Here is a 72089-nt window from a genome sequence, read left to right as displayed (position 1 = left end):
TAAAATCTATATTATTTGTGCATAGCAAAATCGTTTTCCCCTTGTTCAATGTATATCCGGAGAGGACCCCAGAGCTCTCAGCAATCTTAGATATCTCTGCGATTGCCTCAGCTGGATTTGGGGTTAACACCGCAACATCATCGGCGTATGCCAATACTTTGGTCTCATACCCACCAGTGATTATTGGCTTAATCTTCCTACTCTGTAAGAGGTTGACCACTAAAGGATTGATGTATAAAGCAAATAAAATTGGGGAGCAAGGACATCCCTGCCTGGTTCCTCTTGATATGTTAATATTATTGGATTCCTTCCCCATAAGTTGCAGTCGGGCCCTTGGTTGGCAATACATTGCCTTAATTGCTTTTATAAATTGCGACCCGAAACCATTTAACTCCAGTATCACCCATAAAAACTCCTAAGACACCTGATCAAAGGCTTTTTCGGCATCGAGGAAGATCATAGCCATCTGGCCCCAGTTCCGGTTATAATGTCAAAAAGAGAGAGAACTCTACGGGTATGGTCAGTTGTTCCTTTGCCCTGGATAAAACCGTGTTGCCAGGGGGAGACCACACGTTCTATGGCCTTCCCTAGCTGATTGGCCAGGATTTTAGAGTATAATTTGGTGTCTGAGTTGATTAAGGAGATCGGCTGGTATGAAGATGGATTATCTACCGGCTTTCCTTTTTTAGGAAATATTATGATGTCTGTCTCTTTCCAGGACTCAGGGGGAGTTCCATTATACTGCACTCCCTTAAACAAGTGAAGAAGAAGAGGTGTTATAACTGGTCCTAGGATCTTATAAACCCCCATCCGAATCCTGTCAGGGCCGGCAGCCGGCCCCGATGCCATTCCTAGCAGTGCTAAATGAACTTCCTTCTTCTTTTAACTCATCTCTATTTGGCCTATCCAAACCCCCCCAAGTTCAGTGCAAGCTATCAGCATTTCTATGCCCTGCATAACTTCTGCTCGATCTTTATAATGTCATCTTGGTACAGGATTTGATAATAGTGTTGAAACCCTTTGACAATGTCTTCTGGATCAGTATGTACTTGTCTGACTATTTTAATAGAAGATATTTAAGGATGTCCTCTGCCTGGTACGAAGAGCTAACCTCTTACCAACTTTTTATTTTTTTACATCTCACAGACCAGTCTGAACAATAGGCAGTACAATCCCCGGTCAGAGGCTGTTGATCCAATGTGGGTTTCAACTGAAGTAGTTACCAAACCAACATTCAGCAAGAACGTTATCATTAGTAATCACTGTAACTTGTAACTGAATACCCCCCCACCGGGCTCACTCACCTAGAGTTCCATCTAACAGCAGTTCAATCAGGGGTATCCTCTCATCTCTCCTCTCTTCTGGGGGATTCCATTCCCTCGTGACTATCCCCTGTCGTCCCAGTCTGTGAAGAACTAGGGGAGCTTCCTCCTATCTTCTGGACCATTAGCCCCCATGCCTGCAATACCTCCGGGAGTTTGGCATCCCTTCTAGTACTACGTATGTGCCCCTCCTCTTCCAGTGCCTATTCCTTCAGTTCCGCTTTCCAGCTTGCTATCAACGGCCCATGTTGTGGCAGCCAGTGTATTGCTATTCGCCGCCTAGCCGTCACCAGCCCCAATACCAGGAACTTCCTGCTGGTTTCGTGTTTAGGGTCTCGGGGAATCAATCCAAGGCTACAAGTACGGACCTCTAGGGCAACCCTCCATCCTGTTATTCTATGCAGGTTCTCTAGGATGGCTGTCCAAAATACCTGGATCGTCGGACATGACCAAACCATGTGTGGGAAATCTGCCCATTCATAGTGACATATGGGGCACCTTGGGTCTCTCGAACTGTCAATAGTATGTAGGCGCTTGGATGACAGGTATTTCATGTGAACCATATTGTATTGTATCTGCTTAAATCTATTGGAGACCACTACTTTGCGTACTCCCTCATGAATTTTCTCCCACTCCCATGGTGTAATCGCCTGCGGGCTCACCTCCTGCCATCTACCTTCCACTTTAAGAGGTGTGCCTTTTCTGTCCTTCCTTAAAGCCCTATACAAGTGTGTGACAAGCTTCCGCCTTCCTGCCATGGTAATCATCGTGACCAGGGTATGTGTGTGTTGCGGGGTTTCCGGGAATGTAGGCCATAGCTGTCATGCCATTGCCGCTATTTTGGCATATTGCAAGAATTGCCCGATCCCAACTCATAAAAGTCCATTGCCTCCTGGTATTTAATGAACCGCTGTTCCGTGTAAAGGTCCGATAGCATAAGACAGCCTCCCGCTTTCCATATGTCAGTAGACATGACTCGCTCAATGAGCGCGAAAGGCGGCATCAGCCAAATGTGCCTCCGGGGCAAATGGTCGCACCTGGAGAATTCGCTTAACCACCTTGGCCCAGATGGCAGCTAACAATCCGCCCAATGGGGGTCATTGCTTCTGGTGTCCTTTCGTGTGCCATAGGAGCGCGCCCAGCTGTCAGTCCTCATATGTGTTGGGCAGGAGCGAACGTTCCCATGAAGGGTCCGTGTCAAGCCAAGCCACTGCGTGCTGTAATTGGGACGCAAAATAACAACGTTCTAGATCAGGGATTTCCAAACCGCCCCAACCCAAGGTGCGTTTCATGACTTCCAGGCTTACCCGACAACATTTGCCATTACAGAGTAATTGTAGGAGCAGTGCATCGAGGTCCTTGAAGACCTGGTGTGGGAGCTAAAAGAAGGAGCCCTGCATTGTGTAAAGACATTGGGGTAGCACCACCATTTTAATCAGGGCGATCTTCATCATCAATGAGAGCTTTAGCCTGTTCCAGAAATCTATACTGCCTCGGAGACGTCTAAGGATCTTCCCCATATTATGCTGATAAAAAACTTCTCGGTACCTATTTATCCACATCCCAAGATAGCGCAACACATCGGACACCCAAGGGATCCCCATCTCGGGAAGTTGGACCCTGCCACGTCCAGCCTCCGACCCCACTGGGTATAGTTGTGATTTAGCATTATTGACACGGAGTCCAGAAACCTTGGCAAACTGGCCCAAAGCTGCCATCAATATCGGCAACGAGTGGGTTGGCTCTCACAGGCACACCAGCGTATCATCTGCATACAGTGATATAATATGTTCCAGGGCTCCAATCCGAATACCCTGCCCCTGGAAGACCCCACGAAGATGGCATGCTAATGGCTACATCGCCAGGGCAAACAACAAGGGGGAGAGCGGACACCCCTGTCGCATCCCCCTGGCCATGGATATTACATCCGAGACATAACGTCCCGTACGGACCCTTGCCACCGGCCGAGTATAGAGGTGTTTCACCCAGTTCACAACCCCCTCACCCATCCCCATTTTCTATAGCACCTGCCACAGATATTCCCACCTGAGCGAATTGAACGCCTGTTCGATGTCCAGGAATACCAGGGTATTCTGCTCTGCTCCACCCTCTAGAGATTGCATGACAAGGACCAGGCGACGGATATTCCACAGCGCGTTCCTTCCTGGAATAAAACCAGACTGATCACCATGCACCAGTTGTCTAAGATACGGAAGAAGTCTGTTAGCCAATACCTGACTAATGATCTTAAGGTCGACATTGAGCATAGAGATTGGCCTATAGGAGGCCGGGAGCAAGGGGTCCTTTCCCGGCTTGGGGATCATCACAATCAGCGCTTCACGCACGGAGGCAGGTAATAATCCCGTCTCCCCGGTTTCCGGACATTATCCAGGAGCCTAGGAACCATCATTCCCCCAAATTCTTTATATAGCTCCGCCTTCAGGCCAACTGCGCCAGGGGATTTAGCTGTTTTCAAATGAGCGATCGCCGCTCTTACCTCCTCTCCTCTAAAGGGCGCCCCCAAGGACTCCTGACTTTCCGGGTCAAGGCAAGGCAGGTCCACCTCGGCAAGGTGGGCCTCCAGAGCCTGTGGGGCAGCATTGGGCTTGGGCTCGGAATATATTTTTTGAAGGTGTAGACCAACCGACCCTGAGCGTATTTAAGGTCCAGTATCGGGGTAGGCTGAGTCTCTTCCCTAATCAGGCGCACCAGTAGCCGTCCAGCTTTGTCACCCTCAGAGTACCAGCGACGTCTGCTCGTGGACCTATTATATTTGACCAATGACTCCCAGAGATCCCCTATCTTTTGTTGTTGCTCTGTCCATTTGGCTGGTCCCCCTGGGTCTGTAGGAAGGGCCACCAAATATCCAGCAAGTGCCTTTTGCCGCAGGGCTTTGCGAGTCATGGGTTTAGCGTCTACTTTTGGAGGGTGTCTATCCCGTTCCCCATTGAAGGCACTATTAAAATCCCCAGCTATGATCAGTTACACATCGGGTGCCAAATCTAGTTTCCCCAGGACTGTACCCAAAAATTCCCCATCATCGGTATTTGGGACATAAGCGTTCACTAAACACATGTGCCTCCCATCCAATGTCCCCTCTACCACCACGTAGCGCCCCTCTGAGTCTGGACTAAATTTCAAAACTTTAAAGGGGACCCCAGGCGCCACCCATATAACTGCTACCCTGGCGAACCCCGAGTAGGAGGTCGCAAAAAACTGGCCCCTCCACCGCCTTTGGACATATTTCAGGCAATCCCCCTAGAGATGTTTCTCTTGTAAAAATGCCACGCTTATCTTGTACCACCTAAGATATGTTGCTATCCAAATCCGTTTGATTCTGTTCTTGAGCCCCCTAGCATTCTGTGTTATAAGTTTATAGGTCTGTTGATTGCCTGCCATAAGTAGAGATTACTGGGTGCCCGTAACCCCTGGCGTAGACGGGGGATGAACTGTAAGGCGTAGTGTTGGGGACCCTCCACTTCTCCCCAAAAGCTCTCATGACTTCTGGTGACCCGGCATAAAACATTTCCATGAAAGAACAATAATACAAAACTATGTAAACATTCCCCCCACACCCCCAGGAAGTAAAACCTCATTCTCACAGCCCAACAGTGGTCTGAGGACGCAGGACTCCACCCCATAGCCGCCACCCTCCCCCTAAACCCCCGCAACTTGGTAAGCAACAATAAGAATCAGCCAAAAGCACTTCCCAGTCCTTGTAGTACAACCAAATTGCCTGGCGCCATGCAGCCCCGCCCAAACAACGGCCTAGCCAGGCCTACACAGCACAGTACAGTTGGAGTGTCTAGACTGCAATATGGCGGAATAGCATCCCACCCATCAGCCATGGCCCTAACCCCCCCCCCCCCCCCCCCCCCCCCATGGTCCCTGAAAATGAGAATCCCCTTCCGGTGCTTCGCAGCAAAGTCAGGCCAAAGCCCCAATGTGGTCCGTGCTCACAGTGTCTTATATAGTCCCGCCGACCAACAGTCCCGCTCATATTTAGGCGGCTCAGGAACCACCCACAATTGGGTCGACAGTGCCTTCCGGTTCTGACTGAGTTTCCTGGACGAGGCACAATGGGGAAAACTGATTTTGTGTCGGTATGCCCCCAACTCTTCCCTCAGGGTTCCATCCGGCCCCACCAGGATACGACCTCCGACTGGCTCCCTCTGTGACCCAGATCTCTGTCCAGCAGTGCGGCAATGCTGATTCCCTTGCCGACCGTTCCGTCTCCTCTGCTCTTGCCATCCGTGCTGTAGATCCTGCTCTGCCAGACCCAATGAGTCCATCCATTCTGTGGTCTCTTGCGGGGTATTGAAGAAGTGGACCCTGTCTGTGTATCGTACTCTTAGCCGGGCGGGAAACATTAGGCTGTACTTTATATTAAGATCTTGCAGCTTCCGCTTGACTCTCAGAAAGTGGTTCCGCTGGTCTTGCACTTTTTTGGTGTAGTCCGGGTAAATATGGATCTCTTGGTTTTTGAAACTGGGTGGACCATTCTTGCGGATGAACTACAGGATCATGTCCCGGTCCCTAAAATTAAACAAGCGAGCGATCAGAGTCCTAGGCGGCAACCCTGGTTTCAGGGGGGACCAAGCGAGCGGTGAGCCCGTTCCACCGCAAATATCTTGGATAGTCGAAGACCCGGGAGGGCGGAACTGATCCATTCTTCCAGAAAAAAGTCCGCCGCCGGTCCTTCTGCCTTATCTGGAAAGCCCAAAAATGCGGAGTTTGTTCCTCCTTGAGCGCCCCTCAGCGTCTTCTGCCAAGTCCTCCAAGTGGGAGGTATGCTCCTTAAGTGCAGATACCATTGCTTGCAAGTGCTGGATCTCCATCCGCAAAGAGGTCAGGTCCCCCTGCGTTGTAGTGACACGATCCGCCACCTTCCATAGGTCCAGGCGCAAGTGATTTATGTCCATGGCCGTGCCATTTTTTATTCCTGTGCCGCTCGCGGGTCTCTAATGGCCTCTAGGATGTCAGCCTTATCTTGGGCCGCTGATCCCTGTGGCGGTCCCTGCTCAGGATTCGGTCTGGTGCGCTTCAACGATGTCAGCCCTGGTACCGTATACTGCATAATCTTGTTTGCTTGTGCTCCCCTAAGGGGTCTGTCCTTCCCCAACTCCAGTGCGGGCCCGCAGAAAGTTGTCTCTGGGGCTTTCCACTCCGCTACACCAGGCTCAGAAATTGGTTATAGGTCTGTTTGGGCCCAAGAGGCATATGTGTGGGCCTCCCACTACTCCCCAGTCTGCCGGTCAGCCGGGTGTCGGCCAGAGAAGTATTCCCCTGAGCTCTCAACGCCTGGCCCCAAGGCCTCCGAGGGCCATCGCAGGAATCGCCGTCCAGCTGGGGCCCTGCGTCTTCCTATCGTGCACCTAGGGTGATCCCCTCACCAGTCTCCAGGGCGGCACCCACCACTAAAGGCCGTCCCAGGAGGGTAGGAATCGGTCCCCCTCGGGAGTTCATCCACAAGCAGAGGTCCAATCCCCTGCAGCTGGCCGCCTGTCCATGTATATCATATAGGACTGTCAACTGTCCTCCCAGGTGAGCGCACTGCCGGAGCAGGCCAGGACCGGCCCTTCCCAGGTCTTGTGCCCGCATGTAGCGGGCCCTCGGTGCCATCAGCAGCAATAGGCCCGCAAGTTGTCCTGGCTCACTCCTCTGAATAACAGACCCCTCCGGATCCTTCAGTCCAAGTCTTGGGCCTCCGCCGGCTCCGCCGTGCCAGTGTTCTCAGCAAGGCCCTTTCCCTGCCAATCTCGAGCCACAAGCCCTTCGCTTCTCTATGAAGGGGTCTCCCGCGGGTATTCAGTGTGTATGGCAATCTGCCTTCGTGGACCGCTCCGCTGCAGCCACTGACCCCGCAGGGAGGAGCTCCATCGAAATGGGCCTACTTCGGCCCTCCTGAAGCCCCAAGGTCATGTGGCAGAAGCAGGCAGGCGGTTGTGGGACCGCACCTCCAGCTCAGCGCCCCCCAAGGCATTCCTCAATGCCGCAGGATCTTCGGACCGCAAGCGGCCCCGCAACTCAGGTCTATGCGGCAAGGCCGACCAGGCACAGGCTTCCAGAGGCAGGCAGTCAGGCCGACACTGTCCGTGCCGCCATTTTACGTGAAGTGAGGTCACCACCGCACCAGGGAGAAATAGCCAGTTTCCAGGTCAGCAAGCAAGTGGAGTCTCAGGACCAGGGGGGGTTCTGACCCCCTTTTGCCTGAGGATGGGCACGATTCCACCAGGATATATGTAGGATTTCTTCTTATGGGGCAGGAGCTGCTCTAACCCACATCTAGCCCACCATGCGTCCAAGCCACGCCCCCAACTTTTATAGCAACTTGCTAAACGTTTTCATAGGTGCTATTCCGATGGGATTGATATTCCTCTGCTGATCTCTGTGTTAGCCAACTATTTAATTCCACTTTTTGGGCAATTATTCAATACTGAATTTGGTCCCCCTCTTGTCCCTGTATTATTGTCGAGACATGCTCCTCTTCAGCCCTGGCCAAATTCCACAATAGTTGTTGGTTCTTAGTCTCCCTGGCAGCAAAGCTAATAGTTTCCCCTCTAAGAGTGGCCTTAAAAGACTCCCACACAGCCCCACTGCTAGTGCTAAAACGGTTAATATTAAAATATTCTGGCACCCACTCTTTAATAAATTCAATGTATTCACTGTTCACTAGCAATTTCCTATTGAACGTCCATTTATTCCGTGATGTCTTAAAGCTAGGTATTTAAATTTCTAAGATCAGAGGGTTGTGTTCGGATATTATTTTAGGGAGTTTTTTAATCCCAGCTCATTCTAATAAATCCCTTGTTCCATAGAAGTAATCGATCCTGCCAAATTTTTTGTGCGGACAGGAGAAATACGTGTAGCCATGGTTAGTTGGATTTTTTATATCCCAGGTGTCCACCAGGCCCAAGAGATATTAAAATCTCCGCAAACAATTTAAGGGTTTGGCCATGTAGCAAGTTCTATTTCCAAATTTTCAAATATCTGGGGATCATCTTGGTTTGACCCGTAGATCGAGCATACAGTAACTCCTGTTGCAAGTTCTACTATGGCGCACCTTTGCTTAAATGGCCACCCCACGAATATTTGAGGTCTGAGTTGTACAAGCCAGGATATTATATCCGCCAACCCTCAATACTTCTCTTTTCCCCCAAGGAATGTGTGTCTCATGTAAGCATACTACATCCATGGAATTTAACCGCATAAATTCAGCACATCTAATCCTCTTTGCCCTATAATTCAATCCTGCTATATTCCATGAGCATATAGTTATCTTCTCCATCTTAGTTTAGCTACGGATTCCCGGATTTCCCCTATTAGTAGTCTCTTGCTCTTACCCTCCCCCACCTTTTGTCTCTCATTCTGCCTCCCATTTTTCTCTTTTGGCTGTTTCTTCATTTCATTGTTGTTTCTGGAAATGCTTTTTTATCCCGCTTTTTACCCACCACCCTTACCTTTCCCCCCACCTCCCTTCGGTTTCCCCCCAACTCCCCCCTCCACTCACCTCCCCAGCACCCCCACCTCCCCACACAAGGCGTGCAGACTCAATCTTTGAGTCTGTTCATTATGAATGTGCTACACAGAGCGAGAGCCCTGTTGCTAAGACCTTCCTCTAGTATTTTGCTACATGCTGCCTTCCAAGAACCCCAATCTCTGAGTTCTCCTGTTCCTTAAGCAAACATTTTATACTTTTTATTCTTTTTTTTTTTTTTTTTTTTTTTAAAACCTTTATTGAGCCTTCACAGTTGTTACACAGCTTGTCGCCTACAACCCAACCGGGCCGGCTGCTAAGAAAGCGTTAAGCAAATAAATATGCATTATTACAGTACAAGTACACCTGCGGCCGTGAGGACATGAGGATGAAGCTCCAAAAAGGAATTGTGAAGAAGGGAGTGCGAATGGTCCATGCCGAATTAGGAGGTTTTCGTTTTCTGTTTTGTACCTAAAAAAGAACATTCAAACTTCGGGAAATCACTTTGCCATCGATACAGGAAACTTAATGCCAGTTAGGTGGGAGCGTACTTCAGAGTCCATGCCAACAGCACTTTGCACACCTTGGTAGGCACCGTATTAATCGTCCCATTCCGTTTCCCCGCCCCCACCCGGTGTCGCCCTCCCCTACCATCAAGCCCTCCCCGCACATTCACTCTTCCTCGTCCGACTCTAGTGTGTCACCTTCAGGAAGTGGCTCACAAATCTCACCTCGGTAAGCATTCCATGGGGACCAAACTTTGTTCCACTTGGCCGGGCATCCCCTGGTCAAATACACTGCCCGTTCCGTGACCATGGCCCTGTCCATATTAACACACCATTGTGAAGCCTTCGGTAGATCTGCCACCCCCCAGCGCTGCGCGATATCCCTCTTAGCCATCATCATACCAATCGTTACCCAGAGGCGGCCTTGCCGGGACAAGTCAGTTGGTTCCCACACATTAAGAAGGCAGCGACGAGGCTCTGGAAGCACGGAGACCTCCAGCACTTGTGAGACGGTGCGCAGGACCTGACTCCAATAGGTTTGTATAAGGGAGCAGTCCCAGAGTGTGTGGAATAGTGTGCCCTCCTCCCCGCAGCCCCGCAAGCAGAAGGGGTCAGGGGCTCGCTGTATGTGGTGAAGCAATGTTCTGGTGTAATATGTTCTGTGCAGAACTTTGAGTTGGATGAGTCTCATTCTAGAGGATATGCCCGCTTCTTTAGGGGATGCCAGTGCCTCATTCCATTCGTGTTCATCCATCTCTCCCACGTCCTGTTCCCATTTTCCCTTAAGAGGCACTAGCGGGTCTGGGGAATTATTTAGGAGTTTCCGGTAGGTAAGGGAGGTGGCCTTTTCTACCATGTAGTCAGTCAAGAGGCGATCTTCTAGCGGGGACGACTCTGGGAGAGTTGACCCCACCGGAATAACCGCCAGCAGAGCATGACGAACTTGGACATACCGATAGGTTTCATGTGGTCCCATTTCGTAGAGTTCCTTCAGGCGGTCAAACGTGATGACAGCCCCACGGTCCCACATGTCCCCCACTGTTGAGATGCCAATATCGTCCCAGCGGGAGAACCCCTTGCTGGTCCGAAGGTTGCCCAGAGCACGTGAGTCCCAGAGTGGGGTGAGCTTGGTGATAGTATCTTTCCATCCCAGCGCAGCGGTGGCTGCATGCCAGGTGGACACCGTGATCTTAGTGGGCCCCTTCAACGACCTGAGTTTACGTTTATCGTAAAGCGGGGCCAGCAGGGAACCAGCCCCCAGCTGGGCCCGATCCGCCTGGAATGCAGGGTCCGATTGCGATGCGTGCAGCCATTGATTGATCGGCCTAAGCTGGGCCGCCCAATAGTAAAGTTGGAGGTTAGGAAGTGCGATGCCACCCTCGTACCAGCCCTTACAGAGCTTGGCGTGAGCTATCCGTGCCGGGCGATTATTCCATAGCAGACCAGAGACCACCGCCGCCACCCTCTTGAAGTACCTGGGGGGCACCGCAAAAGGGGTATTGTCCAGAATATATAGAAAGCGGGGCAGGGATTTCATTTTGAAGAGGGCTGCTTTCCCCAGCATCGTTAGCGGTAATCCTGCCCAGAAGCTCGCATCTCGCCTGAGGCGGTCCAGCGGTGGCGCCAGGTTCAATCTTTCGTATTCCGCCGGGTCACTTGTGATGTGAATACCAAGATACTTAAATGACGAGCCGGCCAGTCGCAGGGGGCAGGCCGAGCCAACCGCGGGTGGGCTGCCCGTCAGGGCGTATAATTCGGATTTAGTCCAATTAATGGTGTAGCCAGACACCTCCCCGTGGGCATTGCAGATGCGTAAGAGAGCCGGAATGCCGTGTTCAGGATCCGTCAGGTAGACCAGCATATCATCCGCGTAGAGCGAAATGCGGTCTTCCCAGCCCTCCCTCCATTGAATCCCCCTAAGCAAGGGGGTGGTCCTAATGCGGATTGCCAAAGGCTCTAGCGACAGCGCAAATAGCAGGGGGGAAAGAGGGCAACCCTGTCGGGTGCCGCGCTTGAGCGGGAAGGAGCGTGAAATGTGGCCATTCGCCCCCACATGCGCTACCGGCATGGTGTACAGCAGTTTTACCCATGAGATGAAGACAGGGCCAAAACCCATGTACTGGAGAACCTCAAAGAGATAAGCCCACTCGACCATGTCAAAGGCCATCTTTGCATCCAGGGCCAAGATGGCCGCGGGTTCGCCGATTTCATCCGTTTTGGCCAACACCCCATGTACCCGTCGTAGATTGAGTGAGGTGTTCCTGTGGGGCATAAACCCGGACTGGTCCGGGTGAATTAGGTCAGAGAGGTGGGGCATGAGACGATTTGCCAGAAGTTTCGCCAGAATTTTGCTTTCTGCGTTGAGTAAGGATATAGGGCGGTATGAGGAGCATTCCTCCGGGGGCTTACCAGGCTTAGGAATAGCCACAACCGTGGCCGTTCGTTGGTCTAACGGGAGTACCCCCGTAGTACGGCACTCCTCATACATTCGGAGCAGGTATGGGCTAAGGACAGCAGTGCGGTCTTGGAACCACTCAATTGGGATGCCGTTCGGTCCGAGCGCTTTGCCCGTATGTAGGGCCCCAATGGCGATCCGCAGTTCGTCAGCGGTAAAAGGCGTCTCAAGCTCAGCCGCCGCTTCGGGCAACAGTGCCGGGATGGGCAGATCATACAGTACGCTTTGGGCCGCAATCGCAGTGACGTCCCGCTCTGGGGTGTAGACTTTCTCAAAGTGGGCAGCCAATGCTTCCACTATCCGAGCTGGGTCCGTGTGAATGTTCCCTTGTTCGTCCTTAACCTGTTGAATCCCCCTGGCACTTCCACCTCTTTTGTCTAGCCAAGCCAGCATTTTCCCTGCCTTGTCCCCCATATCATGCACGCGGTTTTGTGTGTCAGTGATGTGACCTTGTGTAATGTGTCGAGCGTGGTCTGCATAGAGACGCTGGGCCAGCATGAGCGCATGTAGTGTGTCGTCAGTGGGGTCTGTTTCATGGGCAGCGGTTGTTTCGCGCAGTCGTAGCTCGAGCACCGAGTGTTCCGCCGCCTGTTCTCGTCTATACGAAGTTATGGAGCTAATGGCTTGCCCCCTCAGGACGGCCTTATAAGCCTCCCATAGCACCTCAGCCGAGGCTGCGGTAGGCTCGTTCTCCATGAAGTAATGTGTCGTGGCAGTCTGCAGTGCCTTCCGGACCTTAGGTACCTTAAGATATGAGGCATGCATCGGGAAGACGCGGTGGCGTGAGCGTGTTTGTGAAGTAATGGTGAGAGTTAGTGGGGAGTGATCCGAGATGCCCCTAGGGTGAATGAGCACCTCTTCGACGCGCTGCAACCCATCCCCCAACGCCAGAAAGTGGTCAATGCGGGACAGACTATTATGGACGGTGGAGTGGAAGGTGTACTGTCGCCGTGTTGGGTGGACGTGTCGCCATATGTCTACCAGCCCCAGTGCCTCAAGGAACCTCTGGAATCTGGAGGGACCCCCGGGGAGAGCGGTTGCTGGGAATCTGTCGAGTTGTGGGTCAGCAGGGGCATTAAAGTCCCCGCCTAGCAAGGTGTCTCCCTCGGGGAGGGACAGCAAGAAATCGCCCAGGGCAGGCAGCATCACTGAGTGCAAGGACGGCGGGATGTACACTGATACTACAGTCAGGGGGCGCCCATCCCATTGACCACTCACCGCCGCAAAACAGCCCTGTGGATCAGTTTTTATGCTAATGGCGATAAAAGTAGAGGATTTTCTGAGCAGGATACCCGTGCCCCGGGACCCAGTGGAGAATTCGGAGTGGGCCAACATTGTATATCCTCGCCTGTCCAGGGCCTTGGTGGCAGTACCCATTAGATGGGTCTCTTGAAGGAGTATGAGGTCAGGTTTATGACGCTTGACCTCGGACAGAACAAGGCCACGCTTCACTTTATCACCCAAACCGCGCACATTCCAGGCCAGAAGCTTGAGGGAGGAGCCGCCCAATCGCGTCTCACCCGCCTGCATCACGTTAGGCCGTGCACCCACCACCATCGAAACTTAGAGACAAAAACCATCAGCACATGGCCCACCCTCCCAGCATCGTTCCAGTAAATAGCACAGTACATTCTACATTTTTTGATCGATAGCATGAATTTCCCGTAAAACCAAACAAATCCCCCCCCCAACACCCCCCACCCTGCCTCCCTGCCAAACGGACTCAAAACTGCCCGCCACCCCAACTTAGCAGAGCTCTTATCCCATATCAGAAACAGAGTACTTGCACGTCGGGGGAGAGTGTCCCCCAAAGCAGGCGGTCCCTTTGTAGCCCTCGGGTCGTCCGGGCCAGCGTCCATTAACGACTCAATGAAGAATCAGAATGGGAGTATAGTTCAGGAGTAACTCGGTAGTCCCTTGTGGTCTCATCATTCGCGTCCAGCAGCTCCCAATTGTTCCTGTGACGGTGATCCATTTTCGCTGTTCCTGGGTGGAGAGCGTGAGCCCCGCCGGCTCCCTTCTCCCGACCTGTTGCGTCGACGGTTAGAGGTGCGGTCCACAGTGCGCCAGCCATCCAGCCACTCCCTGGCATTCTCTGCTGAGTCGAAAAACCAGACCTTCTTGTCCGCCACCACTCTTAGCCGGGCCGGAAACAGCATGGAGTACGGCAGTTCTTGGTCGCGAAGCGACTTTTTAACTTCGAGGAATGTCCTCCTCTTACGGGTGACCTCCGCCGTGTAGTCAGGAAAGAACGAAATCCGTGAATTCTGGATTTGGATGGGCGGTGCCACCCTGGTGGCTTGGAGGACTGCATCGCGGTCACGAAAGTTGAAGAGTCTCGCCAAGATGGGGTGCGGGGCGGCTCCCGGGGTAGGCGTCCCTCCCGGGACCCGGTGGGCCCGCTCTACTGTAAAGAAGTTGGACAGTCCCTTCGGGGCCAGTTTGGTCTTTATAAGGTCTTCAACGTATAGGTCCATGGCCCCCTTTGTTTCAGACTCCGGAACCCCCAAGATACGGACGTTGTTGCGTCTGGAGCGCCCCTCCTGGTCATCCAACTTACTTTTCAAAAGTTTATTGTCCGCCTGCAGCCTCTCCATTGCCACTTGTAGGTCGGAAACGTCTTCTATTAAGGATTTAGTCACCACCTCCACCTGCTTCACCCTTTCGCTCATTTTCTGGAGGTCGGCTCTGATAAGGGTAACCTCCGCCGCGGTCGAGCCCACCGTGGCCTGTCCTTGCTCCAGTGCCCGTAGCATGTCGTCCAGCGTGGCCTTTTTAGCGCCGTCGTTGTCAGCGCCCTTCCCCAATGATTTGCGCTGCTCAGGCTGGGTGGATGACTGGTTATCGTAGGCATACTTCCCAAGCTTCGCCTGAGCAGCAGTCTGCCGTTGTCCCTTCCCCGCCATTACTGTCCAGTGAGACAAAGTCTATGATGGGGCGGGCCGGAGGTCCATAGCGGTCCACGGGGGGGAAGGGAATGCAGGGGGGGGGCCAGAACGGGTGGGGGCCAGAGGTCGCTGGCGCTATCACAGGTCCTCCGGCTTGTGTCGAGCGCAGCCAAGGGGCACAGCTGCCCAGCGTCACCGTGTACACTGCGTGAGGGATAGAGCGGGCGGCGGGGAGGATCGCCAGCCGAGAGTGTAGGGCGATGGCGTCGTCGGCTACTTCCGGATGGTTGCGCTGGGGAGGATGAACTTCCGCCCGGCCTCAGGATTCACTCGACACCGATGCTCGCCTCGTGTCACCAGGCCCGTCTTCCACAAGGGATGGAGATGAGGTTTCGCCCCGATGCCGGGGTCCAAGCGCTCCCAAATTTTCTGTGCCGGTGCCGTTCGGTCACCGCACCCAGGACACCCTCTTCGGACTGAGCAGTGAGCGGATAGGCATGCGGATTGTTGCGGGAAACCGCCTCGCTACGGGAGCCTCTCTAGGTTGCTGCCGCCATCATCGGCTGCTAGCCACGCCCCCCCCTTTTTTTTTTTTTATTCTTTTTTATTCCTTTTTGAATATACCAAAAACAAAAAAACAAAATTAAATTCCCCCCGTTTTTTTTTTATCCTTTTCCCTCTCGCTTTATTCCCCCTTATGAGTGATTATGGACTGTTTAGTACATTGACAGCTGATCCGGATCTAGCCAGACAAACCTTCCAGATATTCTTTAGCCTTTATTTCCGACAAAAATTATGTTGTTTGCCCCCACCCCGAATCACCTTTAGCCGGGCTGGATTGTTTAAAAAGGCTTGTGCCTTTTTGTCCTGGAATGGCCTAATAAGCTGCCGCAACCTCCACCGCCTTTCGACGGTGGAGTGGCAGAAGTCCAGACGGACAAAATAGGAAATCTCATTCCTAGTTCTTTTTGCTTCTGGCCTTCCTTTCTCAAAAACAGCTTGGCGTAGCAAAAGAATTAGCAAAATACACCAGGGTGGCACGAGGGAGAGCCCCTGTCCTTACTGACTGTTTCTGAACAAAGGGGACATGGTGGGCACGTTGCACCTCTAATGCCCAATTCCAATCGGCAAGCTCCGGCAGGGAGTCTCGTAGCAAGTACACCACATATGAGCGAACATCTGCACCTTCCACCCCCTCGGGAACCCCCAGCACCCACAGGTTGTTTCTCCGCTGACGGTTGTCAAATTCCTCCAGCTTCTACTTGATGTCAGCTAACTGTGCCTCATGAAAATCTACTAGCGTTTGATTTGTGGCCAGGTCAGATTCAGTAGAGACAATCATAGACTCTAGATCAGTCAGCCGTTCTCCAAATGCACTGCAAGTCTTGGTCAGTTTTTGCACAACCCCTTGCATCTTACACATGGCAACCTGAGCCTGCGTCCATCCTGGCGCGTTTCTTCGTGATGCATTGATATAGCCTGAAAGATAGCCTCTAACGTTGGGGGTGTTGGCTCGGGGGGATCGGGGTTATGTTAGTCTATAGGCATAGACATAGGATTGGTAAGTTGAATTGTGTGTGTATAGTCCCAGGCCAGATCCTTCCCCCCTGTTTCCTTTTTTTTTCCTCAAAATAGTTTTCAATTTACTTCCCTCTGCCTCCTCCTGGTCACTATAACTCAATTCTGTAGTGTATGTCGAGTCCTCTGACCATTCACCACCATCCGATAAGGAAAAGAAAAAGTCACTGAGGGGCATATTATCAACAAATAGCGATATTTATCGCTAAGTAGGGTTAGCAGCAATTTTTTATCGCCGCTCATCACAGGATTTTATTGCTGAGATAACGTGCTATTAGCAACGTTTATCTCAAAAGCGATAACATTTCCGGCGATAGCGGCGAAATCCGTAAATATGGCTGAGAATACAGTGATATTCACGCATTATTGCTAGCAGAGTTTTAGCCATTATATTCACATCCCATTGGTTATAATGGCTATGAACTGGTCTGAGCAGGCGTTAGATTTTGGAGATATTCGCACTTAGCGCAAATATTTCCTTCGATACGCCTGTGTTGGTAATAGGCGATAGCGATGTTAGCGACTGCTTTCAGTCGCTAACAGGTTGGGTACGCCCACTTTGCATGTCATTAGCGATAAATATCGCTGACATGCAAAGCGGGCCCAAAACCGCTCGCTATCGCCTACAAGCTGTTGCTAACTGCTGTTAGCGACAGCTTGCTAATATAGAATTATCGCCGCTTAGCAGCCGGCGGCGATAATTGCCTATCGCCCCACTTGATAATATGCCCCTAGGTTCCTTATCCAGATCCACTTGCCCAATATTTTCTTTACTAGCCTTAGAGACCTCGTGAGGCTGACTTGTGTGAGCAATGTTGAGGTCAGTGCTAGATGATTGCACTTGAGGTGATGTAGTTGCAATGTTTTGCACTCCCTCGCCCCCCCAACCATATCCGCCTTTCCTGAGTCATCTATGTTAGAGACTTTACTGGCCTTCTCTGCAGTTGGTATATTGGTTGGTCCATCTGACAAAGAACACTCTGCACCCCCAGCAACAATCTAAGTCAGAGGGGGAGAGTACCCTGGCAAAAATTGTAAATATCTTAAACGTCATTATTATTACCAAGCACATTGACTCCTGCGTGCGAGAATCACGTCGCACAGAGGCTCCCCACACTCGATCTTGCTCTCACGGCGCAGCAGAGTAAGGTGCTGCCGCCGGGACGATCTCACGATCACCGCCGCCATATTACTGGGAGGAAAGGGTTGCGGTCCAGCTCCCGCCCTCCTCTACTTTGCATAAAGGGGGTATGTCTTCCCGTCCGCGCAGCGGGCAGGCACAGCGGGCGCGCCAAAGGCAATCCCGTCTGCGCCCGTCCACGCCTGGACCGGGCCCAGGGCCTTAACCCCTGGTTCATTCAGGGCTGCCCCTATTATCCAATACACGGACACCATTCTGCGTAAAATGTGTTCACCAAATACTAGCAGCTGCTGTAGGATTGGCCCGGCCCTTGCCATATCAGCCCCCTCATATTCCTGCGCCCACTGCAAGGCCATTATTCCCCTGGTGAACAAAATACCCACCTATAAGAAGAAAAAAAGCCCTATATCCATCTCGATGGCACTCACCAATGTCCGCTCACTGGGAAAACACAGACAAGACATAGTTGACCTGATAAAGGATAGGAATATTGATATCTTGTTCATGACTGAGACCTGAATGGATAATACATCTGACCCTGACCTAGTGGTCGCGGTTCCTAGTGGCTTCTCGGTCTATAGACAAGATAGGCAGCGAAAAAAAGGAGGAGGGCTAGCTATTATTGCCTGACTCTTTTAATGTCAGGATTTCTCAGATCCCCGCGTCCACTTGTGAAGCCATGCAATTCGCTATTAAACTCTCCCCCTCTGATCATTTTAAAGGAATACTTATATATAGACCTCCTGGAGCACAGTCAGAATTTCCCCCAGAGCTCAGTACCATCCTAGAACCCTCAGCAATTGAAAAATCCTTAACAGTACTGGGCGACTTCAATTTCCATTTGGAGAAATTTGAAGACAGGGATACCTTCTCCCTATTATCTGGAATGAACGTTTTGAGGCTTCCTCAACTGGTCGACTTCCCTTCGCGCGACGGCGGACACACTTTGGACGGCATCTTTTCTAACCTAGAGGGTTTCCACATAACGGATAGCCTGCCACTAATATGGTCGGTCCATCATGCCATCCTGGCCACTATAACCGTCAATGAAACCACAATGACTACTGCATCCATGCCAAGTCGTGAACCTTTCAAAGCTTGGAAAGATATGGACAGTTCTATTTTAAAAGCTCGTCTTTTAAAGTCCCAGCCCATTCTATCGACGGACCCAAACACTGCCACCAAGCAATTTCAGGACTGGCTGGGTCTTGCTACAAACTCACTGGTACCTCTTAAACAGGTAACAAGAATCAGATTGACTCCTGCTCCTTGGTTCACAGATGAGCTTAGGGTTCAGAAACAACTTTGTAGGAACAGGGAGAGACATTGGCGGAAGTCCTACAGTGATGAAAGCAAAACTCGCAACAAAGAGACGCTCGCCAAATACAAAGTAATGATCACTGAGGCCAAAAAGAAGTATTTCACTGAACGGATAGAGCAAGCAAAGAATTCTTCAAAACAGCTTTATGACACCACCAAGCAGTTAGCTGGATATTCCCCCAACTTAAACCCACCCCCTTCCCAAACCTTTTGTGATGCACTGAGCACCTTTTTCTTCACCAAGGTTAACAATATTTATACTGCATTCTCCGTCAAAAATAATTCAAACGATCACCCGACAACAAATTACTCCACACCTCCAGGCCCCTTATTTACCCAGTTTAAAGACATCACAGAGGCTCAAATAGTGGATTTTATCTCCTCGATTAAAACCGGATCGGCCTTAGATCCATGCCCTTTTAAAATCCTTCCTCCAGTAATGGATGCTCTATTACCTGCCATTACTCAAATTTGTAATGCTATGTTTAGAACTGGGATTTATCTGGAAACCCTGAAAAAGACCCTTCTTAAACCCCTCCTAAAAAAGACACATCTTGATAAGGATGACCCTAAAAATTACCGACCGATAGCCAGTCTTCCATTCCGGGCGAAAGTTGCAGAAAAAGCGATGAATTCACAGCTTTCTGAATTAATCGAGGAACATCACTTATTGGATAATACCCAATTTGGGTTCCGTAAGTTTCATGGCACCGAAACTGCCTTGATCAAAGCGGCGGATGACATCAGAGCCATTCGAGATCAGGGAGGAACTGCAGTTTTGGTGCTACTTGATTTATCTGCTGCCTTCGACACGGTCGACCATTCGATACTGATCGACCGTGTCGGAAAAATTGGCATCCGACAAACAGCCAAAGATTTATTGGCTTCCTTTCTGTTCGGCAGAACTCAGGCTGTTACTCTGGGATCTATCCAATCGACTAATCTGTCTCTGCCATGTGGGGTCCCTCAAGGCTCATCCCTGAGTCCGACACTTTTTAACATCTATGTGTCGGTCCTAGCCAATATCATTCGTGCATACGGGATGAGCCTCATATGCAGACGACACACAGTTTGTCTTGTCCATTAAAAACAACGGACACAAGATGGCCGTGAGCTTCAAAGAATGTATGTTGGCAATTGGAGACTGGATGGCCTCCAATTGTCTAAAACTCAATTCCGATCAGACGGAGGTAGTCATTTTTGGACAACTTACACCAAGCTGGTCTCCTGACTGGTGGCCTACGTCTTTCGGAACCTTGCCAATACCCGCCTCCAAGGTAAGGAATTTAGGTGTGGTTTTTGACGACCAACTCAATTTTGTCGCCCATGCCAATCAAGTAGCCTCTGCGGCGTTTCACAAACTACGCTTAATATGGAAAATCACCCCTTTCCTCCCGGAAAATACAGTTAAAACGTTGGTAAGCTCCTTGGTGTTGTCTACCTTGGACTATTGTAATGGCCTTTTCGCCAATGCCCAGAACAGGATATTTGATAAAATGCAAACAATTCAAAATGCTGCAGCGAGACTATTAGCTAGAATTCCCAAATATAAGTCGGCCACAGACACTATCAAAAAACCTCATTGGCTCCCAGTCTGAAGCAGGATTAAATTTAAAACGCTCTATATTGTATATAAGGCTTTGCATGGACACGGACCTCAGTTCCTCAGAGACCAACTGATTCTCTATCGTCCCACAAGGGTACTGCGATCCTCCACTCATTATGACCTAGTGGTGCCCCGTACCAAGACCGTCTCCTGGGGAGACCGTTGGTTCCTGGTCTCAGCCCCCAAACTGTGGAATTCTTTACCTCAGTCAATCCAGACCTGCCCCTCTCTTTGGTCCTTTCGTAACAGCTAAAAACCTGGCTGTTTAACCAGTAATTACCTCGATCATACACAGCCAGTGGAGAATCCGATGCATATGCTGCAGCGCCGAGACGCTTATGGGCATTTGTTTGCGCTTTATCAAATTTCGTAAATAAATAAATAAATAAAATAATAAATAAATAAATACCTTCTGTGTTAGCTGCCCCCACCTGTCTCCATGTTGAGGAGATCTTCTCCCTCACTCCGCTCTTCCAGCTCATCTCGCTCCTCGTTCGGGCCTCACCAGTATTCGCTGAATTCATGACCGCCGCGAGCAGACCTTGCCCTGAATCCTTCCCTCTTGATTCCGAGCTGTTTTCCCAGCTGGCCCGCTCAGCAGACCAACCACAGTGGGGCCGGCCGGGCGTCCTTTCTGAGCCTCCCCACCTCTTCCTCTTTTTTCCAGGACCGGGTCGGCCACCGTCCCCCATCTGCCTCGTTTTGGAGTTTGTGCAGGCGACCCCGCTGCCGTCTCCACGCCCACATCACCAGACTCAGACATACCCCTCAGTACTAGCCGGCTGTTCTTGCCTTGGCAGCCGCCGCCGCCGCCGTCTTGGGACCCATCATGGCAGACCCAGCAGTCTCAACAATCCCAGCCTTGCCTTCGGATGCCGCTGTCAGGTAAGATCCATTATGGTGGGTTAAGTCAGCCTCAGAAAGTATTCTGCCAAGATGCCGTAGCACAACAAGCCCGATTGCAGTTCGCAGTAGATTCAGATAGCTCCTACCGGGCTTTGGGTAATAATGTAGCTCCGTGCTACAGGGTTCTAGGTTCATCCCTCCAAGTTTCTTAGTGCAGCGTCATAAGTGCTACCGGCTCTCGATGCTCTGTGTGCACCTACGGTCTCAAGCGACCGACATCTTGCCTCCTCTGCCTCCAGGATGGTGACTTTATAAGTATTCGTTTGGGGCACTATATCGCCCTAGGTAATGGTGTTCTATTGTGACAAAGTCTTTTCTTTTGTTAGATTGCAGGTGAAAATTACAGAAACTTGCAGTGTGATACAATCATCAGTCCTGTGAGGTAATTCTATTGGTTTCTAGAGGTTTTTAAAGTCAAAATACACAGATTAGTATATTTAATATTTTGTTTATATGCTTTTTAGCAACCGATACCAGTACCTTGTCCTGAGGACAACCCTGATAAGGCTACTCTAGAGGGATCGAAACGCGTTGACCACCATTTACGCACCTACTGTGAACCCTTAATTATATGATTTGGAAAACAACAGTGTAATCCAGGGCATTATCCAATGTCAAATGCTTTAAATCATATCCTGATTATTACAATTACGTTTTTTGCAGAGGTGCCTTATCCATTAATCATGAGAGCCATGTAATGAATTTCTAGATTGAATTCAAAACTTTATGGATAACAATTTTCAAGCTCTTGTCTGGATTTGTAAGTAATGATAACTGTTTATTTATTGTGTCTTGTGAGTCATTATTTGTTTCGCAGTAACATTGTCATTTGTGGTTTGTTTAAATTGTGTTCATGTCTTTTGTATTGTCTAGATTTATGTTGATATAATTTGTATGTGATCTTCTGCATGTGCCAACAAATGGTCATATTATATTTATATCGAGAGCTAAAAATCAAGAAATACATGATGACCGTTGTTATTGATTAAATCAGTCATGAATGAAGCAAAATTGCAAAGGATTTGTCAGTGTTGCATCTCATGTTTGTTTACATTTCTCCAGCTGCAGGCACGACATGCTTTCCTTCGCACTATGCGCTCTTTCATATTTAAAGCAGCCCAGGACAATCATGGCTGCTTCTTTTCAATGAAATAGGGCTCTTTAAAAATGTTAGAGGGTTTACCTATGTTTTATCGACAACTCTGTTTCAGTCTTTTCTTAGGTGAACATGGGCATCCGTCGCTCAGAGGGTGGTAAAATGATTTAAACAAACCGGTATAGCCTCAACTCGAAACTCCTGGCCCAACTATCAAAGCCTTGAAGTGAAATTACAAATTACATATTTTACTACTGTTACTTTTTAATGTACCAGCAGCAACTTCTCAAAACTGCACACTAGGGACCTCTAGGAAAAGCTAGAGGTACTGCATCTAGACATGCAGTGCTGTTGTCTTGCTCACTAGGGATCACTAGGAGCAGCTTGTGGTACTGTCCCGAGAAATACAATGCTGGTTCCTGGCTCACTACGCAAGCATTTGAAATACACTAGGTCTGGCATTACTGAATGTATGAGCTAATGGTGTTGCATTACTATTTGCAACGTCAATACCTCAAACTACCAGTAATGCAAGACCTATTTCGTCATAAATGCTTGTTAAATCTGATCATGGATGAAGGATGTCTCCTAAAATCTAGCTATTATATTAGATGTCCACAAGTGAACCAACTTTTTAGGGTCACATGTACGTAACTTTGTTTTTGCAATTTCCTAATAGCAAATTGGCAAACAGCTATGTACAACAGTGTGTTTTACACTGTTAGTGATTCCCAGTGGGTCTCAGTTGAATTACCTCATTAATATTCATGAGGTACATCACAATTTGCAAGTTGGAAATCACAAAAAAACACAGGCATGGTAGGCTGCTGGGGACAGCAGACCACCTTGTCTGTGTTTGTTTATAAATAAAGCAACTTTTAGGTTTAAATCTTTTTATTGACAGTAGCACAATCAAATAAAAAAATATACACTGCACATGGTATGCGATCTGACAATGGCCTGAAGCAGCCGAAAGGCAGGTGCCTTCCCAGAGTGATGAATTTCGTATACAGTAGCCAACTCGACTAACAAAGGCATGAGGCTCAGTCTTGCTACTAAGAACCCCCCCAAAAGAGGAAAAAAAACCCTGCCCCCCCCAACTCCCCATCCCCCTCTCCCTCTTTCCCCCCTGTCCAGTGCTCTAAGTCTTCTTCCTGCGGTCTTCTCACTCCAGGTCATAGGAGGTTTGTCATCCGCCCCCTCTTAGGAGCCCGCCTCCATGGGCCCTGTAAGCCGTAGCAAGCGGAGATATCTCAGGCAGGTAAGCTCTCTAAATTCAGTGACCAATAGAGAGTTAAACGGTTGCCATAGGTCCTCAAATTGATCTATGTCCCCAGCTAGTGTAAGTGAGAGTTTCTCCATCCCCAGCACACCCCACAACCTATGTATCAGCCTGTAATGGAGGGGACTGTAGCCGTCCGCCAATGTGTAAGAATATTCTGCACTGCCGAGCCCAGGGCGATGGCTATCTGGCGTCCCCTACGTGAGTGCAAGGGGTATGTTAAAGGGTTAGGGAGCCCTAACAAGGCGTAGGCGGGGAAGCGGGGTAATTCCGTTTGAAAGTGAGCGTCAATGTCATCTATCACTTGAGTCCAGTAATCCTGGTAAAGCAACTTTAAAAAAAAGAAATGCAGCCTGTTTTCCATAAAGGAAAATGGGATGTGTTTCGAAAATAAAAATGAAACGTTTTGAGAGTAGGCAGTGGTCTGTGGAGGTACATGTGGCCCTTAGCATATTTGTAATTCTAGATTTTGTTTGTGCATTTTGAGTTCACTTCACAGCATGGAAGGTAGGGATGTTGATCATGTGTTAGTGGTGAATTCAGTTTGGGTTGAAGAGGTATGCTGAGTCATCTTTTCTTGACATTGCAGTCGAGGCACTGATGTACAAGAGTGTGATTGTGGGTGTTGTGATTCCTGTTCTTTGAGGCGTGTTTGAGAGGGATGTTGATACATTTAGATGTATGCTTGTGAATGTGTTGCTTTTGGGCACTATGGTGGGCTAGACTAGAATGGGATATTGGTGCTTTGTATCTGGCATATGGTGCTTTACTTAGTAGTCTACAACTCGAGCTGGGTCCCTTCAATGATATAAAATAACAAAACAATAGTCACACTTTCTATCTGCCCAGTGAGTAAGAGCAGAAATAATGCCCACTATGAACCCTGGGGCCAGATTTTTAAATGTATTTACATTTCTTATCTGTCATGATATGTTGAGTCGCAGGTTTTGGATAAGATGTAGGAGCTGCGTATTGCACACATAGCGTCTTGACTTTAGTGTCTGGAGCTTCGGTTGAACTATTGGCCCTTTCCAGGACATAACAATGCAAAACACTGGGACTCCCTGAGAGGCGGTTAATGTGGAAATACGTTCTAAAGTGTCAGTCACATGACCACACTGAAGACAACAGTTGAAAATATGCCTTAGAGAAAAGACAGTATTAACAGATTTAACCCCTCTGTTTTACCGACTTCTGTATGAGGCCATGCAACTAAGGGGCATATTTACAAGAGAATGGTGGACGCAGCGTTAGGCCAAAATTGCTAATGCCGCACTCCGCAATTCTGAAAATGCAGGGATGCACCATGTTTACAAGAATGAGGCGCACCCCTGCATTTCCCCTAGCTCTGATGCTCAATTTAGCTGCCTGGTGAAAACGCAGGCACCCTCGCACCATAGTGCAAGGGTGCCTGCGTTGCAGGGAATGACGGTTTATGTGCAAGAAAGTGTCGATTTCTGCACAAAAACAATCAGTAATGGCGATTTGTAACTTCTATGTATGCTATGGTGTTTATGACGCACACATAGAAGTTGCAACTCATCATTTTTTTATGATTGTTTATGTGCAGGAAGGGAAACCTTCCTGTACATAAACCATTATTCCCTTTATGATTTGACATAAAGTTCCTTTATTCTGAGAAATGGAAGATTATTACACCTTTGGCGATTCTCGAAGTCCTCAATTTTCCATAAGATATCCGCCAATTGATCGTCATGCATCTCAAACTTTCCCCCCCACCAGTTCTACTTCAGTCTATTTGGTTCTCTCCTCTATGGTGCTGAGTTTCTCTTTAATCTTGACACATGACTTAGCAGCTTTTTTTACTTGTTCCCTTGTAGTTATTTAGTGGCAATCCCAGCTCTGCAACTCTTGGTTCAAGTCTCTGTCTGGTGTTCTTTGATAGTACTCAGGATTATTTTTAGTGTACACTCACTCAATTCCTCCCCAGTACTGGCTGGGTCCTTCCGACCCAAGTTGCCGAACCTCCCATGACTCTCACCATGGCCCGACAAACATACATCTGAATAATCCCATTTTAATGCTTCTGCAAGCTGGAAAGATTTTGTGAAGAGGTGCTTTTTCTGCTTTTCGTGGACCTTTTGTGATTTCAAATACTTCTTATGCTTCACAGTCCCCCCTGCATTGTGGAGAAGCTGCCACCACTCACTCATAACGAGGAGTCACTGAGCTCCACATTGCTTGTTCCAAGGCTCTCAATTGTTCACAACGCCAACCAGTTATATAATCAGCTTTTAAACAACAAGCCAACATGTGTTTCATCGATAGGTCGTAAGCACCTCGACTTCTTCAGGGCTCACGGCATTAAATAGATCATCTTAAGTATATATACTCTACATAAACATTGTACTCCATCACCAACCACTAATGTGCGAAAACTATAGGATAAAGTAGGTGGTGTCATAAATTGGTCGGTGAAAGACTACATAGATCTTAAAAGGTAAATCCCTTCTGCATGTGAAAAGAAAAGGAAAATTTAACAGAAATATAAAAATAGGAAAAGAGAAGAAAGAGAAATGAAAGGAGAGGAAAAGAGAGAGCAGGGGCAAGAAGCACCTATGAGTGACAAGAAACGTTGAACCAATGTGACCAGAGTTCACAGCAAAGTCTTGCATCAACTAGCACAAACACTACAAATCATAAGTGATAAGGGTCCTCTTATTTTGAGTAGCCCATAAGATTAGAAATATCAGAAAAGTGATCCTAATAACCTGGTCAAACGGTATGTGAAGAACCGTCCACATGATAATTCGAAAATAGCAAATGTCAAGTCTTCAGTGAGTCAAGTTATCTTAAAGATGATTGTAGAAAATGTCATGCTTGGTAAATACATGAAACACAAGCAATTAGGCGTCTCCAACATTGCAAGTACTACCTTATATATAAGCGGTAAAAAAGCGAGCCCAAAAACACATGAGCAAAGTGAATCAATAAATAATTAAGCTATACACTCGAATACTATGCAAAGTCACTTATAATTAAAAGTCGACATGCATCGACAAGGAGAGTACTCCATGAAGAAAAGTAAAATAATCAGTGCAAAAGTGGTATCCACATGCAAGTTACTCACATACATATCCAGAGAACATCTGTGCCTCTCTGGAGAGTACTCCTGGTGTCCAAGTAGCATGAGCCGCCCGCCCCATATTGGATGTCCAATATATAGCCCTCCGTACCTAATGCTCTTGCACGTCTATTGAGAAAAAGGTTGCAGCCATCTTTGAATGGTGACTCAAAACTGATCGTAGCACAGTAGTGCATACCATGTGTTTAAACCAGTCAGTAACTCCATGACAATATAGATAATAGGTGTTAAAAATAAAAAAAAATGTAGCCCTCCATACCTAACGCTCAAATGCATCTTTTCGGAAAAGGGTCCCGGCCATTTTTGAACGGTAACTCAAAACCGATTGAAGAACGTTAGTGTTAGGACCTGTCTATAACTTCATAACAATGTCAATATTAGGTATTGAGAATCAATTGACTTAAAACACAAGAAAATAAAACAGAATAAAGTTAAGAAAATTTTCAGGTAATATCCAGTAATAACCTCTATGTGTCACATACAATACAATCACAGCATAAACAAATCTATATCACCGTACTAATATACAACCTTTATATCAAGCTATATTGGTGAAGTCGGATATATATATAACCGAGCAGAAATAAAATCTCGTCCACGTATGGCACAGACGCCATATTGTAATAGGCTCTGCATCGTAGATTCATATACCTAGTAGCTATCTATCATCATTCACACTCAAAAAGTATAAAGCATTTGGTCAAGATAATGTAGATTACCGTCCACATTAAACACAATGGCCATTAAGTGATAGGCTACGTGTAATATGTCCAAGAATTCAGTGACAATCATCTACAATCACCCAATCTTCCAATGTTCTAATTGAATATCTAAAGTCATATGAAGAACAGCAATATCTACTTTGCTAAAGCATCAGAAACTCCATAGTAGGATATAGGTATCCAATAAATGTATCTCATTAACCAGAAGTGAGAAAGGAGAAAAACCCAGTCATGTATCAGAGGAAATGAGAGGAAAAAAATCAATGGAGTATGTGGACAGTGCCAGAAACAGTACATTTTTAAATGCAACCTAACTGCGTGCCACAGGTATGCAATACATCAGATCACCTTCAATGAAAAAAATCATATGAATATGGTAAAACTATAATACCACAATACTCATGTGCATAACAATTGTAATCACAAAAGGATACTTAAGTATGTAAGCGTGTAAAGATTTGACAATGGTTAACAATTACATCTCATAGCAGCTCATCCAATCACATTTATGAGGTTTTGCTAAAGAATGGAGGAGATGAGAATTCTAGATGTTCTAATCCCCTAAAAAATACTGCATCGCATTGTCTATATTTAACCCCTGTTCCACCGTACGCAATTTCATTATCCATGATGCTTCACAATGTCTAAGTTGCAATTCTCTATTACCACCATGGATATTGCTTTTCACATGATCTATAACATGACATTTAAACGTGTGTACATGCCCATGTAGACTTGTGCCTAACAATCATATATTTTTAATCATTGCTTTGTAGTACCCGAAAATGTTCAGAAAAACGTTCTCTCAGGGGGCGTATAGTACTTCCCACATATATTTTCAAACATGTGCACACAATCACATATACCTCAAATCTTTTTGCACAGTTAATAAACATGGGGATCATGAAATTGACAGTATTATTAATGTTAAAACTTGTGACTTTCTCTACCGCCCATCTACATACATTACAGTGACCACACTCATGAAAGCCCTTATAGTGGTCACTATCCAATTGCCTTGTCTAGATGGTGATGGGTAGCTGGGACTAATCATATTAGCAAGTGTACGTCCTCTCCTAAAGGTCATACTTGGGTGTTCCGTCAAGAAGGGGGCCTGTATTTTGTTCGAAGTCAGAATGTGCCCATTTTTTCGTAAGATGTTACATAGTTCACCAGTGTTGGGATAATAGTTTGTCATAGGTCTTATCTTTTCACTGGAGCTAGAAGTTTTTTTAAAGTTCTGTTTTGATCTCAATGTATTATCACAGGGTGAATTCCACTCCATTTTTGTGGCTCAATTAACAATAGGTCCTTCATATCCTCTCTTGAGGAATCTAGATTTAATATCTGTCAGAGTTGTGTCAAAATCTACATCCACCAATTTCTTCGGGCTCTGACCCTTTTGCCAAAGGGGATTGAATTAATCTGAGACTTAGGGTGGCAGCTGGATGAATGCAATAGAGCATTACAAGAAGTACTATTTCTATTCATACGACTGCATATCCTGTTTCCTACTATGAATAGTTCCACATGAAGAAAAACAATGCTATCAAAGCTATACTGGTAAGTGAACAATAGATTTCAATCGTCGTTGTTCAAATAAGTAAAGAATTCCAGAAGTTTTTGTGTACCTGTCCAAATCAAAATGTAGTCATCTATGAATCTGTCCCAAAAATATATATGTTCCATCCACTTGGACCCCTTGGTATCCCAAATCCCCTCTGCCTCAAACCACCCCATAAAGAGACTGGCTTAAGACGGGGCTAATCTGGAGCCCGTACAAGTTCCTAGCAGTTGCCTGTACCAATTCCCATTAAATAGGAACACAAGGGATGTGCAGGACATTTAACCTGGGCTTCTATTGGAATTCTATAACGCATATTAGCAAGCCCATTATTGCCGTTTTAGCGGCAGTTTCCTGCCGCTAAAATGGCGATAATTTTAACGAGGTTCTTGCTAATATACCCCACAATGTTTTCGAGTATTAGTCTATTCCACAGAAAGTACTTTAAAGCTGCTATTCCTAAATCATGTTGGATTTTGGTGTGAGAGAGAAACCACATCCATAGATGCTAGTATCATGCCTGGTTCCCAAACTACATCTGAAAGCTGGTTAAGGATATGCTTAGTATCCTGGATATACAACAGTAGTTTCACCACAACTGGTCTAAGGTAGATGTCAACGAATTGAGACAGCCTTTCAGTGGGCCCCGCAATACCGGATGGAGTTTCAGAAGTGTGTGTAAAAACGGAAAACGTGGGTGTTCAATCCGTAGATACAAATACTCATCATGATTCTGTAAACCTTGTTCGTACCAAAGTTTCAAATCTTTATTGACCATCACCATTATTTTGGTGAGGGGGTTCCTGACCAATTTCATGTAGTAGATTAGGCTGTTAAATTGTAACAACACGATTGTTCCTAATCTGCTTTATTCATTAGAACAATATCAGCTTCCCTTATGAGGAGGTCATAATTGTCCTATAAGGACCTCATTGCATTACTTTACGAGTGTGTAAGGTTGTCACATTGAAAGACTTTCCGTTTGCATCTTTCTGTATCAATCTTTTTATCAATCTCAAACATAAGAGTCCTATGAAAGATGTCAATACTATTACCCGTTGTAAGTTGTGGTGTCCATTTTGATTTAAGTCTTAGTCCACTGTCCATACATATGTCAGTATTAAGTTCAAAGTCTGATAGCAATTAAGTTAATGTTATTCGGTCTTCCTCACAGTCTGCAAGTGTTAACAATGTGTGTGTGTGTCAAATACATCTTGAATAGTAAAATTACTCACTTTAGAACTTGTGGTTTGGTATAGTTCTTTCTGTGGATTTTTGAGTTTCAACAATCTTGTAAATTTATACAAATTAATTTTCACTGGAATACGAGTATCACCTTTGGACTGGACAGAAACCTAGGCCATGTTTCAACAAAGAAAGTATGTCAGTAGTTAACACAACATCAGATATATTAATAACATTGATTTCATCACATCCTGGATCACATTGATCAGTATTTATTGCTTCTTCCACGAGCATGTCTGCATGCCCCTTCTTTCGTTTTCCAGACCCCTTTCCTCTTGATCCTCTTCTGGTGTTGCAATTTCTTTTCCTCTGTTTCCCGATCCGGTTTCCATTCTTATCTGCATCACTTCTTTTGAAAAAGTATTCTCCATGACCTGGTTGGATGCACCCTCTCCTAAATCCTCACTCTCACTACTAGAAAGATTACTTGAAGGAGTAGCAGCTCCACTACTGTGGGAAGAGCCACCATTTGTATTAGTGGGAGTATCTTTTTTAACAGGTGATCAATCTTTCTTGCAAAAAGTAAATATTCTTCCTGAGTTGTATTCAATTTCGCCTCGTTGAGGTTCTCTTGCAGGTCCACCACTTAGTTCAGCCTCATTTCCTTCAGTCAGCACTACAATTCGGGAACTCAGTTGGGAGTCGAAAAGCCTCGGAACTACATGTTGGCCATCTTGCCTGCCCCTGTACGCATTTTTTAAATGTCTGGAATTAGCCAGAGTGGATGCCCTGGCAGAGGGAGTCTATTGCTCATCCAGGCCTTCCGAACCGCTGTATGAAAAGGATCTGATTATAGAAGGTCTTTTGAATGGTACAAGGAGGTCCCACCCTATGAATTCAGTGTAAAAAGAACCAAACATGGGTCACTGATGACCCAGGGGTCACTGCTAGTCAAGAAATAGAATTAGGAAACCACACCGTCTCTGAAAAGTTGAATACAGGGACCAAAATAGAACTGACAACTGAAATAAACAAAACCATTATGCAGGCATATTTGGATAAACCAGAAAAGGCAAACATCGATCTTTGGGTGGACAAAGGGGCATATTATCAAGGGGGTTTATCTCCGCTTTTTTGGCTTTAAAAGCCAAGAAAGCGGAGATAAAATTATCTCCCTATTACCAAGCTGTCGCTAACACCAGTTAGTGACAGCTAAAAGGAGACAGCGACCATCTTGGGCCCCGCTTTGCATGTCAGTGATATTTATCACTAATGACATGCAAAGTGGGCGTGCCAAGATGTTAGAGACTGGAAACAGTCCCTAACATCGCTATCTCCTATTACCAACTTTTGGAGATATTCGCGCTAAGCGTGAATATCTCCAAAAGCTAACACCTGCCCTGAGCAGTTCTTAGCCATGTTATCCAATGGGAGGTGGATAACATGGCTAAGAGCATTTGCTCGATAATGCATGAATATCGCTGACTTTTCAGCGATATTCATGCATTGCAGCCGTTTTTTATCGCATTTGCGATAAACCTTGCTAATAGCAAGATTTATCTGCGATAAAAATCGCCGATGTGCGGCGATAATTTTTGTCTCTAAACAAGTTAGAGACAAAAATTATCGCTAGTTGTTGGTAATATGCCCCAAAGTCCTAGGGCATGGGAGCAAAATATTTGGCACAGGGAAACAAAATCCCTCAATCCCCCCCCCCCCACCCCCTCCCCCCCGACTATACCAATCACATGCACAATTTTGCCCTAAAGAAATGTATACATGAATATCTGACGCTTACCAAGACTATTAAGCTGAATGTCAAAATAACAATGAGAAATCGTTTACCCTGCTTCAAACGTTTAAAAAAAAGATAAGGCCTGTGAGACATACCAGAATCCCCCTCGTACCACTAAGGAATTGTTGAAACAACTGATTAGATGAACTGACACCCTTGAAAATGCACAAAATAAATTAGCCATGCCCATGCTGGAAGTCCCAGGATTTGCACCGACCACCCAGTACACTTTTTGCATCCTCTATGGACCAAGGCAGAGTTAAGGTCTTTTGCATCCATTTTCCCCACATTAGGGAAAATCCAGACGAATGTTACTGGTACACAGAGAGGATACTGAAATTAGGCAACTAACACCTGTTGATTTGGAACCAATGTTCTCCATAATGCTATCCCCCACACTCTGGAGAAAACGCAAGAATGAGACAGAATACTTTAAATGGGATGAGGTAACAACGATTACAGAGAGAACGAAAAATCGGCTGTCAAAATGCGTTTTTGACCTGCTCACACAAAATATAACATTCTTGGAGAATAAAGTACTACGTAAAAGGACAGATTGAACCAAGTTACAACAGACTGAACCGGATAAGTCTGAATCAATTCATGCCTTTTACAGCAGACTACAAAATGTATTTTCAGCCCATAGTGGCATAGTTGCCTCCTCCGAAGATTCCACACAGGCATTAGTGAACTGTTTTGTACAGGGCTTACAAGAGATTGTGAAAACTGCACTAACACAAAATAATCAGTGCTGGAATGTTAAACCCATTGTGGAGGTATTGGAAGTAGCCCAGTATTTTGCAGTGAAGATAGTAAGGGTTGAACTACAAAAAGGTAGACCGAGAAAGGAACAAAAGGGATGACTATTTATGTAACAATTGCAAAACAAATAAGAGCTAAGGCACAACTGGAAGGAAATTATAGGAGTAGAGGGGGCAGATGATGAGGGTACTCTACACCACCCACCCCACAACAACATACTGGTCCCTGTCACAACTGTGGCGCCAAGGACTATTGGATGCATGAGTGCCCGTATGTATCGAATGGAAGAGGCAGTGCTTTAACAAGAAGAGGTAGAGGTATTATGACCACATGAACAACAGATGTCTAATGATTATAAATTCATATCAAACGGGAATGCAAACTATTTTGACAAGGGCACAGGACACTGGGCACCAGATGGTGCCATATGCGGAGGATGATTTTTAAGGCTTAGTACAATAGGGCCAGAAAGGGAGAGAAGGGCGAGTTCATATCCCAGTTGACCGGAGAGGACCCTTGTAGAGACACTAGTAGAGGGCTGCAAACTGAGATTACGGCTGAGCCCTGGGGCCACTACCTCCTCTGAAACATGCCCTTCCACCTGTACCCCCCTTGGCACAAACGAACACAGTGGGTGGGATATTACAATATTGCCATCTCTAGCCCTACTAGTGAGCCTTTAAAATACTTTATCAGCCTTATCACAGACACATATTATTTTGTGATAAAGGACACATTTGCCTCAAACCTATTAGAAATAGATTTGTTGAAGAAACTAAGGGCCGCATGTACGTAGATTTTAATTTGCAATTACCTAATAGCAAATTTTTGCGATCCGCTATTAGGTAATCACAAAAGCCTATGTACTAATGTGTATTTGACGCATTTAGGGATTCCTAACAGGGTTGCAACTGACCTACCTCATTAACATTCATGAGGTAGGTTGCAATTTGAGATCCATTTGGAATCGCTAAAAACACAGGGATGGGGGCCTGCTGGGGACAGCAGACCACCACGGCTTTGTTTGTTTTTAAATAAAGCAAAGCTTTTTTTTATTTTTTATTTTTAATGCAGCCTGTTTTCCTTAAATAAAAACAGGGTGTGTTTAAAAAAAATGAACATTTTATTTCCAATTTTTTAAGTGAGGGCAGTGGTTAATAGGACAACTTCCTGCTCTTAAAGTCTACCTTAACAAATGGGTTACTACCAACTTGAAGCTGGTGGTAAAATGCGAATGTTTTGCAATCGCATTTCAGTTGAATAACATTCTTACATACCGTTGCATTTAGGAAGGGACGCTTTAACAGGCCCCTTCCTGATACCAATTATTTTGCAATTCGTTAATAGGTTACAGAATCTCAAAATGGACATTTGTGCATAGAAAAATGCTTCTTCTGCGAATTGGTCCATTTGGGAAATGAAAAAAGCTATGCACATGTGGCCCCAAAGGCTGTAATAACATGAACACTGCAAAGAATATATCTTGAATGCTCCACTAATTACCCACACACAGCATAATTTGTGTTATTTCTAGAGACCACCTAACTGACCTCCCCAAAATAGTACAACAAGTCAACCCTAAGGCATGGGTAATACGGAAGAATGATGTAGGCACTATGCACATTAACTCCACTAACATATCTGGGAAAACAGGTGCTGAACTACCTCGAATACCCCAATATAAAATTTCACAGGAAGGTCAGGAAGGAATGAGGAAGGTTAATAACAATAACGTGCTCTCTTTTCTATTGATATGTCTTCACCTTTTTGCTCGATCTATGCCTGCCTCGAGGGTTGTTGTCCTTTCTTTATGTTCTTACCTCATCTGTGTTCAGTCCTTTGAACCGGATCTAGTATTTGCAAAATAGTGTGGCATTATTTCCCTTGAATGCACTAAAATAAACTAAGGTCCAGCGCACCAGACCCAGCTTTATGTGGAGCCGGCGGCGACTTATGCAGCCTTTTTCTGGCACATGCGTATCAGTAGGATGACATAGCTTTTTTTTCTGGTGCTGTCCACGCCTGCTGAGACCCCCTCAACCGAACCCCTGCCCAATGTCACTTAGGAAAGAGCAATTTCATATAAATCTCCCCTCGCTTCTGCCTCCCACCCTTCTCACAACAGGACATTTTTGATTGATGGCATTCATATTGCGCATCATTCTTGCCACATTAATATTGTGACAATCTAGTATCAACAACTTTAAACGTTTCTAGCTCAAAACCTTGTGCACTTTGGCAGCTGTCACAATCCTTGTGTCCTGTACTTCAGGTGCACACAAACAAGCAAGGATGCCCACACTCTAGTAGAGCAGAAGGCGAGGAAGGAGCTGAATAAGGATGTAATGATGAAACTGGCTGAGAGACTGGTAAGAACATTCTAATTCGGTTCCAAACACCTGTCAACATTACATGCTCAGGGGACAGGAAAATACCTCGCTGTCAGACTCAGGAAATGGCACCTCACGCCTAATGCCAGGCTGAGTCAGCGTTCAACCACTCAATATTACACCTCACTGTCAGTTTTACATGCTCAGTGGGGAAGGGTACCTCACTTTTTAATTTACTCATAGCAGGAGTGCCTCACAGCCGAGTACCACCTACTAAACAGCAGGGGCTTTAAGCCTCAGTCAATGTAACGGGGGGTGGGTTGGGGACAGAGACAGAGGGCAAAAGCACCTTACAGCTGAATAGCCCCTGCTGAGGTAGAGCAACGATCAACAACTCTCAACATTACATGCTCAGGAGACAGGAGAATGCCTCACAGTCAATATCACTCAGTCTGACAAGACCACCTCACAGCTATATACCACCTGCTGTGGGGAGAGCAGTTTCAACGACTGCTAATGGCACATGCTCATGGGATGGGAGAGCACCTCCAGCTGAATGACGAACTGAGGAGGAGGCAGCATTCAGGCACTCAATATTACATCTCACTGTCAGCATTACATGCTCACAGCCGACCTACCAAACAGCATGGGCTTTAAGTCACAGTAAATTTAACATAGGGGTGGGTTTGGGGGATAGGGACAGATGGCAAAAGTACCTTACAGCTGAACACCACCTGCTGAGGGGAGAGCAGCTTCAACCACTGCTAATGCCACATGCTCATGGGATTGGAGATCACCTCCAGCTGAAGGGGAGAACAGCTTTCAATCACTGACAATAACTCATAGAAGAGCACTGTAACATATGAAGCCACAATCTTTAAGATGAAAGTTCAGGTTTTATTCAGAAGTAAGATCCCATCCACAGGTGAACATCCAGCCAGCATCAATGTAGGATTGTAACTGCCTGGTGAACAAAACATAACATTCCAGGAGATGTGCAGGAGATTCTAGTGCCTCATGACATCAGCGCAGCTATGTCATGAAGCACAGCACACAGAACCAGGATGCCACACATCTCCCTTCTAACAACACGAACCAAATTACAAAAAAATATTAAGGCATAAGTCACACAGTCACGTAGTCTTTCAAATACTCAGGAGAATGAGAGACTCTTGCAGACTTGCGAGGAAGTGAAGAAGATCCATCACTAGAAGCTTGGGAATGGCGATCACGAGAAGCCTCCACAATATCATCACTAACCACCACCACCCTGTTCAAATTCCAAACCCGATGGTCTGCAGTTTTGATGGCGTTTTTAAAAACTTTGATGACACGGATAGGCTCTTTAAAGGTAGCAGAGAGGGCCTTATTGTTTTTACAGGGGTTTTTAATAAGTACCCAATCACCCACTCTGACAGGAGTGACCTTTACCGAATTCCTTGCATCAAAAATCCTTTTTCTATTCTCAATCCTAGAAGATTCACGCACCATCCAATCATGACTGACATCATGAGAACATGGTTGTAAATCATTGACCCATGCAGGTGCTACAAGTGTATTAGGGGTACGTGATCTAAAAAGTTCAAAGGGAGTCTTCCCAGTAACAGCATGGGGAGATATTCTATAAACCTTAACCTTCTTGAAAACATCTGCCCTCCAATCTGTACCAGCAGACTTAGCCATTCTGATGGTTTCTTTAAGAACACGGTTCAATCTCTCAACAGTACCGTTTGTCTCTGGGTGGTACAGGGATGATTTCTTGTGTTTTATACCATGTTCTAACAGAAATTGTTCCATGTCTTTAGAGACTAACTGGGGACCATTATCTGTGAGAATGGTGTTAGGAATACCTTCCCTTGCAAAAAGTTTGTCCAAGAAGGCCACTACATTTTTAGTCTCAATGCCACGAGTAATGGCAATCTCTGGCCATCTGGAAAAGAAATCAACAAGGACAAGAACATACCACTCAGAACCAGCTGAGACAATGGGCCCCAAAATATCTAAACCCACCTCCTACCAGGGTGCATTCGGTCTGTCTCTAATCACCATGGGCTGGACCTTAGGTTTCGCCACCCTCTCACTAAGAGCACAGTCAATGCAATCTCTAACTTTACGCTCCACTTCCAAATCCATATTTGGCCACCAATATGACCTCCTCAAGACCTCCTTGGTTTTTGAGACTCCTAAATGTCCAATATGTGCTAACGACATAAGCTCATCCCGAAGAGCTAGAGGTGGAACTAATCTAGTGCCTCTAAAAAGTAAGCCATCATGTTCTGAGAGCTGATCCTTGACATGCCAAAATTTCTCGACCCCTTCATTAGACTTTGGTTTAACCTTCCACCCGGTCATTAACAGTTTAAGTACTTCCACAAGGATCAAATCTTCTTGAACCATTCTTAACCACCTGTCTTTATCAATGACAGCCTCCTCAACAACACAAACCATTTCATCATCTTCATCAAAATCCTCTTTACTATTAGCCTCAGAAACAGGAACAAGGCGAGATAACGCATCCGCCACCTTGTTTTGGCGTTTTTAAAAACTTAAGCTGGTTTGCTCTCAAACATTTAGGCGTAATGCTTGATCCAAACTCGACACCTCCTATTGTTCTTAAAGAGCCCTTTCCCTGCCTGTCTGAAACTGTTTCACTGGTTTCCCATGATTTCACTAGTGAACTGAAAGCGAAATTTCCTAAAGTTTTTTCAGAAGATTTGGGGTGTCTTAATGATTATTGTCATCGTATCATTTTGAAAAAGGATGCTGTACCTGTTTGCTGCAAGGTGCGTAATGTACCTGTAGCTGTCAGAGAACAAGTCAAAGATGAACTGGAGAAGCTGGTCAAGGGAGGCATTATAGAGACAGTAGAGGGTACGGAGTGGGTTGCTCCGATTGTCGCAGCCAAGAAATCGGACAACTCTCTTCGTCTCTGTGTTGATTTAAGAGAGCTCAACAAATGTGTAGTTACAGATCATTATCCTCTACCCAAAATTGCGGACATGCTTATGCTTCTTAAAGGTGCTAAAATCTTCAGCACCATTGATCTAAGGTCCGCATACCATCAGATTAGGTTGGAAGAAGATTCAAAGGATTTGACCTCTTTTGTGACGCCTTATGGCACTTTTAGGTTCGTTAGACTACCATTTGGCTTAGTGTCAGCCGCATCGGTTTTTCAGAGGGCATTAGAAAAAGTCCTAAAAGGTTTACAAGGCGTCAGAGTCTATCAAGATGATATACTGGTGTTTGGCATTGATAATTCCCAACATGATTTTAGACGTTTTTCTGTCTTAGAAAGACTATGTGATGCAGGTTTAACTGTCAAGATTGAAAAATGCAAGTTTAGGAAAACTTCCATTGATTACCTAGGTCATACGATCACTGAAGGAGGAATTCTACCTAAAGAGAATTTGATCTCTACCATCTCTAAGATGTCACCTCCGCAAAACAAGGAAGAGTTGATGAGTTTTTTGGGGCTTGCTGAATATTATAGCAAGTTTGTGAAGGATTTTGCCTCTTTGTGTGCCAACATGAGGTATTTGTTAAAGAAAGGAGTGGAATTTATTTGGGAGGAAAAATGTCAGCAAGAATTTGAGGTCATCAAGGAAAGATTAGCTTCTGCCCCGAAATTAAGCAGTTTTGATCCTTCTGAAAAGTCTATTTTGATAACTGATGCTAGTTTGAAAGGTTTGGGTGCGGTACTTGTACAGAAGTCAGAAGGAACTGAAAGAGTCATCCTCTTTTTGTCAAGGAGTTTAAAAGGAGCTGAAACTCGATACTCGGTGATTGAGCGTGAAGCTCTCGCTGTTTACTGGTTGGTCAAGAAGCTCAAAAACCTTTTATGGGGAACCACCTTTGAGGTGAGGACGGACCACAAGCCGCTATGTGAAATTTTGAAGAAAAAAGGTATTGATGCTGTGTCAGGTAGGATCACGAAATGGGTTGTTGGTTTGCAAGATTATGATTTTGACGTGAAGTACCTACCTGGTGTGGAAAACAAGGTGGCGGATGCGTTATCTCGCCTTGTTCCTGTTTCTGAGGCTAATAGTAAAGAGGATTTTGATGAAGATGATGAAATGGTTTGTGTTGTTGAGGAGGCTGTCATTGATAAAGACAGGTGGTTAAGAATGGTTCAAGAAGATTTGATCCTTGTGGAAGTACTTAAACTGTTAATGACCGGGTGGAAGGTTAAACCAAAGTCTAATGAAGGGGTCGAGAAATTTTGGCATGTCAAGGATCAGCTCTCAGAACATGATGGCTTACTTTTTAGAGGCACTAGATTAGTTCCACCTCTAGCTCTTCGGGATGAGCTTATGTCGTTAGCACATATTGGACATTTAGGAGTCTCAAAAACCAAGGAGGTCTTGAGGAGGTCATATTGGTGGCCAAATATGGATTTGGAAGTGGAGCGTAAAGTTAGAGATTGCATTGACTGTGCTCTTAGTGAGAGGGTGGCGAAACCTAAGGTCCAGCCCATGGTGATTAGAGACAGACCGAATGCACCCTGGAAGGAGGTGGGTTTAGATATTTTGGGGCCCATTGTCTCAGCTGGTTCTGAGTGGCATGTTCTTGTCCTTGTTGATTTCTTTTCCAGATGGCCAGAGATTGCCATTACTCGTGGCATTGAGACTAAAAATGTAGTGGCCTTCTTGGACAAACTTTTTGCAAGGGAAGGTATTCCTAACACCATTCTCACAGATAATGGTCCCCAGTTAGTCTCTAAAGACATGGAACAATTTCTGTTAGAACATTGTATAAAACACAAGAAACATCCCTGTACCACCCAGAGACAAACGGTACTGTTGAGAGATTCAACCGTGTTCTTAAAGAAACCATCAGAATGGCTAAGTTTGCTGGTACAGATTGGAGGGCAGATGTTTTCAAGAAGGTTAAGGTTTATAGAATATCTCCCCATGCTGTTACTGGGAAGACTCCCTTTGAACTTTTTAGATCACGTACCCCTAATACACTTGTAGCACCTGCATGGGTCAATGATTTACAACCATGTTCTCATGATGTCAGTCATGATTGGATGGTGCGTGAATCTTCTAGGATTGAGAATAGAAAAAGGATTTTTGATGCAAGGAATTCGGTAAAGGTCACTCCTGTCAAAGTGGGTGATTGGGTACTTATTAAAAACCCCTGTAAAAACAATAAGGCCCTCTCTGCTACCTTTAAAGAGCCTATCCGTGTCATCAAAGTTTTTTAAAAAAAATATTAGAGGTAGGTGTTGAGATCTTTTTTTCTTCCAATGAATCCCATCCTCGTCGCCAAATGTAACATATGAAGCCACAATCTTTAAGATGAAAGTTCAGGTTTTATTCAGAAGTAAGATCCCATCCACAGGTGAACATCCAGCCAGCATCAATGTAGGATTGTAACTGCCTGGTGAACAAAACATAACATTCCAGGAGATGTGCAGGAGATTCTAGTGCCTCATGACATCAGCACAGCTATGTCATGAAGCACAGCACACAGAACCAGGATGCCACAAGCACCTCACAGCTGAATAACAAAGCAGCTCCTCCAGAACTATAACTGCTAACAACAGATCTAAGGAGATCTTTTCAATTGTAAATGAACTGTCCAACTCTGTCAGAATCTCCACCGAACTCATACCCACTCAAGCACTCTGCGATTCCTTAAATAATTTCTTTATTGATAACATTTTCACTATAAAATCAAGCATTCTTACTCGCACCCCCCTCGAGTTCTCACTTCCCATGCCTGCAAACCCATGCTCCTTTGACCTATTCCTGGCTGTAAGCACACAGGCACTCGAAGACCTAATGTCTAAAGTAAAATCCGTATCTCCCTTGAACTGCTGCCTACCGCATGTCTTAAAAGACACCTTCATTGGAAAAATGAAAAACTATAGCAAAACACTCAATTAATAACTGCCAAATCTCTCCTTTGAAAGTAAACCAAAAAATTGCGACTATGAATTACATATGAATTACATATATGAGATCAGAGTTTAGTTGGATATAAAAAAAACATTTTTATTTCATAATGATATTTTGTTTCAGATTTCTTTTAAAGACATTTTTTCTTTTTTTTGGTTTTTAGCTCATCATCCAAATATTATTAGTTCAGAGATCACGTATAGAAAAACACATATATATACACAACACATAAACCTAAACAAATCATACTAAAACCAGTCAATATTCTTTTAAAGTAGGCAAAGCGGTGGTTTTTGACCAAAATCTGTATCTCCCTTGAACTGCTGCCCACCGCATGTCTTAAAAGACGCCTTCACCAGTCTTCCAGGGACTGTCCTTCCACTCTTGAATTAATCCTTATCCCGGGCCATATCCCTAAAGCTTTTAAAGAGGCAATTGTCGTCCCCCTTCTGAAGAAACCTGGGGCGGACCCTCAGACCTTATTAAACTACCGTCTGATCTCTTTACTCCCCTAACTGGCCAAGGTTCTGGTGGCCCATGTGGCTAAGTGCTTGTCCAACTTCATCGAACAATCTAACTACCTGGATGCTCACCAAGCAGGGTTCTGCCCGCCCACTCTACTGAGACGGTAATATTGGCAGTATTAGACTCCATGCGAGAGAAAGCCGATAAGGGCTTTCCTCAGGCCCTGGTGCAGTTAGATCTCTCTGCAGTCTTTGACACGGTCGACCATGATATCTTGGTGGGCCGTGTCAGGGAGGCAGGCATCCAGGGCTCAGCCCTTTGCTGAATAAGTTCCTTTCTGGAGAACCGCTCCCAGTCAATCTGCATTCTCCAGTTCATGGCACCTAAGCAAGCAACAGTCTGCGGGGTCCCACAGGGTTCCTTGCTATCCCCTTTCATGTTCAATCTCTGCCTCCTCCCCTTGATCTGGTCCCTCAAAGAAAGGAATGTTACCACTTTCAGTTACGCTTATGATCTTCAACTAATGTTCACCATCGACAACTCCTCCCAATCAGCCCTTGAATTTCAGTCTACCATGCTGCACATCTGCCACTGGATGGACTGCAATCACTTAAAGCTAAATCCAGGTAAGACCAAATTAGTACTCAAGGGTGGCAGCCATAACCTCTGGGGCCCATACTTCTGGCCAATGGAACTTGGTCCCAATCAACAACGACCTATCGTTAAAATCCCAGGTCAGCTCTGTGATCGCTACATGTTTCTTCCAACTACGGAAGATTAGAAAGATCAGCAGGTTGTTCACTCTGGAAGCACTAATGCAGGTGGTGATAGCCACGATCCTGTCCCATTTAGACCACGCAAACTCAGTCTACTTCGGTATGCCACTGTTCTTAACCAAACGTCTACAGTTGGTGCAGAATCAAGCAGCCAGACTGATCCACCAGCAACCCTGGTGGCAACATGTTACCCCACTTCTGAAGAAATTGCACTGGCTTCCTATCCCCTAACACTGTGCCCTTGAAGTAGGCTGCATGGTTTTTAAAGCACTACATGACTAATGCCCCAAATACATAGATACCCTGATCCCAAGATACTCTCCTTCACGTATTCTGAGTGCAGAGACAAGCAGGAGACTACGCTATCTCGAGCGCTGGTAACTGTTGCATTTGCACACAATTTTAAAAGGTAAATAATGTGTTTTTAAAACTTGTAAGCACTCACTTGAATATTTGTATAGCGCACTTGTTCCCCGGTCCACCGCCAAAAGTTTGGTTTGAGTGGAGGGACGGCGCCACGCCCACCACGGAGGAAGTGATTGCTACTTCCTGTGCCCAACCAATCAGCGATCTTCAGCTGACTCCCCACAGGCTCTTAAGCCGCTCCCACCAGTAGCTCTGTTGATTCTGAGCGCAGAGACAAGCAGGAGACTACGCTATCTCGAGCGCTGGTAACTGTTGCATTTGCACACAATTTTAAAAGGGAAATAATGTGTTTTCAAAACTTGTAAGCACTCACTTGAATATTTGTATAGCGCACTTGTTCCCCGGACCACCTCCAAAAGTTTGGTTTGAGTGGAGGGACGGCGCCACGCCCACCACGGAGGAAGTGATTGCTACTTCCTGTGCCCAACCAATCAGCGATCTTCAGCTGACTCCCCACAGGCTCTTAAGCCGCTCCCACCAGTAGCTCTGTTGATTCTGAGCGCAGAGACAAGCAGGAGACTACGCTATCTCGAGCGCTGGTAACTGTTGCATTTGCACACGATTTTAAAAGGGAAATAATGTGTTTTTAAAACTTGTAAGCACTCACTTGAATATTTGTATAGCGCACTTGTTCCCCGGTCCACCGCCAAAAGTTTGGTTTGAGTGGAGGGACAGCGCCACGCCCACCACGGAGGAAGTGATTGCTACTTCCTGTGCCCAACCAATCAGCGATCTTCAGCTGACTCCGCCCCTGTCAATTTAACCCATGTGTCCTCGGCCGCGCAGCGGACACGCTCAGCGGGCGCGCCGATGTCGCGCCAAAGTCAAGCCAAAGTCCTGCCCGTCTGCGCCCGTCCGCGACCAGACGCGGCCAGGGGCCACTACTCTTGGATCATCCAACTACACCCCCATTACGTACTCCAAAGAGGCTTTTCTGGCATGTATTCCTCCTATATGCTCTAAAGGCAAGTTCATTAATTGCATGTATACCCCTTTTACATGCTCTGACTGCAACCTTTGTCTTCGTTCCCTACCCTCTGAAATTGATCTGGAAATTGCCGACTTTCCACCGGCACGGCACATATTAACTCCTACCCCACCCTTAATTGACCTCTCTTTTATCAGTCTGAATTGCAGGTCACTACCTAAACATAAAAGGGACATCTTTGATCTACTCACGTCGTCACAACCAGCTGCACTTTTCCTCACGGAGACCTGGCTGACTAATAGCTCGGGTCCAGACATAGCAGCTGCGTTGCCCGCTAATTACAGCTACATTAGCAAAAACAGAACCCATAAAGAGGGAGGTGGAATCGCTATCATTTTTCAAAACATATATACATGTCAATGGATAGATCTTGACATCCCTAACTGTGAAGCCGGATCCTTTAAGCTCTTGTTATCTCCAAACTTCACGTTATCTGGTGCTTTAATATATCGAGCTCCTGGCACAGCCAGCACTTGGGCAGCCTCTTTTCCGGAACTCATTGCACCGTTTCTGTTAGATGCAACTAACTTTCTGATAGTCGGTGACTTAAACATCCATCTAAATGACACCTCTAGTCACACCAGTACTAATTTTATAGCGGATCTATCTGCCCTAAACCTCACCCTCCACAACGTGGGTCCGACCCATAAGGCGGGCAACCTTCTTGATCCAATTTTCTTCAACCAAGACAACATTGTTTGTAAACCACCGACACCTATCCCCTGGTCTGACCACTACCTAGTGGAATTTACAATAGAAGTGCTGCGACCGGCCATCTTTCATAAGGCTCCATCCGGGCCTAGAATACTAAGGAACTGGAAAAAGCTGGACACTACCAAACTGAATACGCATCTTAACGACACCAGCCCCTCACAAATATAACAAACATAGAGGAAGCTACAACCATTCACAACTGGCTCAGCTCTGCCATCAACATATGCCTCCCACAGAAAAATAAAAAACAAATTCCACTTCATCCCCCGGCCCCCTGGTATACAGATGCACTTAGACTTGAAAAAACGGCCTGCAAAAATCTAGAGCGCAGATGGCGTGTCCACTATGACCCTGCACAAAAATCACTATATAAAGCAGCCCTTCTGAAATATCATGCTAACTGTGCATCAGCTAGAGCTGAATTTGCTAAAACAACCATTGAGAATGCTCAAAATGGGCCCAAAGCACTTTTCAAAATAGTCTGGGAACTGTCTGGCTCATCCTGCCAACCGAAAGCACCCTCCCTGGACTCTGCACAGTGCAATGCTCTGGCTGAATTCTTCATAAACAAAATTGACAAAATATATGAAGAGTTCAAAGATTCAACCTCTTCCCCATCACTCCCAAATTCCCTAGTAAGCATATCCAACTGTGAAAATGCCAGTACACACCCTTCCTTAGGACGTTCGGTCCCCCCTCAGCATCTAGCAAACTGGGAGCCCCTCAACCTGTCTTCATTGCACGAAATCATAAAAACTATTAAATCTGGCTCTCCCCTTGACCCCTTTCCCCCCCAAATCCTCCCTTCACTTGACACCCCCTCCCTTACGCTCATCTTAGAGCTCCTGAATTCCTCTTTAAGAGAGGCCAAAGTCCCTAAGGCATGGAAACATGCCATGGTCTCACCTCTGCTGAAGAAAGCCACAGCAGATCCAAATGACCCTTCTAATTTCCGTCCAATTTCGCTGCTACCCTTATTCTCCAAAATCTTGGAGAAACATATTGTCACCCAACTCACCCACTTCACAGAAACCAATCACCTCCTTCACACATCCCAGTCGGGATTCAGGGCAGGTTTTTCAACGGAATCTACCCTACTTGGGGTTTCTGAAACTATACGCCGGCAAGTTGATGATGGGGAGACCGTGGCACTCATCTTACTCGACCTAAGTGGCGCATTTGACACGGTCTCCCATACCATCCTCCTTAACACCTTGCAAACCTGTGGCATTACTGGACCGGCCCTGGCATGGCTAAAAAGTTTCCTCTCCGATAGAACTTTTCAAGTCTTCTCCTCCACATCCTCCTCCAAACCTCACAATTCACTATTTGGGGTTCCCCAGGGCTCAATACTCAGCCCCATACTATTTAACGTATACATCAGTCCCCTTGCCACCTTAGCCGAAAAATCTGGGTTGACGATCTACTCATACGCTGACGACACCCAGATTGTCTATTCACTTTCGGCGAATGCACACTATAACCCGTCCTCCCTCCATTCGGGCCTTAACAAAATTGCCAATTGGATGTTTGAGAACAAACTAAAACTCAATGGAGGAAAGACTGAACTACTTCTATTTGGAAAACACACTACCCTATGGGGCCCACAACATTGGCCTCCTCAGATGGGACCTACACCCACCCCCTCCAAAACCGCTCGCAACTTGGGCATCATCTTTGATGAACACTTGTCCATGAAACAACAAGCGGTCAGAGTGGCAGCCACTTGTTTCACCATACTCAAGTGGCTCAAGAAAATCAGGTGGATGCTCCCCCAGAATACACTAAAAACCGTAGTCCAAGCTCTAATTACATCTAGACTGGACTACGGTAACATCTTATATCTGGGGGCATGTAAAGAGGTCACTAAGAAACTGCAAACAGTGCAAAACGAAGCAGTGAGGCTGATATGCATGCTACCAAAAAAATCCCCAACTTCATCTGGTCTTCGGAGTCTCCATTGGCTCCGTATCGAACAACGAGCAAAATTTAAAGCTCTATATTTCATGCATAGAATCAAGGCTGGCAAGGCCCCTGCCTAACTGAGCTCTCTTGTCCATCAATACTCCCCTCCAAGAATCCTACGTTCCTCGACCCAACACAAGTTCCAGATACCCAGGATCAATCGAGTTAGACAGGGTGGTCGCTCTTTTTCCTATCTGGCCCCCTCCCTATGGAACTCCCTCCCAATTCAGCTTCGCACGAACGACTGTTATCTTCAATTTCGTAAGAACCTAAAAACATGGTTGTTCAACCAATAACTCTGCTCTCAATAGCTCATTATTCCCCTCTTTGTTATTTCGCTCATTTTCATCATCAGCGCCGGGAAACCTTAGGGTAGCTGTGCGCTCTACAAAAATAAATATAATAATAATAATAATAATAATAATAATAATAATAATAATAATAATAATAATAATAATAATAATAATAATTTGCGCTCAGCTCACCTCCACCTTCTGGCAACTCCTGCCTTAAAGCTGAAGCGACAAGGTGGCTGTAGGTTCGCTACTCTGGCACCCAGACTTTGGAATCCCTTTCCCCTGGAAAGTAGATCATGTACAGATCTTCAGGGCTTCTGAAAATCTCTCAAGACATGGTTGTTCATACAAGCTTATGTATAAACCCCATCTTGGTCTGGCTAGTAGACTCGGAGCCATGAAACCAACTGGTGTACGAGTGCTCTACAATTACCTTATAACAAATAACACCTGCTGAGCTGAGAACATCTTTTAGTCACTGTTAGTGTCACATGCAAAGGTTATAGGAGACACCTCAAAGCCAAATACCGCATGTTGAGAAGAGACCAGTGTTCAACCACTGCCAACACAAACGCTCAGGGGATGGGAGAGCATGCAAAATTTAGGAAGTAGTAGCTATAACCACTGTCAAAACTCCTGCTCAGTGGATGGGAGAGTACCATATGCCTTAATACCACATGCTGAGAGGAGGGCAGGTTCAATCACTGCCAAAAGCACATGCTCAGATGATGGGTGATCACAGCACAGAATAATACCACAGTATGAAGAGATAGCAGCTCAACCATTGTCACTACCACATGCTCTGGATGAGAGAACACCTCGCTGTATGAAGGGTTAGCAGCTTAGGCTCTTTTTCAACAATAAATCTTTAGTGATAGTCGAGTGAAACGCCGAACAAGCATCACTTATGGAGGGGAGTGTACCAGGGACCCAGCCTAGCATTGCTGTTGCAAGGCAGAGTAATTCCGCCTTCCACCCATAGAAGCACATCTTTCAGAGGAGAGCCCAATATTAGTTACTGATGGGAGAGAGCATCTCACACCCATTGGCTGCATCTGACAGTGATAGGGCACTGCCGATATCACTCCTTTTGAGGAAAACGCTCTGGAAACCAACATCACATAAAGAGGGGAGGCTAACATACTGTCAAGTTCACCCCTCAAAGGGTAGACAGTCTCACATCCCTTCTCTGCAGACCTTTTATCCGCAACATCACATGGAGAGGTGGTCACCTTGCAGCCCACATCATTGTAAGGAAGGGCAACCTACCATCCCACACAACCACCAACTTCTGGGAATGGTGAACAGACCACTTCACAGTCTACATCACCTGGTGAACTGCATTTGCCACTTTTATAAAGGTTGATAGCTGCCCGACCGTCATTGCTACTGATGTCAGAGTGTGTGGTAGATACAGCCTCATAGTCAACATCTGCTAAAGGAACCATACTAGGTACCATTTGAGGGAAGAGCTCCACATGGCAACCGTACCTACTTCAGGAACAGGACCTTGCACTCAATGATAACCACATAGGGGTGAATAGTCACTCCTCACAAGTCAGCATCACCAAGGCCACACCAGCCAAGAACGCTCTTCCTGGAGAGTACCTCATGGCCAGGTCACCAACTGATGGGAGAGTGTCTTATGACTAAAGATTTCTGATGTAAATGCTTTTCATAATCAGTCACTTCCTGAGAGGGGATCACCACTTCCAGGGACAGAAAGTCACCTGTGTCACGCCCTCCAGTTCTCATGAAAGGTGACATGCCCTCAATGAATGTTCCATGCCTTGAACATCCCAAGCTCCTCCCACTAGCAGCTGCTTTGTAATGTGAAGCTTTTTAATACTTGGACCCAATATGGCCCCGCCTCAGTTTCATAATAGAACTGTTAGTGCCCTTCCATTTTTGGTGCTTTGCAGCAGTTTTAAGATCTGCTTAGAGTTTCTCATCGCTCAAATGGGTATATATTCTGATATTTATATGTTTTCCTTGTCATCATTGCTTCACTTTTGCTTGTGAGAAAGAGTCACTCGTTTTCTTTGAATGGCACTCATAATTGCACCAAAATTATGAAAATGTCACACACAAGCAATCTGAAACCTCGGCAGCTGTGCTCAATAAAAAGCCATAAATAGTTATTTTCTTATGGGGGTGTGGTATCGCCAGCAGCAAGTTGGCTGAGCACTGAGCGAGCACTGCCGGCCAAGTCTGGCTAATGCAGCATCATCCAACTCCTGACGGGAGGCTGCGGCTGAATATCTGGCAGCCATTTATAGCAGACCTTGCTCTCCACTTAGGCTGCCGAGCTTGACCCTCTACAGGGCTGACATCACCGCTACTGCGGCCGGGCCTACGATGCTGCGCCAGCCCTCTGCATGGGCTGCCTCTTACTGTCACCTTTTGGAGCCGTTGATGAAGTGAGCCTGACAGCCCAGCCCTGCACGTTACCTGCAGTCTGTTAGCAGCCCCTCGGTCCTGCTGCTGGCGGTGCTGCCTAGGACGTGGAGCGGGTGGAGAGACTTCTGAAGTTTTGCACCAGCCTCCTGCGTGGGCTCCACCTCCTGTCACCACTGAATTCCTGGTTGTGGCGAGCCGCTAGGACCGGGGCCCCACCTGGCCTGCTATTTACTGGCGCCCGCCTGTGTTCTTGCTGCTGGTGGGGGGGGCCAGAATTACCTTGTGGCTGCCATGTTTGCTGTGGCAGAGTGGGCTAAAGAACGGTGATGGATTAAACCCAGATCTTTTGACTGGGTGTGAGTGTTTAATTGATTCAGATGCTCAGTCCATCACCACCCCCTTTTGTACCGCGGACTGTTCCCATGAGGCACAGGGTCAGACTGATTTGCATATGGCCATGTCTAAACTGGGGTGGCAGAGTGGGCTAAAGAACGGTGATGGATTAAACCCAGATCTTTTGACTGGGTGTGAGTGTTTGATTGATTCAGATGCTCCGTCCATCACCACCCCCTTTTGTACCGCTTTTGGCCGCCATAAGTGTGGCAGGGTATGCTCAGACGTGAGTCCCTTGCTCACTTTGCCACTGGATTCAAGCAAGCCGGGCTGAAGACTGCTGGAATGCCAGAAACCGGTCCTCGGAAGCTTGTTTCCGGTCCAGGGAAGACATGGCTTGGCAGTTCGGGCTGGACTGTTCCCATGAGGCACAGGGTCAGACTGATTTGCATATAGTCATGTCTGAACTGGGGTGGCAGAGTGGGCTAAAGAACAATGATGGATTGAACCCAGATCTTTTGACTGGGTGTGAGTGTTTGATTGATTCAGATGCTCCGTCCATCACCACCCCCTTTTGTACCCCTTTTGGCCGCCATAAGTGTGGCAGGGTATGCTCAGACGTGAGTCCCTTGCTCACTTTGCCACTGGATTCAAGCAAGCCGGGCTGTAGACGGCTGGAATGACAGAAACCGGTCCTCGGAAGCTTGTTTCCGGTCCAGGGAAGACATGGCTTGGCAGTTTGGGCTGGACTGTTCCCATGAGGCATAGGGTCAGACTGATTTGCATATAGCCATGTCTGAACTGGGGTGGCAGAGTGGGCTAAAGAACGGTGATGGATTAAACCCAGATCTTTTGACTGGGTGTGAGTGTTTGATTGATTCAGATGCTCCGTCCATCACCACCTCCTTTTGTACCGCTTTTGGCCGCCATAAGTGTGGCAGGGTCTGCTCAGATGTGAGTCCCTTGCTCACTTTGCCACTGGATTCAAGCAAGCCGGGCTGAAGACAGCTGGAATGCCAGAAACCGGTCCTCGGAAGCTTGTTTCCGGTCCAGGGAAGACATGGCTTGGCAGTTCGGGCTGGACTGTTCCCATGAGGCACAGGGTCAGACTGATTGGCATATAGCCATGTCTGAACTGGGGTGGCAGAGTGGGCTAAAGAACGGTGATGGATTAAACCCAGATCTTTTGACTGGGTGTGAGTGTTTGATTGATTCAGATGCTCCGCCCATCACTACCCCCTTTTGTACTGCTTTTGGCCGCCATAAGTGTGGCAGGGTATGCTCAGACGTGAGTCCCTTGCTTACTTTGCCACTGGATTCAAGAGAGCCGGGCTGAAGACGGCTGGAATGCCAGAAACCGGTCCTCTGAAGCTTGTTTCCGGTCCAGGGAAGACATGGCTTGGCAGTTCGTGTTGGACTTTTCCGATGAGGCACAGGGTCAGACTGATTTGCATATAGCCATGTCTGAACTGGGGTGACAGAGTGGGCTAAAGAACGGTGATGGATTAAACCCAGATCTTTTGACTGGGTGTGAGTGTTTGATTCAGATGCTCCGTCCATCACCACCCCTTTTTGTACCGCTTTTGGCCGCCATACGTGTGGCAGGGTATGCTCAGACGTGAGTCCTTTGCTCACTTTGCCACTGGATTCAAGCAAGCCGGGCTGAAGACAGCTGGAATGCCAGAAACCGGTCCTCTGAAGCTTGTTTCCGGTCCAGGGAAGACATGGCTTGGCAGTTCGGGCTGGACTGTTCCCATGAGGCACAGGGTCAGACTGATTTGCATATAGCCATGTCTGAACTGGGGTGACAGAGTGGGCTAAAGAACGGTGATGGATTAAACCCAGATCTTTTGACTGGGTGTGAGTGTTTGATTCAGATGCTCCGTCCATCTCCCCCCTTTTTTGTACCGCTTTTGGCCGCCATACGTGTGGCAGGGTATGCTCAGACGTGAGTCCTTTGCTCACTTTGCCACTGGATTCAAGCAAGCCGGGCTGAAGACAGCTGGAATGCCAGAAACCGGTCCTCTGAAGCTTGTTTCCGGTCCAGGGAAGACATGGCTTGGCAGTTCGGGCTGGACTGTTCCCATGAGGCACAGGGTCAGACTGATTTGTATATAGCCATGTCTGAACTGGGGTGGCAGAGTGGGCTAAAGAACGGTGATGGATTAAACCCATATCTTTCGACTGGGTGTGAGTGTTTGATTGATTCAGATGCTCCGTCCATCACCACCCCCTTTTGTACCGCTTTTGGCCGCCATAAGTGTGGCAGGGTATGCTCAGACGTGAGTCCCTTGCTCACTTTGCCACTGGATTCAAGCAAGCCGGGCTGAAGACAGCTGGAATGCCAGAAACCGGTCCTCTGAAGCTTGTTTCCGGTCCAGGGAAGACATGGCTTGGCAGTTCGGGCTGGACTGTTCCCATGAGGCACAGGGTCAGACTGATTTGTATATAGCCATGTCTGAACTGGGGTGGCAGAGTGGGCTAAAGAACGGTGATGGATTAAACCCAGATCTTTCGACTGGGTGTGAGTGTTTGATTGATTCAGATGCTCCGTCCATCACCACCCCCTTTTGTACCGCTTTTGGCCGCCATAAGTGTGGCAGGGTATGCTCAGACGTGAGTCCCTTGCTCACTTTGCCACTGGATTCAAGCAAGCCGGGCTGAAGATGGCTGGAATGCCAGAAACCGGTCTTCTGAAGCTTGTTTCCAGTCCAGGGAAGACATGGCTTGGCAGTTCGGGCTGGACTGTTCCCATGAGGCACAGGGTCAGACTGATTTGCATATAGCCATGCCTGAACTGGGGTGGCAGAGTGGGCTAAAGAACGGTGATGGATTAAACCCAGATCTTTTGACTGGGTGTGAGTGTTTGATTGATTCAGATGCTCCGTCCATCACCACCCCCTTTTGTACCATGTTTGCTACGGCAGCCATGGCTGCAACATAGCTTCGGCTTCCAGTGAGGTCCCTGCTGTCATACTACCAAGGGGAGTTAGGCTGTGGTGGCCTTGTAGGGCCGCTCCCATACTTCACCTACTGTCTGCCTGCTGCCCCCAGAGGCACTGCTGTTGGCGTGGAGGGACCAAGGCCTGTAATGTGAGGTGCCTGCCCTGCATCCGTACATTGGAGCCTGTCTCGTGCGCCTGGCTGGTTGATCTGCCACATTTGGGGACCTGTGCCCATTCCCCATAGTGACAATGCTGCAGCGACTGGGCCGACAGCTCATCTTTCCTCACGCAGGCACCCACAAGTAAGACTGTGGTGGTGGGGGTGAGTTGACCACTTTGGCATTAACTGTCCCTGGAAGAGGGTCCCTAATTCTTCTGCACGTGTGCCACGGTGCCAATGGCACCCTGGCCTGCAGAGCCTCCCCACTCGAAGTCTGCAACACTGACTGGTTCTGTTCCACTGCAGCCGCAGCTGATCTGTCTTCACGCCATCCTGTGACCATGTTGAGGCCTACAGCCAGTCTCATGGGGACCCACCCTGCCTCCCACTTCCATCCACAGTCCCTCTGGACGGACCAGGGGTTTTTCCTCCCACTACATTCTCTCTACGCTCTGCATCAGGCCGGCCGCGAGCTGCTGCCTGTTGGTCCCTCTGCTAGGTCCACCTGGGCTGACCAGACACTCATTGCCTCCTGGGCAGCCTGGTCTGGTGCTGATCTCCACACACCTGGGTGACTTGGTGTGGCTGCGCACGGTTCCGACTGATGCGCGGGGCTGGGCCTGTCCCTGCACCTTGAATCCCGGGGTTCTCCTCCTGACCTGGTGTCGGCAGCGGACTCAGCCTCCACGGCGTGCCTGAGATGGGCAAGGCAGACGCTAAACAGACCAAGCTCACCTTCACTGGGCGAGGGGGTGGGCAGGAGCAGCAAGCCTCCTCCAGATGCCGGCCAACAGTCAACGCAGACAGACCCACCTGAGCCACAAGATGACAGCCTTCGTGCCTTGCTGCTTAAGGTTAAGTCAAGCCTAAAATCCATAGACTCTAAGATCAGCATTTTAACTTCGCGCCTCAAACAAGTCAAGCATCGGGTTGACCGCCATGAGAGTAGGATTGCCGAACTCTAAACAAAGGTCTCAGAGGCAGACGACACTGGAGCTGAAAATTGACAGCAACTCCTCAAGATGGATATGGTCCTTGAGCTTATCCGTGCAAAGAATGAAGATCTAGAATTGCGTTCCCACTGGAACAATATACGTATTATTGGTACCCCGAAGTCCACAGCAACTGGGAAAATGGAGGACTACCTAGAATCTCTCGTGCGAAAACTCTTCGGCTTAGCGCTGTCTGAACATTTTATCATCGAACGAGTGCATAGGTCCCTTGGCCCGCGGCCTCCTCCTTGAACACCGACAGAACCTATAATTGCTTGCCTACTAAACTACCGGGAATAGGACTCCATCCTCTGGAAAGCTAGAAAATTTGGTGAGTCACAACACCAAGGTAAGGTCCTTTCTTTTTACTCTCACTTTACCCTGACTGTGCAGGCAGCCAGCAGGGACTTCCTACCCGCCAAGAGGCTTACTCCAGCAGATACATATAACCTATGCCTTGATTACCCAGACAAACTCTGCGTTAATACAGGCGACAAACCTAAGTTTTTCACTGATCCCAAAGCCGCCCTATCATTGGCTACACAAATGCGGGGTCCCCCTCGCAGATCCGCCAAGCGAGGTGCGAAGATGCCTGCACCAGTGACAATGATTGACTTTGCAAGCCCTGGGCATGTTCATTTCTATGCATGTTTTTTTCTATTTCTTCCGCTATGTGATTTACATTTGTCGTAGCTCTAATGCTCAGCCAACCTTCCGTTGTGGCATGGGGGCATCTGGCTGAGCCCTCAGACCTGGAAGGGATAATTCCCAGCTGTACTATCCACCCTCCAGGTTGTGGGTCCTTGAGCAGGGGTTGGCGTGATACTCAAACTAATTGGAGGGGGTTGGAGTGGGTGGTTTGGGAAGTGGGTCGTCTTTTCTGGAGTTTGTTCTGGATATTCGGGATCCTGAGGATTGTTTAATGTTTGCTGTTTTTTCTCTGGAAACATGTTATTGATTGCATTCACTCTACTGTGCATCATCCTCCATGTCACCAGATGGCTCGTTATTACAACTAGAGACATACAGCATATCCCAAACACATATCTATTAGATAGATACCTGAAACCACCTTCCTAACCTGGAACATTAGGGGCACGAATGATCATCCTAAGGCACGCCTCATTCACACATACCTAAGCAGGTTAAGGGTTGACATATGTTTCCTCCAGGAGATTCACCTTATCTCCACCAATGGTGCCAAATTGCGCTCCAGGTACTGGGAAGAGACGCACTCAGCTTATTACTCAAACTATGTGTGCTGCGTCACTTTACTCTTCAAGGATGTTCTCCCTTGGCGTATTACACAAACCTTCATTGGCACGGAGGGTAGAGATGTGACTCTTGCGGGGATACTATAAACTCAGCTGGTACTTCTGGCCGCAGTTTACGACCCAAACACCGGTGACCTAGAATTTTATTCCAATGTCTGGAGCATAATTTCCTCTATCGCCCCCTCTCATTAATGTGGGGCTGCAATTTTAATATTGCCCCTTAGGGACCTTGGATCGCTCAGACAGTTGTTTTACACCCTCAGGCCACTGCTACCCTACACACTATTGCACAAGCCACCTCGCTGGTCGACGCCTGGTGACACACTCAGACTAGCGTTCGTGAGGGCACCTGCATTTCTAACACTCACAGCTCCTGGTCCTGAATTGACCTCTGGCTTTACCTGCAATGTAGCATCTTGGGCTGCGTCTGTCATTCACCTGGCCTGCACCCAATCCAACCACGCACCTGAGTGCATGGTTGTAAGATTCCCACTCACCCTTCATTGTATGTTTACATGGCGCCTGACCCCTCACACGCTCCACAACATTCCAGGAAGAAATCCGTGGAGCAATCATTAATTTTTCTAACACAATACTGGCTCAGTGGAATCCCCCTTGACCCTGTGGGAGTCCTTTAAAAGTCGTAATCCGGGGGTAATGCATTGCCAGAAAATCAGGCGTGCTTAAATCTATCAGGTGAACTCCGGAATGGATTGAGACAGACATTAAACTACTGGATCAGTGCCAGATCACTGACCATAACACTACTACTCTAGTTGATATTAGAACTAAACTAACCGAGTACCACGCTGAGATGGAAGGGAAGGCAGCATTTCTAAATAAAGAATTTTGGGCATGCAAGTAAGGGGCAGGCGACCGTCCTGGAAAAACCCTTGCAAACCTACTTAGGAAACCTCATGGCTCCTCCTATATTTCAGAGCTTTGCGACAAGACCTCCGGGAGGACCATGTCCCCCAGTGAGATTATAGCTAGACTGACTGCTTTTAACTCCCAATTATACAATGCTGGTGAGGAAGTACCTCGGGAGCTCTTAGATCAATATTTCGACTCAATTGAGCTGCTTTGGCTTGGTAAGGATCACCCTGGCTACCTGGACGAACCTTTTACCATTGAGGAGATTGGCCAGGTTATTGCGGGCTTTCCAAGCAACAAGGCAAAGGGCTCCGACGGTCTGACTCCCGCGTTTTATAAAGAATTTGCACCCTTGCTCATCCCACATCTCAGGAATCAGTCACCCTAGGCAGGCTTCCTCCCACACTACGATTACTCTACTTCTTAAACAACATTAAACCACCCGATAGCTGTGACTCTTACCGCCCCCTCTCTCTGATAAATACAGATAACAAGATACACGCTAAATTACTCGCTAACAGGCTCCTTCCTCTGATGCCCCTGATTATGCAGCGTGATCAGTCTGGGTTAATTCCCAGCTGAGCCACTTCTCATAACCTCTGCACCTTTTTTTCTGTAATGCACCAGATTAGCTCTGCTTTGCTTGTGGTGGTGGCTCTTCAGGATGCCACTAAGGCGTTCGATACATTGGAATGGCCTTTTCTTTTTTATCTACCTAACCGCCTGGGGTTTAGCGTAGGTTTTAGCCAGAAGATCAACATCCTCTACACACTTCCCTCCGCGCGCCTCAGGGTCACCAGGAAGGTCACTGAACCTATCATTACCAGGGGCACCAGACAGGGTAGCTCTTTCATTACCAGGGGCACCTGACATGGTAGCTCTTTCTCCCCGAAGCTCTTCGCCATCGCCATGGAGCCTCTTAAGCCAACACCATACACGCATTGGCTTCTCTACCTACAGCCTGTTGACATCGAAGTATGCAGATGATGTAACATTATACATATGTGTGCCGCAGGAGAATATAGCTCCCATGACTTGAGAGGTGATACGTTATGGCAGATACTCTGGGGTACAAATCAATTGGGGTGAATCTGTCCTAGTTCCTCTTACCAATGCGATTAAACCATTTCCCACTGGTTATCTATTCATTTGGGCATCTGATCCCACTAAGTACCTTGGTATATAGCTGTGCCGAGATTTAGACGAAATTCGGAAGGCCAATTTTCGAAGAGCAATAGAATGGCTTGATACTAAATTTTCCCTGGCTAGTCGAGTCTCGATCGCTAAAATGGTGGTGCTTCATAAATTTCTATATTTATTCTGAAATTCCCCGATCCCGCTTACCTCCCAATTTTTCAAGAGACTCCGCACGAACATGATTTCCCTGATCTGGGCAGGCTGCCAACCTCATATCTCATACTACATCCTCAAGGTCCCCCCTCTAGTTTCGGCATGGAAGCCCCAGACCTTCGCCTCTATGCGCTCTGTGCTCAAGCCAGCTTCCTTCATTTCTCGTTGCACCCCACGCCCTTCCAGCCACATGTGGTGGTAGAGACAGATGTGGCCTCTCCTTGGCCTCTACAAACAGCTTTATTCGTCCCACACAAGGCTCCTCGAGATGAAATTAATACTGTTGAGCGCATGCATAAGGGATGGGATCCCCAAATACACCTGGAGTGGGGACCTATAGGCACCAGCGATGCACCTGTTGGACAACCTGGCTTTCCCACCGCTATAGACGTCTGGCATGGCTCGCTGGGTTGCGAACCTGGGCATACGAACTAACGCCGACCTTTAACCCAATAGTAGCTTTCTTCCTCTCCCTACCAGCGTGTCCCCGCTCGACATGCCTCTCTATTATCAAATCAGAGCGAACTGCAATGATACTAACCCCACATCCCCAGACGTGCCGAAGCCTAATGCCGCTCTGTTATACGTACACTTAACTTCAACCCCATGAAAACGTGTGACTAGGTTATATGCGCTCACCCTGGTGGCTTCTCCTATTGATACTAAACATGCCCGCTGTGCTTGGGCAGCTGAAGTGGTGGGCGTCCTTTCACCAACTCAATGGCAGTTCTGCTGCAACCAAACCAAACACCTCTCCCCCAATTACCCTCTGCGACTCATTTATTTTACATTTCTGCACCAGCTCTATTGCACCCCCTCCACACTACACAAAATGGGTTTGTTGGACCACACCAGATGCGTGCGCTGTGCGATGCCCGATGTGACCTTCACTCACTTGGCCTGGGCAAGCCTAAAAACTGAGGGATATTGGCAGGAGGTATGCTCAACCATTAGCGAAATCACTGCTGAACACATCGCTCCAGATGTCATTTGAGATGTCATCAGTGATGTGATGAGTGATGTCAATGACCATATCATAAGTGATGTAATATGTGACGTCATCAGCAGTGCATTGCGGGCACGCGAGTTATAGTTAGCTGAACTAACTATAACGGCGGAATTTCAATGGTTTTGTATGAGAGAAATGTACAGCTAACTATAACATGGGTGAAACCTATGGTTTTTTCAGTGAATTTCTAAGGTTTTTAAAATGCTAATTCCTAACTATAACGTGCCTGAAACCTATGGTTTTTTTCAGTGAATTTCTAAGGTTTTTTAAATGCTAATTCCTAACTATACCATGCCTGAAGCCTATGTTTTTTTCAGTGAATATATATATGCAGTGGAAAACTAAACACCCACTTCCTTTACAAAGAAATAGAAAGTTTGCATCTCTTCAACCTCTCTAATTTTGCACCTTAGTCATCTTCCACTCAATCAACACAACAATCACAAATACACACACCTACTTGCTACCATTCTTGCCTAAGCTTATCAATTCTTCTTTAATTCAAATTTAAAGTGCAGGCCCTTTATTCAACCTTCTTGGTAACTACTACCCGTGAATAGCAGTGAGTAATTTGCACACTTCTGTCCTTTCTTGCGTCTTTTCTACCACACACTGCGGCAGGTTTACAAGCCCCTTGCGCCACTTTTGCATCATTTTTCCCACAACCTTGTAAATCTGCCCAACTGTGTGTACTATATTCACTAGCTTTCTTCCTTAGTTGTTGTACTAGTTTCTCTTGCTCCCACTGCGGAATCCAACACCCTATCTGTGTAATGACCTGGAAATCCAAAGATCCACTTCACTGACAATGCAGTGGCTAGTTTGCGTCTCTCCAACCTTTCTTATTTTTCACGTTTTTCATCTTCTACTCAATCTACACATCATCCACACATACACACATCTAATTGCTGCATTCCTTAGCTGTGATTATCAACTATTCTTCTATTTTATATTCATATTCAAAGTGCAAGCCCTTTATCGAGCCTTTTTGTTGTAACTACTATTCCAGGAATTTTGCTCATACACAAAACTGTGCATAAAGATTTAGAACCTCAGTGAATTACGGTGTATCAGAACCCAACTTACTACACAAACCCCCTACCAAACTAGCAATCAGTCACTCATTAGTTCTTCACCCTAGAGCAAAAACACTAATGACTAGTCAACCCAGAACATGCGACTTAGATTACATGAAGTAAAGTGGATAACAAAAACACTCTTTCAATACACTCTTACACCAGTCAAAAACAAGATGTAAATAAAGACACGCGCAACTTTGAAATGTTTATTTCTAATGCCATAATCTCATGCACAGTACCTTAGAAAATACAACCAAACATATTATCAGAAACAATGTTGTCAGCATTGTTACTATTCTATGAAATACAAACGGAAAAAGCATCCTATAATGCTAAAGGTAAACAAATTTAAAATATACCTACGTTTCACCCTCCCTACCTAGCAGATTAGTTTATAACTACAGAAAGTCTCATAGGATTACATGGCACACCCATACATCTGGTACTCAGCAGTAGGGGATCACATTCAGTGCTCCACAAACTGTCAAGATACGAATGTTCTCCAACTGTGTGTAACTTTGCCTCCACAATGGATTATGAAACGCGCAAGTATCAGAGGTGCTCACAGCTCCATATGTATTATGGCTTGAACGTGCGAGGATCATTCTGAATAACAGACACAGTATTCAAGATAACCTTGATGTTCCATGCTCTCACTATACACACAAAACTAGCGAGGCAGTTTACAAATCTTGCATACCAAATTATTCTCATATAAAGCAAAATACTCAGCCTTCTCTAAACAATATCACAAGTACGTGTTGTGTGCAAAGCAGAGCAGAAAAGCAAAAATAGCTTGTAAGCTTCTAATAAACCCATGCTAACTTAACAGGCTGTGAGTGCAACGCTCAGCCCAACAGCACCCTTTCTTGATCAAAGCACGTGATATAAACGTGGGTGAATTAGGAACACAGAGTCCAAGCCTAAAAAGCAGAGTCAAATTCACATTTCCCAAAAAAAGTTATTCCCTCTTTGATAGAAAACAGTAACTAAATAATAAAGAATACGTAGAAAAATCAAAGAGTCTTAATCCAACAGCGTGTAAGCACAGTATGTAGCAACAGCCTCCAAGAGGAAGTCATTGTTCTCATCTGAAAACATTTCAGCCATCCAATTCAATAGTGAGAATGAACATACATGTTCCTCAACAACCGGAGCCTCTATCACCATCGGAGGAAAACTCGGGTCATCTTCAATGTAACTGTGTGCCAAGATCTCAAGCGCCGCTGCAAAAACATTCCAACGTCCCATTATTCCATGTGTCGCTGCTAAAGCCATAATCCCACCGCCAGAACAGAGCAAGTAATGAACCACTAAGGGGCTCATCAGCTGGTCATAATCCGCGTTGGGAGACACTGTACTGCAGAGACACAAATCCAGGGTTCAGTCGAAATCGCAGCTTAGGTAATGGAACACAGGTTGAACGCATGTGAAAAAGGAAAATCGAAACGATAATCCATAAACTGCACTCAAGGTTGCAAGAGGTAGCGCTCCATAGTAACTAAGCATTTCGTTGCACAGCAGCAACAGCTGAGACATATTATCGTTTGCTGCAGGATGTGCATCCATATTTATGTAAACAAACTAATAAAAGCACACCGGCAACTAATGAGTATTAAGCGCAATCCACCAAAGATGCTGGAAAAAATCGAATAAAAAAATCCCAAAAAGACACCAAATATACTTTCTACAGTAGTCACAAGGCCACTGCTTCTAACTTTAAAAAAGTAAGGTAACCCCGTAGTCAAGGACACATTAAAGATACTCTAAATTAACTCCGGAGGGTGCAGGTCCGCAATGGGGGTCCTTGCAAAGCGTGAAGATATCCTCACGCTTTGCAAGGACCCCCATTGCGGACCTGCACCCTCCGGTTCCCAGATTCTTGGCCCAGGGCATCGTTCCCCCTTGACCCTACAGTAATTGGGCAAAATATATCCCTAGAAAGTCACGAGGAGCTTTAGACTTTCCTTAAAGCGACCCTCAGCATAACCGGATTGGGTCTCAAGCTGAATTATTAACCCTTTAGGCAATTATTTCTTGTCCTGAGGATGAACCGATAATATATGTGGTTCGAAACGTCGTCGACAATTAGTACACTAAGTGCAGAGTTAAAACATTATTTGAACATGCATATGTGTACAATGTGGATTATCATTTTTATAATTTTCATTGTTTGATAACCTGTTGTTGCCTGAATATTCCCTCCTGTCTGTCTGTTCCCCAAGTGTGTTGGTTGGACATCGGCTGGTGTCCCACTTCCATCGCACTGTGTGCTTCATTCCCTTGTTTCACACTATTTTCATTAAGAAATTAAACTGTCCGGCTGGGCATTCTTAACAATATAGGTCTATCGAGTCTATATTTATTGTTTCAATTCCCTTCCTTTCTAAGGACCGCTGTCTTTTGAAAATAAGTCTCTACCCATGGTCCTTAGCTTACTGCGCCCTGGGTTCCCTTGTCCTATTTAAAAGATGATGCTAACATTGCACAACAATCTCCATTATTTCAAAGTAAATAACTCCCGTTTCCAGTAAACTGAACGTTGTTATGATAGCAGGTGTCGGACTACCTTTCAAAACTCAGTCCAAATCAGGCGCATCTTGTATACAAGAGCCATGCAATTGTATGTGTCTACAAATTAAGGAGTAATCTGGTACTATTGTGCAATCCTCGCCATTCACATAGACTTCTTTTCCCTCCCTCAGGCACCTATATGTAAATGGTAATAACCAAGCTTTATGGACATAAGCGCTGCCAAAACATCCATATCTGCCTATAGCATAGTATTTCATGCAAACCTCAAACTTAACCAGGTTAAAAACATAACGTTATGATACTGTGGATAAGCGCACACCTGAATTGGATCTTCAATGAGTGACCACTTCTAACCATTCTCATAGCACGCCCTGTCCGCTAATCTGACAGTGAGAGAGTGATCGCACCATAGTTTATACTGCCAATCATTCTCAGCATACGCTACGAATATGATTCGAGATTACGCGTCGCATCAAAGCCTCCGTGGGCTGTCATGTACGGCGCCCCATACAAAAAAGACACAAATGTTTTTAATTGTTTAAAAACATATATTCATGTATTTAATGAACATACTAACAGAAGACTTAATCTAGGATAGTTATGGAATATTTTTTTTTAAGTTTTAAAAATCCTATATTACTTCTATATTGTATGAGTACAGCTGCGTGCCCCTCCGCCTGGTACCCTAGACTCCACCATGCCCAGACCCGGTTCATAAGCACGCGTGATCGTCACCACAAAACCATTTGCACGCATATCGCTTTTCCACACATGCTTTTACAACTAGAATGCATTTACCACACATGATAAATGCGAAATCTTAATAATGTTGTTTTTGTTGACCAACACGTGTTGTAATGCCTGTGCCTTACATCCTTTAAATTAGTTTCTAGGTAGTGTGACCTACTCTGAAAAGATCGGAGGCCAAGGACAAACACCGTGGTATCTGTGGCACGAAATCTCATCAATCACAGAGAAAATATGCACAGGGTAAAATGAAAGCAACAGGTATAATAAAAATAACGGAGGAAAACTACTAAAATGGCGGTTGGACGGAGTATGTAATCAACGTTTGGCGCCTCAACACTACATTTCAAATAAATATATATACAATATGTTTAATATTATATTACAAAAGTATAGCACCGGATAACACACATGACCCGGGAAAAGAAAGCGGCAAATTTAATACCTAAAATCAGGAGAGGTGTGCTTGGCAAACTTGACGAAAAAGAAAAAAAAGTGCACTTGCAAACAAGGTTGCGCACGCGTAGACAGTACAACTGATGCAGCAGAAAAAAAACGGAAAGTTTTACATACTGTCATAGAAATATAGCTCTAAAAATTGCCTCCGTAATTTGCCCCCCACCGGGACCTAATAAATAAAACGGACTTCTAGTTTTTTTTTCACCTTTTCCACCGCGTACAAGTACTGCATGAGTACCCCACCATTTTTTTTTAAATAAAAATTGAGCTTAAAGATCCATGTACCACCCCCCTGACCAAGACCATAGGGCCAGAATGTTTCTACCCTGCCCCCTTTCCTTATGTCTCAACTTTGTTTTACTGTTTTCTTGTGACTCGGCTCTCGCGACAAACAAGATGGCTGCCAACATTTCTCCTGTTTTGGAGTATTGACAGCCAATCAGCATGCAGCTCTTGCTCGTAATTGTACGTATTTCCAAAAGCGTACGACTCGATTTTCCTTTAAAAAAATAGAGCCTAAACATCCATGTACGACCCCCTGAGCAAGCCTAGAGGGTCAGAATGTTTCTAACCTACCCACTTCCCTTATTTCTCAACTTTGCTTTTCTGTTTTCTTGTGCCTCGGTTCTAGCGAGGCAAAAGATGGCCGCCAACACTTCCTGGTTTCGAGTGTTGACAGACAGTTCACAGCCAATCAGCATGCAGCTTGCGCTCGTAATTGAACAGATTTCCGTACTTTTGCTGAACTCCGTCTCTAGATAACGCTATGATTTTACTTGCAATTTTCTCAGACACTACTGAACAGATTTACACCATTTAACAAAAAGCACAATCTGCGAACAGAACTCTACCTCTCTGCCAAATTTCGTGTAATTCTGTTCAGTCGTTCGGGCTGTAGCCCTGGCTAATAGTCCCTATGGAAAATTGCATGGGGAAAACATGTTTTGGGACCCCCCTTGTTTCTCGGCCCCCACTTGACAAATCACCCCCAAACTTTGAGGGAAGGAGCGGAACCAAGCAGGCCATTTTCTTGGGGAAATTCACGAAGATTCATCCACCGGCACCCAAGTTATTCCAAATAGAATGTTGTGGATTTCCTATGGAAAGTAGGTCCTAACTATAACTAACTAACGACCGCCAGTAGGTAATATATATATATATATATATATACATATATATATATATATATATATATATATATATATATATATATATATATATATATATATATATATATATATATATATATATATATATATATATATATATATATATATATATATATATATATATACTACAATCCAGCCGGCAGCCGTGCCTTCAATTCAAGCACAAAACCCAGCGCGTAGACGCAGAGATACGCCGGAGCCAGTGTTGGGTGTTTACTGCTTTATTAAATTATAGAGTGCAGGATGAAAGATGCCGAACAGACATATATTACCTACTGGCGGTCGCCAGTAGGTATATATAGTTAGGATTTTTTCTCTATGGGACTTTTGAAAATTCTATGTCTAATAACTTTGGCGTTTGTGGACGGAATCGGCTGACATTTTCAGGAAAATGGCACATTTTGTTTCCGAGCAGCCCCTGAAAATTTGGGGGGGTTTCGTCAAGGGGGGGCCGAGAAAAAAGGGGGGTCCCAAAACGCGTTTTTCCCATTCATTTTTCCATAGGGTGTTTGGCCTCACTTTTAGCTCGAACGGCTGAATGGATTTGCACGAAACTTGGCAAAATTGTAGGGACTGTTAGCCCGATGTGCCTTTGCTGGGTCTCAATATATGTGCTCCAGTGGATTTTGAGAAATTAACGTTTAAAAAAACAGATATATCTGTGACAGCGTACCGGATAGCGCACCAGTTCGCGTACTTTTCGCGTAACGGAGCTTTGCGAATCGAAGCTGATTGGCTCTCCGGTGTCTGTAAACATTCTAAACAGTCCGTAGCGGCCGCCATCTTGTCTCTCGGTAGGATCGAGAGACAAGAGGAGGCCAAAGCGAAGGGGCAAATGACTATAAGGGGGCATAGTAGATCCTCCCTGACCCCCTAGGTTTGATGTGGAGGCTTTAAAAGGGCCCCGCGGGGCAAAAAAAAAAAAAGAATAGTTTTTTTTCGTGGGGTGCGCCCGGTACGCGTACCGGAAAGCGGTCTGGGGAGCATACTATAAGGAAACAAGAATGATTGACTTTTAACTTATTGTATGTTTATCAATTGTTAATTTTGTTGGTTTTTTTTTTGTTTTTTTTTATTTACGTAGCAACATGTAGGTACCAATGCAGAGTCTATAAATTAATAAACGCCGTCTCCTTTGTAGATATCTTGCCTGTTGTTAAAGAAGTTATTGTGGTATATGGAATTCATACCATAGTCTGTCTGGAAAGCCGAAACAACATGGAGGCAGGAGATGATAAAGAGATGTTAAATACACATTGGAGATTATATAGTGGGAGAAAGGAAGTAACTATGAACAAAGTTAGTATGTAACACCAAAAAGTTGCACAGTATATGTAAAGTCTGACTTCACGTTATAATCAATTTGCTACTAGTTTACAATATACATATAAAAATAAATAATGTGTCAAACAATTTTTGAATTAAGAAATAAAAATTTATTATTCAGATTGTTTCTCAAAATTTAAAAGAAATTCTAAAAAATCATGATCAGTTTTTTCTTCATTTTCCAGTAGAAAATCTACTGCATCCACACATTGCACAAGTTCATTGTTTATTGTATTGTCGTAGAAATCCTGGTGAAGTTCCGTCTCCTTTTGTGTTTCTGTTTCAATTTTGAAATATTTTCTTGTCCTTCCATTTTGAATTCTGAAAAATGAATTTTTCAGTACAGATAGGGCACTGTTGGGTTTCAGTACAGACAGGCAGTTTGGTTATTTAAACAGTGTTTTATTCTTTGGGCAGTGTATGGTATCAAATTGGAAGTTGAAATATGAAGAAAATTATCAAATAAACTCTTAGTCAATTCTGAATTATACTAGAGAAGTCTAACTCTATCCTTAACTCAGGGCCGGCGCTTGGCATGGGCAGCGTGGGCTGCCGTTCAGGACCTCACACTCAGCCCACCAGCATGGGGCCACGCACTGGTGATGTGTCCTTTTGTTTTCCTGGAGATCTATCACAAAGAAAGGTGTCGCCTGCAATTAAGGTCCATTGGAGGGGGCTCCCTCCTTGGGCCTCTCATGGATGGTGTCAGGAGGTATAGGGGAGGGAGAAGGAGACGCTCCCTCAATTGCAAGGAGACCATTCACAGACACTGTGGGGGGCCCATTGTCCAGCATTTTGGCGCACCCACAGTTTTTCAACTTTTAGACCACAATCAATTCTCACACCTATGAAGGACTGGCCCTGCCATAATTAAAACAGAGAAGTCTATTTTATTCTATAAGTATTACAGAGTGATAGAATATAACTGTCAGAAAATGTTTTTCTAATTAGCTTTCAGTACAGAACATACTTCAGTTTTAAAAATAATATCTTACCTTTTAAATATAACTTGAAGTTATCAGTTGATTTTTAGTTGTTATGTACTTCACAAAGTAGTAGTCAAAATGGGTGTGCTTCTCTCTCTTTGTTTATATATATTCAGGTACATAACCAATGAAATGTCATGATATAATAGTAGAAATTGAAAGTAATATTTTAATTGGTTGTGATTTCCAATACTTCCGATATGTTTTGTAAAGTAATTTTCCTCAGGGATTTTAGAGAGTTCCTCATGCTAAATGGCTGAATGGTATTCCAACGAAATTTGTGAGAATGGTAGGGATTGGTATGTAGTATGAGCCTAATGTTTAATTGGTGAAAGTGTCTCCAGTGGTTTTTCTGTAAATTACTTTCCCACCTTTTTTGAGCGAGTGCTTGTCAGTGCGTTTCCCGGTACGCGAACTTGCAGCGTTACAGGAGTCCTCCATTTTGTGTTTCGGTAGAATTGAGATACAAGATGGAGGGTAAATAATGTTCAGAATGGGTAGATTGGGGTACTTTAGACGTATCCTGTCTCCCTAAGTTTTCTGAGGGTGGCTGAGGAGGCTCATATATGTCGAGAAAAAAAAATGTTTTTTTCGCGCGGTTAGCTGCCGGTACGCGAACTGGGTAGCGAACCGCGAAGCGAATATAAGTGAAAATAAGAGAAAAAAGGTACATTCGAAATTTCAAAAGAGTAAACTAAGTTAAGGTAGCTCTGAAAAGAGCTTTTGGGTTCTGTGTAAGTTCTAGAAACTTATAAGTAGGAACCAATACACATTCTTAAATTTAGTATGAAAACTCTGTTCCCCTCATCTGAGAAATGCACGCTATCTCCTCTGTAGATATCTTGCATGTAGTAACGCAAGTTATTGTTGTAGATGCAGCCCATTCCATGGTCCCTCGTGTAAGCTGAAACAGACTTATTTACATGCTTCCTCGATTTTTCAATTTGTGGACAAAATTGATTGGACCACCTCCATTTTTGTCTTTGACATATATTGGAATATACCACGGCAGTTTGAGGAAAAAGTGTCATCAATTGCCCAAAGGTGTCTTTTAGGAGCATTTCCAGACCTACCCCAGTCAAAGTGCCCAAATCGTTTCCGCCACAGTGCACTATTATGAGGTCAGGGTTTGGTAAATGTAAAAAGGTTTTCACCAATGGTATCAATTGGTGTCTTTCCAGGAGAGTATGCCAGAGTGTTTTTCATAATTTCAGGATGCTAGCAGTGCATCATAATAAAGTGAGGAAATTAGTGAGAATGTTGTATTATGCTAAGAGTCTAGCAATTATGCTTAAACAATTAAGTAGTGCTCTTTTGCATGGTTCTGAAGTAGATGTGAAGAATATTTGTCAAGAAATTGAGTTCTGTTACTTTGCTGGTAAAGAGAACAATGTTGATATTGAACCACTAGAAGAAGGTAATGTGGAAGACAGTGTATAGATTTTCAGTACACATAAGTTTCACAAGGAAATTTCCACGTTTATGGTGAAAACATGTGAGAGGCCTAATTTCACTTGTGTGTGTTGTCGAAGGACTTATTATAAGAATCAGACTAAGTTAGTGGATTTATTTGCAAAAAGTGATATGGAAAATAATAGTGAATGGAAGGATTTTGCTACATACTTGATGGTAGAAAATTGTTTTGATTTGGGAGTGGACGAACGTATGTGTACGTATTGCTATAACAAATTAAACCAAAACCAGATGCCTGCTAGAGCGGTTTATAATAATCTGGAATTAGTTGACATTCCTTCTGAATTGAAGGATTTAAATACTTATGAATCTATTTTGATTCAAAGTGTCCATCCCTTTCAGGCTATTGTACGAATGGAGCCAAAGACAGGGAAGTTGCCTCCATCAGATTTACAGAGAGGATTAAAGGGAAGGGTTGTTTATTTGCCTTTGGATTTAAAGAAAAACATTAATACAATTGGAGTAGAGAAAGTGGAAGAGGAACCTCTGGTTATCATAGTTAATGGTGTTCCGACAAAGAGTAAGAAAATCTGGCAAGATTTAGTGGATGTTAGAAAAGTTAAAAAGGCAACATTGTATTTGATAAAAAATAATGAGTACTACAAGAATGTATGTGTTGCAGAAGAGGAAGTAAGTGAAGAAGAGGACAGCGATTTGTGTCCTGGACAAATTGAGAAAGTAGAAGCCTCTAAAAAGGAAGAAATATATGAACATTATAGTGTTCATCCTTTGCATTCCAAGGAAGTCATGGGGAATGCTATTGAGTTGTTTCAAATGAAACAAGCCAAAGGGAGTCCCATTAGTGTTTGGGAGGAAAGTTTGGAAGCTCGATGTTTCCCACAGTTATTTCCCACAGGTCGAGGAGGACGATATGATGAGCGACCTGTTCAAATTCCTGCTTCAGAATACCGGACTTTACGATTGTATGCAGAAGATCCTAGGTTTCGTCAATGCATTCCCTATTTGTTTCATCTACTGTTTGAAAGTGATCTCTCTGGGTTGTCTTATGCATCGAACCACATCTTGAAAAGTGGTGTACAACTGCGAAATATCTCGGCAAGGGACTTTATGGATAAAGTCAATGTGCAAGACAGTATTTTGGATTCTCATCTGATTAATCTGATGGCATGTCAGCGTGGTACTAATGAGTATTGGTACCGTCGTCATGGTGACTTAAAATGTATGTTGAGGAACTTAGGAACTCCCACATGGTTCCTCACTCTCAGCTGTGCTGAGTATGGATGGGAAGATTTACTTGAATTTCTACGAGAGTCAAATGGAAACATTGAAAATATCGAATTCAAGACACCCGGAGAACTGTGCTCTTTGGATCCAGTCAATGTATGCAGGTACTTCAATTATAGATTTGAAGCTATGATGTCTTTCATCACGAACAAGAAAAATCTTGGAGAGGTGTTGGATTTCTTCTGGAGAAAGGAGTATCAAGCAAGAGGAGCTCCTCATATACATATGCTGCTATGGATCAAAGATGCACCCAAATTTGGAACATTTGCAAATGAGGCAGGTAACGTACCTGGCATTTACTTTCTTGAGAAATTTGCCGGATAAAATTCTTTTTCACATGGGACGTCCTTGGCATTTCTTTCAAAAACCCCATTGTCCCTTGCTCCTGTTCCTCGTCTTCCTCTTCTTCTTCTTCTTGTTGGAAGATGACCTCGCTAGTCGGTCCTCTCTTCTTTGGTGGTGGTGGAGGTGGTGGAGATCCACCAGCTGCAGCTAATACAAATGCCATGTCTAAGCAAACAAAAACAGGTCTTTCTCTCATAAAAATGAAAGTCGGAGTGAGGAAAAAAGGTGGGACTTTCATCATTTGAGAAAAAATTTTTTCTAAACCAATGAAAAGTGTTTATTTTACGTCATATGATCAAACGTTCCATCATTAGGAAACTAAAAGTAAAATGAACCAATGAAAAGTTTTATGAACTAGTATCATGACCTGTTATGCTTACGTTTCGCGTTCCGCGCCGCGCCTCGGATCGTTTCCGGGGCTTTACGTTTCGCGCCTTGGTTCGCGTTCCAGAACGCTTCCGGGTGCGCTAACGCAGCACGTCATAAGGGGCATTACGTAGTAACGCGATATGTTGCGTTTACGGGACGCGTCACGATGTGCCTTTCTAACGTGGTATTTGCACTAACGGAACGTTTACCGGTTCGCGGACCGTCAGCGAAACAAGAAAATATAATTAAAACTATAATATAAATTGAATTAAAAAAAATAATACACATATATATATAAAATATATTTGTGAATTAGAATAAGAATAAATGTTACAGCTATAGATATTAGCTTTTAAAAAACCAATGAAATTCACTGAAAAAACCATAGGTTATAGACCATATATAGTTAGGGATTAGCATTTACAAAACCTTGAAAATTCACTGAAAAAACCATAGGTTATAGACCATATATAGTTAGGGATTAACATTTACAAAACCTTAATTTACTCGCACAAAACCATAGAAATTCGCATATATAGTTAGTTGCAATAACTATATGTCGCGCACCCGCAATCCACTGCTGATGATGTCACATATTACATCATTCATGACATGGTCAGTGGATTGCGGGTGCGCTATATATAGTTATTGCAACTAACTATATATGCGAATTTCTATGGTTTTGTGCGAGTAAATTAAGATTTTGTAAATGCTAATCCCTAACTATATATGGTCTATAACCTATGGTTTTTTCAGTGAATTTTCAAGGTTTTGTAAATGCTAATCCCTAACTATATATGGTCTATAACCTATGGTTTTTTCAGTGAATATATATATATAATATATATAATTAGGCGAAACCTACTGCATTTACATTTGTTCTTTATTTGCTTTGCTGGGAGGAACTTTTTTTGTGGGTGGAGAGGGTGAGAATTGGGAAGGTAATGGGAAGTTGGGCTTTGGTTTCTTCTTTTGGACATTGGTTGGAGTGCTTTGTTTTGAGAGAGGGGTGGGCCTGTTGTGGATAGAGAAGGCTTTTTTATTGTTAAAAATATTAAAGGGAAATTGTTACTTTATGCCTGAATTTATTTTTGTGTTTTACTTTGTACCACTGCCTTTTAGCGCAGCCTGTTGTTTTTTTAATTCACTTATCAAAGTATTAACCAGTTAGTTATACCCTTGTCCTACTAACCTCTGTAACTATATTGACCACTTCTGGGGTATGCCATGGCCTATGCCTATATAGCCTACAACAACCTATAAACATCTTGGGGCACATGTACATCCATTTTTAGCTGTCAAAAATGGAGAATCAGGTGGTTTGCAACGGCTAAAACTGCTTGTGCAATGTACCAACTCTTTTTTGCGCGTCAGTAACCTATTACAGACTCACAAATTAGGGTTTGCGAGTCGCTGTTAGGAAGGGGCGTCCCTTCCTAATAAGAAGTTGCAAGGGCATGTACGATTGTTTTGCGACAGGAATGCGGTTGCAAAACAATTGCAGTTTACTGCCTACTTCAAGTAGGTGTTAAACCAGTCGCAAACCGTAAGGGGTCCCCAGGGAAGCCCTTCCCCTTTGTGACTAGCAGCTAAAATGATTTTTAAGAGTAAGCAGTGGTCCCACAGACCACTGCCGGCTCTCTTAGAATGAAACAGAAACAGTTAATTTGTGTTTTTGAAATGCATCCCTTTTTACTTTGAGAAAAATGTGCTGCATTTATTTTTAAAAAGTTGGTTTATTTAAAAGCAAACACACACATGGTGGTCTACTGTCCCCAGCAGGCCAACATCCCTGTGTTATTGCTCATTCCCAATGGGTCGTAAATTGAGACCTGCTTCATGAATATTGATGAGGCAGGTTCATAGCGACCCCACTGGGAGTTATTAATGTATCTGAGACACATTAGTACATTTCATTTTGCGAGGCTCTAATTGCGAGTCACAGAAAATCACAATTAGAGACTCGCAAAATGAAATGGTGATACATGTGGCCCATAAATCTTCAGAAGTTAGTTACTAACTAAGTTAGTTAACTTCACTCCATAGTTCTGTTACCTGAATAGATAAAGTGATGGCTGCTACCTCTCTCAATTTTCCCAAAACTTACTGAAGAGTTTCCAAATGTATCTTCTTAATGGTGGTGGTAGTAGTAGCAGGCTAGCGCACTAACAGAAAGACATAACAAACGAGGTCCCATCTATTTTAGGATTTATCAGAAGGATTATACATCCCAGGCAACTACATTGAAAAAAAATGTAGACTTAATGGGTTATTTATTTTTATCATAACTTTACACATACTGAGACCAGACTACCACCATGACACAAACACCTGATATTATGACAAAAACTAGACATAGTAATTTCTTCTGAGCAATGGGAGCTAGTATTTAATTTTTTTAATCAATTAAAACTAAACTTGTGAAATCCTCGAGTCAGGAGAATTG

Source organism: Lissotriton vulgaris, chromosome 6 (assembly GCF_964263255.1).
Source record: "Lissotriton vulgaris chromosome 6, aLisVul1.2, whole genome shotgun sequence".
Taxonomy (NCBI): domain Eukaryota; kingdom Metazoa; phylum Chordata; class Amphibia; order Caudata; family Salamandridae; genus Lissotriton; species Lissotriton vulgaris.
This window is presented reverse-complemented; position numbering follows the sequence as displayed.